Source organism: Acomys minous (genome assembly GCF_964271855.1).
Source record: "Acomys minous genome assembly, chromosome: 2".
In the NCBI taxonomy this organism is placed as follows: Eukaryota; Metazoa; Chordata; class Mammalia; order Rodentia; family Muridae; genus Acomys; species Acomys minous.
Window position 1 is genome coordinate 45,382,359 of NC_140484.1, and position 72,089 is coordinate 45,454,447.

At 38.6% G+C, this 72,089-nt stretch overlaps 3 protein-coding genes across 3 annotated transcripts; all 3 read left to right on the top strand.

Moving 5' to 3' along the window:
* Positions 1–21,863: 21,863 nt before the first annotated feature.
* LOC311609366 (olfactory receptor 5AU1-like) lies at positions 21,864–60,140 on the top strand (the record flags this gene model as incomplete). The annotated part of the gene is made up of 2 exons (XM_084802419.1): positions 21,864–22,801; positions 59,114–60,140. 2 exons carry the CDS (start codon positions 21,864–21,866, stop codon positions 60,138–60,140), a joined length of 1,965 nt encoding a protein of 654 aa, XP_084658545.1.
* On the top strand, positions 39,597–40,532 carry OR9Q1 (olfactory receptor family 9 subfamily Q member 1; the record flags this gene model as incomplete). Its single annotated transcript, XM_084771798.1, has 1 exon — positions 39,597–40,532. The coding sequence occupies one exon, from the start codon at positions 39,597–39,599 to the stop codon at positions 40,530–40,532; it is 936 nt and encodes a 311-aa protein (XP_084627924.1).
* An 8,937-nt stretch (positions 60,141–69,077) lies between the features above and the next one.
* On the top strand, positions 69,078–70,093 carry OR9Q2 (olfactory receptor family 9 subfamily Q member 2; the record flags this gene model as incomplete). Its single annotated transcript, XM_084771794.1, has 1 exon — positions 69,078–70,093. The coding sequence occupies one exon, from the start codon at positions 69,078–69,080 to the stop codon at positions 70,020–70,022; it is 945 nt and encodes a 314-aa protein (XP_084627920.1). The 3' UTR covers positions 70,023–70,093.
* Positions 70,094–72,089: the final 1,996 nt, after the last annotated feature.

Consider the following 72,089-nt stretch of genomic DNA (forward strand, 5'->3'; position numbering starts at 1 on the left):
CAGATATAAGTGAGTATATACCATTTGAGTCTTTCTGCTTCTGGGTTAACTCACTCATTATGATCATTTCTAGCTCAATCCATTTATCCACAAATTTCGGGAATTCCTTGCTTTTAATAGCTGAATAGTATTCCATAGTGTATACGTACCACAGTTTTTTTATCCATTCTTCTATTGAGGGACACTTAGGCTGTTTCCATGTTCTGGCTATTATGAATAAGGCTGCTATGAACATGGTTGAGCAAATTTTCTTGTTGTGTGCTGGAGCATCTTCTGGGTATATTCCAAGAAGGGGAATAGCTGGGTCTTGAGGAAGCCCTATTCCCATTTTTCTGAGATAGCACCAGATAGATTTCCAAAGTGACCTTACTAGTTTGCATTCCCACCAGCAATGAAGGAGTGTTCTTCTCTCCCCACATCCTCGCCAGCATATGGTGTCGCTTGAATTTTTGATCTTAGCCATTCTGATGGGTGTAAGATGGAATCTTAGAGTTGTTTTGATTTGCATTTCCCTGATGATTAAGGAGGTTGAGCATTTCTTTAAGTGTTTCTCAGCCATTTGATATTTCTCTGTTGAGAATTCTCTGTTTAGTCCAAGCACATCTTCAACAAATGGTGCTGGTCTAACTGGATGTCTATGTGTAAAAAAATGCAACTGGACCCATATTTGTCACCTTGTACAAAACTCAAATCCAAGAGGATTAAAGACCTCAACATAAAACCAGAGACACTAAGTCACTTAGAAGAAAAAGTGGGGAAGAGCCTGGAACATATTGGCACAGGAGACAACTTCCTGAACATAACACCAACAGCCCAGACATTAATGTCAACAATTAATAAATGGGACCTCATGAGGCTGAGAAGCTTCTGTAAGGCAGGAGACACTGTCAAGAGAACAAAGCGACAGCCTACAGACTGGGAAAAGATCTTCACCAACCCTACATCTGACAAAGGTCTAATATCCAAAATATATAAAGAACTCAAGAAATTAAACACCACCAAACCAAATAACCCAATTGAGGAGTTTTTCTTAATTGCAACATGGGAATTTTGTATTTAACCAAATCTTCATTTGCTTGACAACTTTACTATAAAATGCAAATGGGATCATGCATTCCATTCACAAATTCCTTTAAAAGCAGTGATTGAAAGCTCATCTGCTTTGAACTTTGAATGTAGAAATGAAAGCATATATATATATAGCTCTGAAGATGTTCATAGTTTGGCAGAGGAGTTACAATTAGTTTCAGCAAATCTTTGCTCCCAGAGAAACTGTGTGGTTCAGTTGTGTATGTCTCTGTGTTCAATAAAGTTGATGTACCTATACAATGCTTGCTGAGAACTTCTCAAAATGTAGGGCAGGGTGAGAAGCAGCAGCAAGCCCTGTGTCCTTTAGAATAAAAACTTGGTCTTTGTGAAGGAAAAAGGAGGTGATTGACTAACAGGATGAACTAAAAGTTCGAGGGATAGAGAAAAGTATAAAGCATTGCAGCATTCTTTGGGTTGAAAGTTCCACACATCCAAACATTTCTTTGCCTGATATCATTTCTCTACTTTTTCTCTATTTATGGGCACAGCATGCATATAGTTGTGGTGTCTATTCAGATACAATGACAAACTTGATTAAGCTGGGAGATCTTCTAACTCAGTGTTGTAGGCTGTGGGACACCTGGCATCTACCAGTAACCATTTTTAAAGCAGTCTTGACATCATTGCTTCTTAGGCTGTAGATTATAGGGTTCAGCATGGGAATCACCACAGTGTAGAAGACAGAGACTACTTTGTCTTCTTCAAGTGATTTTCTTGAACCACTCCCTATATACACTCCGTATAATAGAGCCACAGCAGTTCAACAATGTTAACAGTTCAACAATGCTTTCCCTGTTACTAGAATTGATGTCTCAAAATGTAATTACATATGGAGTATGATTTTTTTTTGAAAAACAGAGTTGCTAATCACTCCAGTATATTACTTGCATTCAACTTCACACAAAAATTAAGAGCTTTCCTAGAGATGACTTAGTGACAAATAAGAGCTTTGCCTAAAATAAAAACAAAGCTGGCATTATCAACAAAAGAGAAACAGACTTACCCACGAATCTTGAGCTTCCTGGACAAACACAGTATTATGTGATGAGATATTTCAATGGAAAAGTCCAGATTATCCACACATTTATCTTCTCTAGTGTGTATAGATCTTACTTTGCACCTAGTATCTTGCCCAGGATTTCCAGTGATGAGGTTGTTATATCTGTCATAGGTGCCTGGTGTAATAATACATCTGAATTAGTTCTATTTGAATTTAAACTAATATGCATTTCTTTGAGCATTTTGCAGAAAGCAAGTAAGTTAATGAGATGGCAAACCTAACTCATGTATTTTTTCTTACAAAATAATATGGTTAATATACAAAATATATTGAGAGATGGCTCTTTGGGAACAATACAGTAGAAAATATTTCCCTAGTTCATGATTCAGCTCCAGAGACAGCCTCCAGAGCTCTTGAGAAAAGCCAGTCTTGCAGAGAGAACACACATCATAAGAAGCAAGACTTGTTATTAGATCTTCTCTGTACATCTTAAGGGATGGAAGAAAACATTCTGGGATTTCATGGCTTTCCTAAATTGCTAACTCTTAGAACTCAATAGCAGCCTCTGCCAGGAGTAAACAAGATTTTAACCACTGGCCATCACAATTTGTCTCAAGTTAGCCAGGGAAAATTTTGGAAAGGTACCTCAGATCTGGGGACTTTTGGGTCTTTTTATATAATAGCCTTCCTTGATCCTGATGTGTGTTTTATACCCTGAAACTCACTTTCATTGTCTTCTCAGCATTCCAGAAGCAAGTGTGATTATTGACACTGAGAGTATAAGCATGAGGGCATAATCAGAAGGCAGTTCATTTGCTTCTTCATCTAGTGTATTATTAGCTCATCCTCCTTCAAGATCCACTGCCAGGGTTTCTGTGTTAAGGTTACTCTATTGAAGTTCTCATATCCTCTCTGAAACTTACAATCTCCTTGTAAGCACAATACAATTTGAGTTTCTGAGTGTTTTGTGCAGTGGTCAGTGATTTTCCAATGAAGAAACTCACATCTGGGGAAAGTAAGGAGAATAAGTATCTGTGGAGGGTCCAGCCACAAATGAGACCTTTGTATGATCTCTTTCCCTAAAGCCTTTGGTGTGCTGAGTAAGAGAACATAGTAAGATGATTCATAAGTGCTGTCTTAGTTACTCCCCTATTGCTGTGAATAGATGTCATTAACAAGGTAAAATGAAATAAGGAATTTAACTGGGACTTGCTTACAGTTTCAAAGGGTGAATTCATGAGCATCATGGCAGATGACATGGTGACAAGCCAGCAGGCATGGCTCTGGAGTAGTAGCTAAGAGCTTATGTCTGATCTGCAAGCAGTAAGCAGAGGGAAGAGAGACTTGTGATTTGAAACTTCAACACTTCTTTCACAAGGTCATACCTCTTAATTCTTCCTAAGCAGTTGACCAACCTAGAATCCACCATTCCTATATATAAATGTATAGGGGCCATTCTCGTTCAAATCACCAAATGCTGCCACCCTTAAATGAAAAACTAACAGGTAGAAGGAGAGTCAGTTTTCTTATTCAGTGGGTCACTAAATGGAGGAGAACAAAAGTTGAAAATGTTAAGAAGGTGGGGTGAATCCTGGAGGGGGCAGGGAGAGGAGCTGGAGATGAACATGATCAAACAACATTGTAGGAAATTGTCAAACAATTAACAAAAACACAATTTAACCTTGAATTATACAATACTATAGTTGTTCTCCTGTGGTTAGTAGTATTGCCTGAGTGTACTCCTGAAGATTTTTTTTCCTGCTATCAAGTTGTATTCTCTTTTAGTGGACTTGAATTCTGCCCTATTTGCTTTGATTTAGTCACTAACATTTTGACACTACTTTTAAAGGAGAAAAATGCTCCAAGAGTACATTGGACATGCTTGCTTCTAAATAACAAGCTTGACATAAACTCTTTAACTAAAAAGCAGTCAGCCTAGCTAGGAGGGGTTGTTAATAAGAAACAAAATACCAAACATTTGTTTTTATTAATGAAAGCTCAGGAGCCAGATGTGTGTGGGAAAACCTACTAGCTCAGAGAGGCAGAGAAAACACCCAGCTGACTTTCTTACTCAGATCACATTCCTGGAAGAAAAAGCCAAAAACCAAAAGTCCAAGGCTAAAGCTGGCAAGCTCAGCTGATGGCCTAGGAAGAATAGGTCTGCTAGCTTACCTGACAGCCCAGGAGGAAAAAGCCAAAAGCCAAAGAGCTAAAGAGCTAAAGAATCCCTTCTTCTTCTACACATTGTCTTAAATACATTTCTTTCAAAGTCCCTCCTATCTACTGTCAGCTTGGTTTTTTTTTTTTTTTGTCTTTGTTTTTGTTTTTGTTTTTGTTTGTTTTGCTCTAACTCTTGACTGAGGCTTAACATTATTAACTTCTATGTACAGAAATCTTTTGGATTAGCGGTGTGTGCTAGGGATGAACTACCCTATAATCACTTGTTTACCACAATCAGTAAATTTTTGGATTAAAAGCATGTGTTAGGGCTGAACCACACCAAACAAGAATCAGGTTTACAGTTCACAATCTTAGGGTTCAAAAAGGGATCTAATATCCTGCAAAAAAGAGGTTTTTCTTTCTCTCTTACTCCCATTCTTTTCTTTTTTCTTCTTCCTCCTTTTTCTCCTTCTTTCCCTTCCTCCTTGTGATTGTAGGTACCAGATGGTAAAATGATATTACAAAGAAGAAAGGGGACCATAGACCAGGAATCCTTCCTTGGCATTTAGGGTATTCCACATAGCATTTGTCCAATATTTGCTATCATTTACCAAAATGAATGTGTGGTAAGACTGTTTCTGCTGATTTCAGTTTTTCCTACCCTCTGTATAAAGTTGGGTGGGAATTGTGACAAAGCAGAGAAAAATAGAATATAAAACAATGAAACATTTCAGTGAATATATCTTGAGGAATTTGTAAGAGTGGGTAATCCTGTAATATTTATTGCTCTCCTAGATAATTCTATTCCAACTTAACACAATGTGGGATAATTTCTGGAAGTAAAAATAACAGCTGAAAATTTACCTCCATAAGAATTTTCTGTAGGGAAGTCTGTAGTGCCTTTTATTAACTGCAGGCTGATGTAGAAAGGTATGTAAGATTAGGATGGCCAACTTAGACTCATGTACCTAGCAAAACTATCTGCCATAGTTGAACCAAAAAACTTTCCACAGCATATCCTACAAACTTTATGTACAACAATCTATACTTGAAGAAAATAAAAAACTTATTTCATGCATAAAAGAGGAATGTGTATAACAGAGAGACTATGGAAAGATACACAAAACCCTAACTCAAAATACTACTGACAATAGAAACAAAAATCAACATGATAAATACAACTAACACACATTTCAAAAACTGTAAACACCAGTGGCTTCAATTCTCCAATCAAAAGACAAAAGCTGACTGGATGCATCAAGAAACAAATTATGCACAATGGCTTGTTTGCCACATTTGAAGCCATCTCCATAAGGAGGCTCTTTGATGCTCATCATATTCTTTGAGGTAGGCTGGGTGTTACCAAGAGTTAACCTGTGTCATTGTCAGTGAATCTTTAAAATAATAATAAAAAAAAACATTTAAATGCCATATTCTGTATGTTTCTAAGTTTTTTGAAGACCTTATCTATTTTACCTTACATTTCTATAGAATCCTATCTGTTGTACCTAAGACATATATTATTGTGATAAAAAGTAGACTAGTAATTGATATGACCATGATCTGAACAACTAACAATTAACTTGTATAACTTATTTATCTTAATCAGCCTGCAATAGCACTTTCAAAGTATTGGAAGTCTGTCTTTCCCCCGCAAAAGAAAGAAACAAATTATGGGGACCATTGAAAGCTGAACCAACTGAAGGCTGCACTATCCTTTCCTCATATAGTTCCATGCTTGTATACCAACCAGGGCAACTACAATGCATCAATATATAGTGGAGAGGTGGGAAAGATGGAAGAGTGGAGCAGTGCTTCTGTTGTGAAAAGAGACAAAACAATATACATGATTGTAGTGACAGGATGAGAAGGGGCTGAAGTCAACAGTGGAACTGGTCATTTCTCAGGGTGGTTGGCAAGTTGGTGTGCAGCAGCCTGCAGCTTACATAGATGCATACACAGCCCTTGAACATGCACCCAGTCATGGAGTCTTCCTAGTTGTGGACAATGATGGAGGCCAAGATAAGGAATGGTTCCTTTCCTGGATTTGGACCCTCTTAAAATACCACAGTGTTGCTTGCTACCACTGAGGGCCGTGTGTGTGTGTGTGTGTGTGTGTGTGTGTGTGTGTGTGTGTGTGTGTGTGTGTGTGTGTGTGACTCATCCTGGGGTTAAGTTTGATGGTCGTGGACTATGTTTCCACCTAACATAATGCAGATGACGGTGATCTACACCACAGCCTAAGTCAATGTTGATATACAGTGTGTTCCCAGAGGCTGTATGGATCTGGGTAGCTGGTGCCACCTTTGAAGCCATGGTGACATCCAGGTTTCTGGACAGCCATAGGCCATGTCTGGGTCTGAGGTCCTACTGAAGCTGGGGGTCTGTGCTGATGTGCATGGGCTGTATGGATGTCCATCATCTGGGCTGCAGCTGGGGGCCATGGTGGTGTCTGTGGTCTGGGCTGCCTCCAAGGGCTGTTTCTAAGTCTGTGATCCTATTGCAGCCCTGGGCCATGTGCACAGTCTGTGTTGTCTCCAGAGCCATGAAGAAGCCCATGATCTGAGCTGCAGCTGACTATATGGAACAAGGAAATTACTTTGTCAGTGATAGTGATGATTGCAGATACACAGTTGGGAAAGAGGGATATGGAAGGCCTCTGTGATAACTTCAAGCCCCCAGACTCTCTACTGTCCTTAACACCATCCAACAAAAAGTAATAGACTAAAAAAGGAAGCCACTAAAGAGAACTCTTTAAAATAGTGATAAGGATGCTTAAGTGTAGTTCTCCATAGTTGACGGCTTCTGATAGGGCTGTAGGTGGTTTCTGTGAGTTTAACTATGCTTCAGTAAGCATATAGAGAACATAAATTGGACTTAATTAATTTATTTGTTCACTTTACATCCTGGTGATAGTCTCATCTCTCCTCCCCTCCCAATGGCCCCTACCCCCCTATTTCCCCATCCCATATCTATTCCTCAGAAAAGGGGAGTACCACATCCACCCACTCCACAACCAACTCCAGCTCATTAAGTTGAATCAGGACTGAGCACATCCTCTTCAGCTGTGCCACGGTAAGGCAGTCCTTCCAGTGGGAAGTGATCAAATAGCAAGCAATATAGTCCATGTCAGAGATAGCACTCTGCTCCTCTTACTAGAGGACCCACATGAAGCCCTAGCTGCCCTTTAGCTACATGTGTATAGGGAGCCTATGTCCTCTCCATGCATAGTCCTTGGTTGGTGCTTCAGTCTCTACAAACTCCTCTGGGACCTGGTTATCAGGCAATGTTGGTCTTCTTGTGGAGCTCCTATCACCATTACAGCCTTTTATCCTTCCTCATACTTTTCTGTAAGACTCCTTACACTTTACCCAATGTTTGGCTGTAAGTCTCAGCATCTTTTTGGAACTGCTGCTGAGTGGAGCCTCTCAGAGGAAAACTCTGCTAGGGTCTTGTCTCCAGGTATAGCAGTGTTTCATTAATCATGTTAGGGGCTGCTTCTTTTCTATAGGGAGGGTCTTTGGTTGGGCCACATATTGGTTGGGCATTCCCTCAATGTCTTCTCTATCTTTATATCTGCACATCTTGTATATAGGGTAAATTTTGTGTTGATTTGTTTGTCAGTGGATTGATGTTCCTCTCCCTCTAGTAGGAGTTCTGTCTATTACAGACTGTCCTCTTTAGTTTCCATGGCCCCTGATACTGGAAGTCTCAGCTAGAGTCTCTCTAATATGCTTCCAGAAATCTATCCTGACTTAACTCTCCAGTTTGTCACTGAGATGCCTCTGCCTCTAGTGTTTCTTTTCTGCAATCCCTCTGTTCTCCTTCCTCCCACTCTCCCCAGATCTGATCTCCACCTTTATTTCTCTCTGAGTCACTTTCTTGCCTTGTTCTCTCTCTTCAAGCACTATGTCTGTATATTCTATTTCTCCTTCTGAGTGAGATTTAAACATCCTCTCTTGGGTCCTCCTTGTTACTTAGCTTCTTTGGATAAGTGCATTGCAGTATGTTCATCCTGCACTGTATGTCTCAAATGTGCTTAAAAGTGAGTACATACCATGTATATCTTTCTGGGTCTAGGTTACCTCACTAAGGATGATCTTTTCTAGTTACATCCATTTGCCTGCAAATTTCATGATTTCCTTGTTCTTAATTGCTGAGTAGTATTCCACTGTGTAAATGTACCACAGTTTCCTAATCCATTCTTCAATTGAGTGACATCTGAGTTGTTTCCAATTTCTGGCCATTATGAACAAAGCTGCAATGAACACAGTTGAGCAAATATCCTTGTGTGATGAAACATCTTTTGGGTATATGCTCAGTAGTGGTATAGTTGGGTCTTGAGATAGAGCTATTCTCAATTTTCTGATTAAAGCACTATATTGATTTCCAAAGTGGTTTTTTTTTTTTTTACAAGATTGTATTTACACCAGCAATGGAGAAATATCCCCCTTTCTCCACATCCTCTCTAGCAAGTCCTGTCACTTGAGATTTGGTCTTGGCCTTTCTAACAGATGTAGGATGGAATCTAAGAGTTGTTTTGATTGGCATTTCCCTGATATCTAAGGACCTTGTACATTTATTTAAATGTTTTTCAGCCATTTGACATTTCTCTGCTGTGAATTCTCTGTTTAGCTCTGTGCCCTACTTTTTAATTGGGTTATTTACTTTGTTAGTGCTTAATTTTTGAGTTCTTTATATACTTTGGATATTAGCTCTTTGTAGGATATAGGATTAGTGAAGATCTTATCCCAATCTGTAGGCTGCCTTTTCATTCTATTAACAGTGTCCTTCAACAAAGTGACTGGATACAAGATTAATTTTAAAAAAGTAGCCCTCCTGTAAACAAATGAAAATTAGGCAGAGAAAGCGACTAGGGAAATTATGTCCTTCACAACATCCACAGGTACTATAAAGTGTCAGTGTAATTCTTACTAAGCAAGTCAAAGACATGTATGGCAAGAACTTCAAGCCTCTGAAGAAAGAATTGAGGAAGATACCAGAAGACAGAAAAATCTTTCATGATCATAGGTTGGTAGGCTTATCATAGTAAAAACAGCCATTTTACCTAAAGCTATCTACAGATTCAATGACATTCCCATTAAAATATCAACACCATTTTTTTAAACAGACCTTGGAAGAACAACTCTAAGCTTAATATGGAAACACAAAAACTAAACAAAACAAAAAGAATAGCTAATAATATTATACAATAAAAGAACTTCTGGACATATCTCCATTCCTGACTTCATGGTACACTACAGAGCAATAGTAACACAGTACTGGCATAGAAATAGACTGGTTGATCAATGGATTTGAATCTAAGACCCAGAAATAAACCCACACACCTATGGACACTTGTTTTCAGAGAAAGGAGCCAAAACTATACAATAGAAAAAAGAAAGCATCTCCAACAAATGGTCCTGATCTAACTGGATGTCTATATGTAGAAAAATGCAAGTATATACTAATTTATCATCCTGTATAAATTCACATCCAAGCGAATCAAAGATCTCCACATAAAACCAGTTACCCTAAATCTGTTAGAAGTGAAAGTGAGGAAGAGCGATGAGCTCATTGGCACAGGAGACAACTTCCTGAAGAGAAGGACAACAGCTCAGGCTCTAAGATCATCAATTAATAAGTGGAATCTTTTGAAACTGAAAAGCTTCTGAAAGGCAAAGGACACACATTGGATTTTTAAAAACTTTTGTTGTAGGGGGACCTCAATGGACTTTTGGTGTAGAATAATGATGAGAGCTCCTAAATCTACCAAACATTCTATTTCAACACCATTTATTTGGGTTTCTGATTGTTAATTACTATTTGCAAGACCACATATTTTCCAGTACCCTCCCATGTTCCTGTTCTTTCTACTGGAGCAGCTTTGCTCTTGATGTAAGGAAACAGTAACAGCTGAGCAATTTCATCCCCTGTATTTATTTGTATCTCCATTTTACATATGCGATGATTTTAATTTCTTTTTTACAATCCCTTAATATATGTATTTCTGTGTATAAGTATACATATTTAGTTTAATTATACCTTTCTTGTCTGGAATGACAATATTTCCTCCAAGAGCCCAATAGTCCCTAAGAATACCATTGTCTCTGGTTGACTCATAGAAGTAGAAGGTAAGTTTTTATTGTTGAAGACACATGTACCTCAGACACAAGACTTGGAAATTCATGAGCTAGAACTAACTTCTCCCAGAGGACTAGCTATGTGGGACCAGAAGGTACCATCCAAGTGTGCAAAGGAAGGAAACATCCAAAAGGATACTAAGCTATGTCATCTATAAACCCCAATAATGGCCAATAGGACACAATAACCTTAAGTATGCAGTTGTGGCATGCATACCTTGCTGTTAACTAACAACTCTCCAATTGAACAAGATAGAAACTACACTTTTACTGGAAACCTCACCAACTAGTCAATGCTCGTGAAGTCATTAATCTTGGAGGAGAATCTATAACCAACAATTTGTTAAACAAGCATTATCCTTAACAACAATCTAATTATTTATCTTAAAACCCACAGGTAAGTACTGTCTTTAGCTCTAATTAAGGAAACCTCCTGTTACAACAGATAGGAAAATGGAAAGCAAAACCAATCAAAATGTAGAATTGTGAGACTCATTCTCAATAGACACATCTACCAAATACTCTTACACCTAAGTGAAAATTTTGGAAATTGGGAGAGAAAGACAGTAAGGGCCATAAGATCACAGGAGTTTTCTGTGAGATTATGTCTTCTAGTGAAGTCAGATGCTGTATCCATAAAGTCTTAACAACATGACTGTGTAGTCATTAGTTGAACAAGGACAACAATGGGCATTACAAAGTGGATGGGGAAAAGTCCAGGAGGCCTCTATCCTTTTCAAAGGGCTTCAAGCTAGTAAGGGATGTTGAAAAGAGTAGCATTTTGTTAATAGCCTCATGTTTAATTTGTATATCCCCCCATCAGATATCTATTGAGAAATGATAAAGTCACATAAATTCACACTGTAGAGGGAGGGTGTCATCCCAGGGAATCTACTGTCGAAGCGATGTAAACAAGTTTATTTTTTCTTTCTTCATTTCAGCTGTTGACAATGTTTTTTAGAATGAGGTTTTATTATGGCTTAACCTTTTTGATTTATACTTTGAAATCATCAAGGTTTCCAGTATTGAATACCTTTTAGTAACTTCAACAAAATAGTACCAGAAAGCATATAGTATAGAGGTTACAGGCATCCAAAGTAACTTCCCATGGTCCCAATGTTAGATGCTCTCTTTTGAATAAGATTTCTTGGAAGGCTATGAGTGAATCACCCTGCGTGCGCGCGTGCGCGCGCGCGCGCGCGCGCGCGTGTGTGTGTGTGTGTGTGTGTGTGTGTGTGTGTGCATGTGTGTGTGTGTGTTGTGTGCAATAGCCTTGGAGGCCAGAAGAAGGTATTTGCTTTCCTGGAACAATGTGGATTATGGGCCTTCTGGAAGAAAAGCTAGTACTCTAAACGGTTCTACCTCTCTTCACTGTTTCAACTCTTCTTTTAACTACGAATGGGTGGTTCATCACTCTGTCCTTCACAGTGCTCACTTGTAGAATATAATAGTGGTAGCTGCTGCCTTTTGGGGATTTTTGTCAGAACTTGCTTGGTTAAATATAAATTAAATTAATATGATATGTCATGTAGAACACCTATGTACTTTATACATTAGGCAATTAGATATTAGTTGAATAAATGAGGGAGCAGGCTGTTAGGATTTTCTGTAGTCATGTTATTTCATCTGTGTCTCATAAATGAAACTGGCCATGGTAAGTCATTTGAGATTGCTGAGAAATCCTCAGAAAGAACAGCACAGAAGAATCTCCCTTTCTCAAAATGAGATTGAATCATGGTGGTTCTTTTGGAAAGCATGAAGATTGGGTGGAGAAGAACTAAGAACGATAGTCTAGGGGACCTTTTCTGAAGGTGCTTTTCCTCTGAGAGCTGAAAGAATCCTAATTAGAAGCTTAGGGCCTGATTAGAAACTCCACTCAGTGGCAATCCCCTAGCCTCGCTCTTCTAATTGCCTTGCTGGTGGGAAGGATCCAGACTAGGATAGGGCATAGGTCCCATGCCTACTAGCAAGGGTTTTTGTTATGCTGGGACTGCAGGTTCCAAAGATGTCTATGTCCTTTCAAAGTCCTAGGTAGATACCAGGTTCTTTCCACTCTCATACAACCTTCTGTATTTGGGAGGAACCACTGGTCTTGCTGAAGGTGAGTGTGGGTCTAGTTGATCAGAAAGAGAAAAAAATGTAGTCCAGATTTCAAATGTGTTAGACAATACGTGTCTTGCTTTCCTTTCATCCAAAACAGCCTTTTTGTTTTGTTTCTTCATAAATTAGTGTCAAAACTAAACATGATATTCTTGTGCCTTGCTGGTATGCCTGGCATGTAGCAGCTTTGGCCCTCATCTACAACTAATAAGTGATTTTATATCAGCTTTTGGAAATTGTCTTTAGTGTCAGAAGATCTGAGATCAAATAGTGAAATTATACAGAAAGGTGGAAGGCTGTACAGGGGTTCTTGTTGAATCTCTGAGAAACTTGTACAGCTTAAGAATGTTTGGAACAATTTAGTGTGATTGCATCAGCGTTAGAAAAAGAAGTGGAGACTTTGCTTAGGCTGCAAAACAAAATAAAACCTTTCTTTGGAGAATAACTTTTCTATTCTTGAATTGTTTGGGTTCCATAAATGTGCCTAGTCAGAAAGGGTCATTGTTCCTTTAAAAATGTGCTACTAGTGATGCTAACTAGGGTTTTTAATCTGGGTAAAAGGCAAATTTTAGATCACTGCAGTGCATGAAAATGCTTTCTGTGTTTAGCTTGGCCACCAAGGTACTGAGATCTGAAATGTGACCTCTAGAAACTGCTGGGTTTGACAGAAACTCTAAGGAGGTTAGAGGGTGAAGGTGACCAAAGCAGAACCAAGAAGGACTGATTCCTATTTCATGATGTTTTGGCTTGCCCTGTGGAGTTCACACCACCACTTTACCATATTTTCCCAACTCTCCCTTTCAGAGAATTAAGTTATCTGCTTCTATCATTTTCTGAGAAGTAGAGATGTTGAGAGCTCTGGGATCAGAGGCACTGTGCTAAAATTTTGAAGTCACACTAAGCCATGGAAAGAGTGTCTTGGGTTCAGGAGGTGTGAAGTATGATAATTCCAGACAGTCCCATTGACTGATTGTATTTGCCCAAGACCTTCTTCATTGTGAGACACCCTACCCCTTTCCTCATCTCCAGGACAGGTGGTCACATATTTCTTCTGTCTGAAGGCAGAAAGGTGGAACAACAACCTCCAGCAGCTCCTCTGACTTTCAAAAATTGTAATGCACATCTAAGATTATCTGAAGATGGGCCAGGGTGAATAGGATATGGGGAAGAGAAAAGGAGAGATATTTGAGCTGAGCATTGGTGCAGATGTTATATCCTACTACTCCAGAGCTTATTATGGGGTTGAAAAATGAGGAAAACCCATATGATCACAAATTTTCACATCTCTCTGCCACTTCTGGCAGGACATGCATATCTCTTTCACACTTTTGGCATTCCCCCAGCCCAAGACATTCTTTCCACCACTCGCTGTGACTAGTTTCAGAGATTTCACACAGTGTCTCTGGTGCCATTATTCACTTTGGTGAATAGTCTCTGAGGTTAGTCTTTTGCATTTATGTTTCTGTTTTTTCTTCCTAGCTCTCTTAACTCATGTACACAGCAGTTGACATTTTTGTGTCTTACTTTCATCCCCCTAAAAGTGCTGTATGAAGATCAGGTGGGGTAACAGGTGTTCCGTATTCAAAGGTTTATAGACAATTTGTAGTTTGGGGAAGGGGCAGCTCCCCTCTTACCACAGATCCAAGTTTTGCTCAACACAAATTATATTTTCTCATTTTATCCTCACAAGATTCCCATAGGCTGGATAGTATTAGGATTGTCTTATACAACAGAAGGCTGACATTCAGAGAACTGAGAAAGGTGGCTGGGACTTGAGCAAGCGTGGTAGAATTTCAAAGCAGGCTGGTTCACTGATACCATACTGGCCTTACTTCTGTTGTTCCTAGTGATGTGGACCTAGACCCTCTGCTCTGATGTAGTAGCACAGTCTCCATGTGGGTTCCACGATGTGGAAAGTACGGACTACTTCGGACATGGACTCTGGCCACCGAACTTGTTTTTATTTATTTACCAACACATCCTTCCAAAAATATTTAAGTGGATTATATAAATGCATAACATATAGCAAGATAAAATAAATTAAAAATGAGAAGCATTTGTAGGAAGACAGTGGTAAGGACCAGGGCAACGTTTTTCACTTGACTTTTGTCTTTTTTTTAAAAAATTATTAATTAATTGAGATTACAACTCAATTGTTATCACTTGACTTTTGTCTTGCAGTTGTACTGGGGCAAATGGTCTCAGGTGGGAGAATTTCTTCACTAAGTGTTTACTTTAAAATAAAATAGGGTCCTCAAAGAGAAGCCCTAGACATCTCTATATGCATAGACGTGCAAAGAAAGGTGATATTACAGGAGGGCAAACATATTCAGTGTTTTCAACTCAGAATTGGAAACATCTGCCAGAATGTTTAATTAACACTACTTCCCTTCTTAAGTATAAGAGGTTAATATATGCAAGGGCACTAGAGGAATATTGTGCATAAAATGTGCTTATGCATGGTAGCACTCAGTATTACCATTCTTGGAACAATGGAACAGTGGATGGCAGTGAGATCCTGGAGACTGATGGGGTGTGACTTAAATACCAGCTTAGTGGTTAGCTTAAGTCATGTTATTTCATCACTACAGACTCCTGTTTGACTGTCTATAAATAAAGGCTATAAGAAAGTGTTCCATGCTGGAATATTTTAAGAAGTAGATGAGGCATTTTATATAAAATATCTGCAACAGTATTTATCACAATGAATAATCTATTCATGTCAGCCATTATTGCTAATGGACAAAGTAGTTGTAAATTTGAAGATAGAGTTGGCTTTTATTTGGGATTTGAGGGTACCTTTTTCCTATTCAATATGTTAAACAGTAGAGATGGCTGTATAGATAAAAAAAAAAAGGAGCAGATAAGAATGATGACATACACATGGAATGTCAGTATTAGGAACAGAGGCAAGAGGTTTAGGAGTGCAAGGCCTGCTTGCTTACATAGTGAGTTTCAGAACAGCCTTGGCTGCATAGTGATCCACTTTCTCCCTCTCAATGAGGAATGTAGAAACAGAATACAAATGAGGCTTTTCTTTCTGTTTCTGGGTTAACTCACTCAGTATAATAATTTCCAGTTCCATCCATTGTCCACAAATTTTGGGAATTCCAGGACATTTTCCACAGTAATGTGGAGAGTGGGGACTCACTCTGACATGAACTCTGGTGCCCCATATTTGACCACCTCCCCTTGGTGGGGAGGCCTGGTGGCACTCAAAGAAAGAATAAGCAGGCTACCAAGATGAGACTTGATAGCCTATGACCATATAGTGGGGGAGGAGGTCCCACTCGGGCATAGACCTAGGGGAGGGGAATAGGGTGAAAGCAAGAGGAAGATAGGAACAGGAGGATACAAGTGATGGGATAACAACTGAGTTGTAATCTGAATACATTAATAAAATAAAAAACTGTAACAAAGCAAAACAAATTAGGCTTTTCATTTCAAAGTTATATTTACTCTGAAGCAAATGGGACTTCCTTGGTACATCAAGCCATCTCCCCAGCCCCAGAATTTATAAAATGTTATTTTTAAAAATCCCTCTTCCATTGCGCCACACATGGGATGGGCTAACAACTGAGATGTAATATGTATAAATTAATAAAAATGTATTAAAAAAATCCCTCTTCATTTTGATGGCCCACATGCTGCATCTCCCTCACAGAACAGAACTTATGATCTTATGTTAAGGTAAGGATATATTTATTTACTTTGTAAAATACACATTATTTATGTGTGATTCTTTCAAAATGACAGTCAATGAATACATGGATCTTTCCCATTTTATTCCAAGCAATCAAAAGAAACCTGATGCATGATGAGTTCTCAGTAAATTTTCACTGAATGAATGCATGAACACAAATTATTTCCCCTCAATTACACAGACTATTTTAAAGCAAACATTTAGTTTTAAATACTATGTGTCTGTATGTGAACGTGTGCACATTTGTACATTTGTCCTCCAAGGGTATAAGAAGTTCTCATGAATCTTGAAGACCAAGTTTCGTGAAGGTTTGGGCTGTCTGGAAAGTGTGCTGGGCACTGAACTGGGGTCTTTTGCAAGAATAGTATGTAACTACTGAGGTATCTCTCCAACCCCATTTATAAACATTTCTCTGTTCTCCTGAGAACAGAGAAAGTCACTTTACTGGGAGAAGATAAAAATAAGATTTTGCCCTAAGAATACAAAAAGCAAACAAAACATTTATATTAAGAAGAATCTCAAATTTGGGCATGAACCACCAAATACTAACCATTATTCACCATTAAGTCAGCTTTTCTAAACATCAATGAAAGGTTTACTTTATTATTGATCTAGACATATATGAAATCTTTATTAAATTTATGTCTTGTTTCACTTATGTTGAGAGAAAAGTAGAATGGTGAACAAAGTCCACATCCCAGAATTCCATTTCCCTAAGTGATAAGTATAGAAAGGCAAGAAGGCAGTGATGTCCTGCTGCCCAGAAAGAGTCTCATTTTTGTTAGAATTCTAATTTTAAGGTGACTGCTCTGTCTTTTAATGAGCTTTACAGGGTAGTTATGGAATGATTTGATTCATGCATCTCCCTGATTGATAATGGTCTGGGATTTGAAAAGATAGGATGAGTCGTTGGGGATAAGAGAACCTAGAAAATAGATCTTGATTTTTGGCAGTTCACAGAGGAAGGATCAACCTAGAAAAGCACTGTAGAGGTTCTAAGATTGTTTGCTTTTCTTTTTGTCTCTATGTGTTGCATCTAATTACACTTTTTTTTCTAATGTACACATCAAAAACCAACTCCAGGGCCAGATATGGCAGTATACAGCTGTAATCCCAGGAATTAAGTGGCTGAGACCGGATAGTACAAAGTTCAAAGCTAGATGAGGTTATGGATTAAAATTCTGTTCTTTAAAAGACAAGCCCCAGATATGAACCTATACACCCATACCCACCTGATCTCTTGACATTTTTCATTGAAAATGGATTTTTCTTCCATACAATATATTGATTATGGTTTTCCATCTCTCAGAATTTCCCAGATCCTCCCGACCTCTCCACCCAACCAGTTCTACACCCGTTCTCTCTTGCTCATTAGAAAACAAACAGGCATATAAAATAAAAATAAAATAAAGTAAGAAAAAAATCAAACAAACCACAATAGGAAAACAAACAAAAGAAAAAGAATTCAAAAAGCACATGAAACATATACAGACTCACCTCTCTCTCTCTCTCTCTCTCTCTCTCTCTCTCTCTCTCTCTCTCTCTCTCTCTCTCTCTCTGTGTGTGTGTGTGTGTGTGTGTGTGTGTGTGTGTCTGTCTGTCTGTCTGTCTGTCTCTGTCTCTGTCTCTCTCTCTCACACACACATAAATCCTAAAGATACGTAATTGAAAATCATAATATATAAGGAAAAGACTGGTAAGATAAAAATGTCACTGGCAAAACATTTATAAGAAAAAAATTTTGTTGAGTTAATTTTGTGTTGGACATTGACCACTGGGCATGGGGACTGCCTTTCAGAATGTTTGTATACTCAGTTAAGTCACTTTTAGACAGAACATTTTTCTCTTTGTGAGGCATTATCAATTAGACAGCTTCTGAGTTTGGCATCGGGACTTGTGACTACTTCCTTTCTAAGTGCTGGGACCCAACTGGTGTAGTACTGTGCATGTTGGTATCATTTGTGTGAGCTCATATGTATGCCAGTCCTATTGTGTCTAGAAGGACTCATTTTCTTGTTGGATTCCCATACCCACTGGCCTTTACAGTCTTTCTTCCCCCACTTCTACAAAGGTCCCTGAACTCTGAGGGCAGTGATGGAGACATTCCAAATAGAACCAAATGTTATAAGATCTCCCAATCTCTGCATATTGTCCTGTTGTGGGTTTCTGTATTGTTCCAATCTACTGAAGGAAGAAGTTTCTCTGATGTTGGCATAGCAAGATGCTGGGTTCTGAAGTATAGCAGATTCTTGACATGAATCATTTTATTGCTACATTACTTTATCAGAAGAGTAGTATTTGGTTTAGGGTTTATCATTTAGTTTTAAATTAACTGTTATATAAATTTATTATGTGTATTGTATTTTATAATATGTATACATTATGAAATAGTTACATCAATGTAATTACATGGGTTTCCTATGTAGTCATCTTTTTTTGTGCTAGGGATGTTTTAAATTGATTCAGCAATGATATTGTACATTATTCTTATTCTTATTATTCTAATTGTTGTTAATTTTACTGTTATTATTTTTATTGTACTAATTATTATCTAACTAATTAATTATGTCTTTGTGTGTATACCACATTTAGAAAACAAAACAAAACAGTTCTCTCACTGTGTGAGATCACATTCTACGTGCAGTAAGCAAATTACATCCTTCGTAGTAGTATTGTGGCTATGGCATGGTAATCTTAGTAAACAAGGAGGAATCCAAGGTCCAGAAAGATAAATGAATTTTCTTAAAGTCTGAAGATATTTTTAAGCATATGTTTTTCCACTATTGTTTCTAGGAAACATTTTTCTGGCTGTACATGAAGTCAGTATATAGCCCCAGTGTAGGAGCTGCATGAAGTTTGGAAGCGCCAGAAACTGGATGCTAACTCTTGATTTGCCTGTTTCCTAATTAAGAGGCCTTGTGGGATGGCTCAGTCACTTTATCTTATTGTCATTCTTCAGCCAAAAGTGGGATTAACACAACATTATATGCTTGTGAACGTGTTATGACATTTGAAAGTTTTGCAAAGGCTCATTGCTGTGACCCATGTAGACTGTAGTGGCTACAGGATATTTGATCTCAGTGTGATCCATGAGACTGTGAATTGTAAAAAAACATATCTTTGATCCCAGAGATTGTGAGCTTTAAAAATATGTAGTTGATACCATTTGACTTATATCTGTATACTAGCCCAAGGGGCCATGTCCCATGAAAGTCTTCACTAACCAGGGACAGAGGGGAAGACATCCTATTGGGACTCTAGATGAGAGAAGCATGGGAGAATGGCAAAGTTGAAGGATCCTAGAAACCTACAAGAAGAACATTATGATAGGCAGATTTGGGCCCAGGAGTCCTGGTCAAACTATGGCACCAGCCAAGGACAATACAAGCTGTAAACTTCAAACCCCTACCCAGATCTAGCCAATGGACAGGACATTCTCCACAGTTGAGTGGAGAGTGACGTCTGACTATCACACGTACTCTGGTGCCTCATATTTGACCACGTCCTCTGAATGGGGAGATCTGGTGGCACTCAGAGGAAGGATAGCAGGCTACCAAGAAGAGACTTGATACCCTATGAGCATGTTCAGGGGGAGGAAGTCCCCCTCAGTCAGTCATAGGGGACGGGAGTAAGGGGAAGATGGGAGGGAGGGAGGAATGGGGGGATACAAGGGATGGGATAACTATTGAGATGTAATATGAATAAATTAATAAAATAAACTTTAAAAATATGTAGTTGATTCCATTGTGATCCCTGAGATTGAACTGCAAACCACTCTTCCTTGTAGTTAAGCCCTAACAAACCTTTAATCCAAGAACTACTTTCCATTTATTGTAAACAGGTGATTAAGCTGTGGTTTAGCTAGCCTTACATGCACCTTTAATCCAAGAGCTATCTGTACACAGAATTTAATGAAGTTAAACCTAGGTCAAGAGGCAGAGCAAAAAACCAGGGGTCAGGGATGAAAGAATAGGGGAGACTTTAAGTTGAGGGGTATTTAAGAAGAGGTCTTTGGTGATTTTAGCTCTTGGGCTTCACTCTGGGGATTTTATCTTTTAGCTCTTTTGCTCTTAGCTCTCGAGCTCTTGAGCCTCTCAGTTCCTTGGCTGTTTGGTCCTGAGCTAGCAAGACTTTGGACTTGGGTTTTTGGCCTTTTCCTCCTTGGCTATCAGCTGAGCTAGTGAGCCTTTTGGGACTCCTCCATTGGGGCATATGCTGAGTAGGAAGTTGAACTTCCTACTCTTTCTACTTTCTCTGCCTCTTTGAGCTAGCAGGTTTTTACCACAACATCTGGTCCCTGAGTCTTTATTTGTAAAATAGAATGATCTGGAATTTTCAATTAAAACAGCATTTTGTAACCAAGCTGGAAGCTGGACATTATGGAAAGATTGACAAAAATTGCTTCATTATTGCAAATAATTTTACTGTACTAGAGATCGAATTTTTCCTTTTTTATTTGGACAAAATGTGGATATAAAAAATATATGGGAAAACAACAAAAAGTATAGATTATTTAATCTACTCTTATAAATCTTTGTATATTGATAAAAAATTAAAGTTATAATTGGTTACATTGGTATATATCCTTTGTACCTTGATAAAAAATTAAGGTTATCTTTGGTTATAGCACACAATGTATTAACTCTTTTAAAGGTATTTATTTTATTTGTAAAAACACACTATGAAGCTCTAGTCCTTTTGAGCTACTATCACAAACTGTTCAGCATAATTAAGAAAGGAAACCTAACAGTCAAACTTGTGGTTTTGTTAGGTATTAGTTTTCTCAGTTTGTCAGTCAGTATTTAGTTAGAAACTAGTAATTCAGATATACTAGAGATTAAAAAGATGGTCTTCAAAAGCCCTGAGATCTGTAGAATATGGCATGTAAAGATGTTTAATTCATTTGAGAAATTTTTGGCAATGAGACATGTCAGCTTCTGGCAGCACTCTCTTTTGACTTTGAGGAAGACAATGAGCATCAAAAAATTCTTTAGGCGATGGCTTCAAATGTGGCAAGGTAGCTTCTGGTCAAGAATTATCTTTGTTTCTACTGTGGACAGAATACTGAACAAATTGGATGCAGGAACGCTGACTGCTGAGCTTTGCAAGGACAAGATAGGCAAATTCTTCATAATAACTGCTTCATAAATATGTCTGTCAGATATTCTGAGCTAGAAGGCTGAAGATGATGCTCCAATGTTCTAAAATATCTTGGATGACTATCAAGGTAGCCAGCAGTATCTGTTATTTCTATAATTTTGGAAGCTGCTTGCACTGCACTTCCTGTTTATTCAGATAATATTTATCCTTCTAAGGTCTCTAGTTGGGTTGAAGAATAAATAGTTATAGTCTTACAATTAAACTTAGCTGTTAAGGATTTAATAATATATTTTAGGTATGAAGATGGTTTTTTCTAGGTAATACAAGTGTTTTTTATACAAATGATTTAGGTACAGAACTTTGGACAAGCCAAGATATAATAACTTTCTCCAAGGTTTCCAGATACTAATTGACTAGAATTTATGAATGCATTTTTACCACGTAGTGTATCTTTTTATTGATGTTAGAGAAAACATCTTTTATTCGGACAAAAAGGGATATTCACTCTAATTAATCTTCACTGACAACCTATTGCTGTTATTTTATTTCTCCAGGTGACTTTGGCCTTATGGCAGACAATGGCACCAGGGTGAAGGAATTTATTCTGATGGGGTTCCAACTTCAGGCAGAGCTGCAGTTGGGTCTCTTCTTTATTTTTCTGGCCTTTTATGTCATCACCATTGGGGGAAATCTGGGCATGATCATGTTAATTCAGAGTGACCCACGGCTCCACACACCCATGTACTTCTTCCTCAGCCATCTCTCTTTCCTGGACATTTGCTACTCTACTGTTATTGTGCCGCAGCTGCTGGAGACTTTGGGCGCTAATGAGATGGTCATCACCTATGAGCGCTGTGCCACTCAGTTCTTCTTTTTCACGTGGTATGCTAGTACTGAGTGTTTCCTTTTGGCTGTGATGGCCTACGACCGCTATGTGGCTGTATGTAGCCCTCTCCTCTATGTCATGGCCATGACACCACAGACTCGCCTGGGCCTGGTTGCTGCAGCATACTCTGGTGCAATGGTAAACACTGTGGTCCGGACTGGGTGTACTTTTTCCATTTCCTTCTGTAAATCTAACCAGGTTGACTTCTTCTTCTGTGACCTCCCACCCCTGCTGAAGCTTGCCTGTAGTGAGACCAAGTCACGGGAGCAGGTGATCTTTCTTTTGGCTTTCTTGGTCATCACAACTAGCATTTCAGTGATTCTTACATCCTACCTATTCATTATTTGGGCTATTCTGAAAATCCGTACAGCAGGGGCCAAAGCCAAGACCTTCTCCACTTGTGCATCTCACATGATTGCAGTGGCTCTGTTTTTTGGAACACTCATATTTATGTACTTGAAAGGTAACATGGGCAAATCCCTCTGGGAAGACAAGATTGTGTCTGTATTTTATACTGTGGTGATCCCTATGTTGAACCCTATGATCTATAGCCTGAGGAACAAGGAAGTGAAGGAGGCCCTGAAGAATGTCTTCAAAAGAATTAAAGTTTCCCAAGGGAAGTAAGCCCCCATCAGCCCAGAAGTTCCTAACTTCCCATTGGGCTTTTCTTTTTGTCCCCTTAATATCTGACTCTGCTGTCAGAATTGCACTGGTATAGTAAAGCAGAAAATGTAAATTTGGCTTTCAGAATTTTATTAGTTCTATGATTTTGAGCAACAAATGCTTTGCATCATTTTCTCAAATAAGTAAGTTTTTATTGAGGATGTAGAGATGGTTTGTTGGTTGGCAGAGCATCCTGCTTGTGGAAAGGACTCAAATTCAGTTTTTTAGCACCCACACTGGACAGTTACCTGTAGCTCCAGATGCATGAGATCTTCTGGATTCCATGTGAACTTTCTCTATCGTACCCCACCCCCTGCCTCAAACCCCTGCACATGATTACATCATTAAAAATAAACATACTTTTTTATAATAAATTTATTTATTTACATTTCAATCAAAATTTCCCCTCATTCCTCTCCTCCCAGTCCCTCCCTCTCCTCTCCCTTCCCATATACATTCCTCTCTCCTCAGAGAAGGGGAGACCTCCCATGGATATCAACATGCCTTGGCATATCAAGTAGGATTGGGAGCACCTCCTTATACTGGAGCTGTACATCACAGTTCAATTAGGGGGAAAAGACCCAAGGGCAGGCAAAAGAGTCAAGGGCAGCCTCTGCTCCTGCTGTTACAAGTCCCACATGAGGACCAATATAAACATCTGTTACATACGTGGCGTGGGGCTAGGTTCATTGCATGGATGCTTTCTTGTTGGTGGTTCAGTCTCTGAGCCCCTATTGGCTTCACAGATAGAGAGAGAAAACAGAGTGGGCAAAAGGGTGAAGCAGAGAAACAGGAATGGGGATCAGGTATGGGTAGAGAGGAGAGGGGCGGGAAAATGAAAATCTGTAGAGGGGGCTCATCTCTGGGATGGAGGAGACTTCCAGGAGTCTATGGTGATGACTTTAGATGAGACTCCTAGCAGTGGGGAAATATGAAGCCTGAAGTGGCCACCTCCTATAGCCAGACTGGACTTCCAGTAGAGGGAAGGGCACACCAACTCACCCACAAAACCTTCCACCAAGCCACCTAATTACTGGTCCAACTTGAGTCCCATGCCAAGAGAGATAGCCAACTCCTGACACTATTAATAATATTTTGCACACTATTAATACTACTTGCAGACAGGAGGCTAGCATACTGTCATTTAAGTGGCTTCACCCAGATGCTTATTTTATTTCCCTTTATGGGTGAGATTCAAGCATCCGCTTTTGGGCCCTCCTTGTTACTTAGCTTATTTGGGTCTGTGGATTGTAGCATAGATATCCTGTACTTAATTTTAAAAAAAGAGAATAAAAAATATCTGCCTTGATATGATTAAAAGTTCAGATCCTGGAGATCCAAGATGGCGGCGAGCAGTGTGGACCGTGTTTGAAAGCTCCAGCGAACAATTCAGGGAATTGCACAGATTTCTGAGCCAGGAACACCAAGGTCCCCACACCACGGCAGCAGAAGTGCTCCACGGTTCAGAGGGACCAGGGTGCGGAGGACCTGCCTCCCCCTGCACACGGGAGGAACGAGGACTTTCTCGGATCAGAGCGGCGGCGGCTTTTGGGACAGCAGTGCTACCAGCGGCTCCCCCAGTGGCTCGGGCACCAGCGACGGCGGTTCCAGCGGCGACAGAGGCGGTGGCTGAGGTTTGCAGCTCAGAGCCTTCCAGTGGAGGCGATTAGTGCGGTGGACGGGCGAGGGGACTCTGGGCAGGATTTGGGTCGCGTGGCCTTGAGACCCAGGCTGGACTCAGCGGACGGTTCGGCCCCGGAGTCCTGGGTTTGCTCAGTGACCTGTGCTGAGGAGAGGCGGGCTCGGCTCGGCGGGCAATTCTGCCCGAGGCGCAGCTCCTCTACTGTAACGCAGGCTGGGCGGGGTGCCCGCTTCTACCCTGGGCTCTGGCTCAGCACAGACACAGTTTCCCTGCTGTGACACGAGCTGGGCGGAGTTCTCAGTTATACTCTGGGTGCTTGCTCAGGGCTGTGGCAGTTTTCCTGCTGTGACACAGGCTGGGCGGAGCTCTCAGTTATATTCTGGGAGCTTGCTCAGTGCTGCGGCAGTTTTCCTGCTGTGACGCGGGCTGGGCGGAGCTCTCAGTTATACTCTGAGTGCTTGCTCAGGGCTGCAGCAGTTTTCCTGCTGTGACACGGACTGGGCGGAGCGCTCAGATATACCCTGGGTGTGTGCTCAGCGCAGACTTGGTTTTCCTGCTGTGACGCAAACTGGGCAGGGCGCTCACTTCCACCCTGGGTGCTTGCTCAGTACAGTCGCAATTCTCCTGCTGTGGCAGACGGTTCAGGCCCTGAGAAACTAGCTGAGCTCCACGCGTGGTTCAGGCCCAGTATCCCTGGCTGGACTTGGCAGGGGACCCAAAAGGTTGTGGATACCTTGGCCTGACCCAACGATCATTCAAAGACACAGAACGATTGCAGGACCCACAGCAAAGGGGAGCTGAGGATCACTGGCGGTGAGAGCCCAAAACGACAGGGCTAACCTCCCGCCATTCACACAAGTGAAGTATCAGGGCTTCCAGCCTACGGAAATCGTGAGAAAACAAGTGAATCTATCACCAGACCCCCTCCACTCAACTCTGGAAGTTACCAAAAAAAAAACAGAGACGGCAAAATGTCTAAGGGACAGCGTAAAAGCATACGCAAAAAACCCCAAAACAACATGGAGTCTCCAGTTCCCAGCTATCCCAAAGAAAACAATCCGGAGAACTCACATACAATGGAAACACAAGAAAATGACCTCAAATCCCTGGTAATGAGGATGGTAATGGAGGAAGCAATTAAAATTAGAAATCAGATGCAGGAAGAAGCAATGAAGCAGGTGCGAGACATAAAAGAAACACATAGAGTGGAACTGGAAAATTTTCAGGAAAATATAAACAACCAAATGAAAGAAATAAAAAAATCTGTTCAAGATATGAAGATGAAAATGGATTCAATGATAAACACACAGACAGAAGAAAAACGAGAACGTGAGGTCTCAGAGAAGAAGGCGAATGACACAGTGCTGAGCTTTTCTAACAGAATCCAAGAGATGGAAGAACGAATCTCAAATCTAGAAGATACAATCTCAGATCTTGAAGCAACCATTAAAGAAAATGCCAAATCTGGAAAACTCCTGACACAAAACATCCAAGAAATTAAGGACACCATGAAAAGAAGAAATCTGAGGATAATAGGCATTGAAGAAAGAGAAGATATCAGACTCCAAGGCCCAGAAACTATTCTGAACAAAATCATAGAAGAGAATTTCCCCAATCTAAAGAAAGGGATGCCTATAAATATACAAGAGGCATACAGAACACCAAATAGAATTGACCAGAAAAGAAAAACTGCCCGTCACATAATAATCAAAACACAAAACATACAGAACAAAGAAAAAATATTAAAAGCTGCAAGGGAAAAGGGCCAAATAACATTTAATGGCAAACCTATCAGAATTACACCCGACTTCTCAGCAGAGACCATCAAAGCCAGAAGGGCCTGGACAGAGATCCTGCAAACCCTAAGAGACCACAGATGCCAGGCCAGACTACTTTACCCAGCAAAACTATCAATAACCATTGATGGAGAAAACAAACTATTTCATGACAAAACCAAATTCAAACAGTACCTATCCACAAATCCAGCTTTACAGAAGATACTAGAAGGAAAACTCCATCCCAAAGGGGCAAGCTACAACCAAAACTACTCAGGAAATAGATAACTATACCATGGCAAAAACACAACTACACAAACGCTCAACTGGAACCAACATCAAATTTAAGACTCTTAATAGTAACTGGTCGTTAATATCTCTCAACATCAATGGTCTCAATTCTCCAATAAAAAGACACAGACTAACTGAATGGGTGCATAAACAGGATCCAACATTCTTCTGCATTCAAGAAACACATCTCACCCATAATGATAGGCATTACCTCAGGATAAAAGGTTGGAAAAAAATATTCCAAGCAAATGGTCACAAGAAGCAAGCAGGCGTAGCCATTTTAATATCGAACAAAATAGACTTTCAACCAAGATTAATCAAAAGGGATGAGGATGGACACTTCATACTCATCAAAGGTAAAGTCAACCAAGATGACATCACAATTCTGAACATCTATGCTCCCAATACAAGGGCACCCACATTTGTAAAAGATCTGCTAAAAAGGCTTAAACCACACATCGATCCCCACACAATAATAGTGGGAGACTTCAACACCCCACTCTCACTGAAGGACAAGTCATCGAAACAGAAACTAAGCCGAGAAATAACATCATTAACCAATGCCATGGGTCAAATGGATCTAACAGATATCTATAGAACCTTTCACCCAAACAAGAAAGAATATACCTTCTTCTCTGCACCCCATGGAACCTTCTCCAAAATTGATCACATCATAGTTCACAAAGAAAGCCTCAACAGATACAAGAGGACTGAAATAATACCTTGTATCCTATCAGATCATCATGGGCTTAGACTGCAATTCAACAACAACAGAAATAACAAAAAGCCTACACGTATGTGGAAATTAAACAACTCTCTGCTAAATGACACCTGGGTCAGGGAAGAAATAAAGAAAGAAATCAAGGAGTTTCTGAAATTCAATGAAAATGAAGGAACAACATACCCAAATTTGTGGGATACATTGAAAGCAGTGCTAAGAGGAAAATTCATAGCACTAAGTGCCTTTAAAAAGAAATTGGAAGCATCACACATAAACACCTTAACGACACAACTGGAAGCCCTAGAAAAAAAAGAAACAGAAACACCCAAAAGGAGTAGACGTCTGGAAATAATCAAACTCAGGGGTGAAATTAACAAAATAGAAACTAAAAAAACAGTCCAAAGAATCAACAGAACCAAGAGCTGGTTCTTTGAGAAAGTCAACAAGATAGACAGACCATTAGCCAAACTAACTAAAAGGCAGAGAGACAGTATTGAAATCAACAAAATCAGGAATGAAAAGGGAGACATAACAACAGACACTGAAGAAATACAAAGAATCATAAGATCCTACTTTGAAGGCATATATGCCACAAAATTTGAAAATCTAAGGGAAATGGACGATTTTCTTGATCAATTTCACTTGCCAAAGTTGAGTGAAGAACAGATAAACAAGCTAAATGGCCCTATTTCCCCTACAGAAATTGAAGTAATCATTGATAGTCTCCCAACCAAAAAAAGCCCAGGGCCAGATGGCTTCAGTGCAGAATTCTACCAGACCTTCAAGGGCGAGCTAATACCGATACTCTTCAAGCTACTCCAAAAAATAGAAAGGGATGGAACATTACCAAACTCATTCTATGAGGCCATAGTCTCATTGATACCTAAACCTCACAAAGACTCAACAAAGAAAGAGAATTTCAGTCCAATTTCTCTGATGAACATCGATGCAAAAATTCTAAATAAAATACTTGCGAAACGAATACAAGAGCACATTAAAGATATCATTCATCATGACCAAGTAGGCTTCATGCCGGGCATGCAGGGATGGTTTAATATACGGAAATCCATCAACGTAATCCACCACATAAACAAACTGAAAATAAAAAACCACATGATCATCTCTTTGGATGCAGAAAAAGCATTTGATAAAATCCAACACCCATTCATGTTTAAAGTTTTAGAGAGATCGGGAATACAAGGCACTTTCCTCAACATAATAAAGGCTATATATAGGAAGCCAATAGCCAAAATCAAAGTAAATGGTGAGATACTCAAGGAAATTCCTCTAAAATCAGGAACAAGGCAAGGCTGCCCACTCTCTCCATATCTTTTCAATATAGTACTCGAAGTTCTAGCCAGAGCAATAAGACAACATAAGGAGATCAAGGGTATTCAAATGGGAAAGGAAGAAGTCAAATTATCCCTATTTGCAGATGATATGATAGTCTACATAAGTGACCCTCAAAATTCCACCAGAGAACTCCTACAGCTGATAAACACCTTCAGCAAATTGGCTGGATACAAAATTAACTCAAAAAAGTCTGTAGCCTTCCTATACACAAATGACAAGCTTGCAGAGGAAGAAATTAGGAAAACTACACCCTTCACATTAGCTACAAGCAATATAAAGTACTTAGGAGTTACTCTAACTAAGCAAGTGAAGGACCTGTTTGAAAAAAATTTCAAAACCCTAAAGAAAGAGATTGAAGATGACATGAGAAGATGGAAGGATCTACCTTGCTCATGGATAGGGAGAATTAACATAATAAAAATGGCCATCCTACCAAAAGCAATCTACAGATTCAATGCAATCCCTATCAAAATACCTACACAATTTTTTAAAGACATTGAAAGTTCAATTCTGAACTTCATATGGAAAAACAAAAAACCCAGAATAGCTAAAACAATCTTGTACAATAAAAGGTGCTCTGGAGGAGTCTCCATACCTGATCTCAAACTGTACTATAAAGCAATAGTAATTAAAACAGCATGGTACTGGCACAGCAACAGGCTGGTTGATCAGTGGAATCGAATCGAAGACCCAGATATGAATCCACACACATATGGTCATTTGATTTTTGACAAAGAAGCTAAATCCATTCGATGGAAAAGGGATAGCATCTTCAACAAATGGTGCTGGTCTAACTGGATGTCTATGTGTAAAAAAATGCAACTGGACCCATATTTGTCACCTTGTACAAAACTCAAATCCAAGTGGATTAAAGACCTCAACATAAAACCAGAGACACTAAGTCACTTAGAAGAAAAAATGGGAAAGAGCTTGGAACATATTGGCACAGGAGACAACTTCCTGAACAGAACACCAACAGCCCAGACATTAATGTCAACAATTAATAAATGGGACCTCATGAGGCTGAGAAGCTTCTGTAAGGCAGGAGACACTGTAAAGAGAACAAAGCGACAGTCTACAGACTGGGAAAAGATCTTCACCAACCCTAAGTCTGACAAAGGTCTAATATCCAAAATATATAAGGAACTCAAGAAATTAAATACCACCAAACCAAATAACCCAATCGAGAAATGGGGCATGGAACTAAACAGAGAATTCTCAACAGAGGAATATCAAATGGCTGAGAAACACTTAAAGAAATGCTCAACCTCCTTAGTCATCAGGGAAATGCAAATCAAAACAACTCTGAGATTCCATCTTACACCCATCAGAATGGCTAAGATCAAAAATTCAAGCGACACCACATGCTGGCGAGGATGTGGGGAGAGAGGAACACTCCTTCATTGCTGGTGGGAATGCAAACTAGTACAACCACTTTGGAAATCTATCTGGTGCTATCTCAGAAAAATGGGAATAGGGCTTCCTCAAGACCCAGCTATTCCACTCCTTGGAATATATCCAGAAGATGCTCCAGCACACAACAAGAAAATTTGCTCAACCATGTTCATAGCAGCCTTATTCATAATAGCCAGAACATGGAAACAGCCGAAATGTCCTTCAATAGAAGAATGGATAAAGAAACTGTGGTACATATACACTATGGAATACTATTCAGCTATTAAAAACAAGGACTTCCCGAAATTTGTGGATAAATGGATTGAGCTAGAAATGATCATAATGAGTGAGTTAACCCAGAAGCAGAAAGACTCAAATGGTATATACTCACTTATATCTGCATATTAGCCCAAGGGGCATGTCCCACGAAAGCCTTCACTTACCAGGAAACTGAGACAGAGGAGAGGACATTCTAGTGGGATTCTAGATGAGAGAATCATGGGGGAAAGGCAAAGTAGAAGGACCCAGAGGGTCCTAGAAGCCTACAAGTAGAACATTATGATAGGCAGATTTGGGCATAGGGGTCCCGCTCAAACTAAGGCACCAGCCAAGGACAATACAGGCGGTAAACCTTAAACCCCTACCCAGATCTAGCCAATGGACGGAACACTCTCCACAGTAGAGTGGAGAGTGGGATATTACTTTCTCACATACTCTGGTGCCTCACCTTTGACCACGTCCCCTGGAGGGGGAGACCTGATGGCACTCAGAGGAAGGACAGCAGGTTACCAAGAAGAGTCTTGATACCCTATGAACATATAGAGGGGGAGGTAATCCCCCTCAGGAACAGTCATAGGGGTGGGGAGTAAGGGGAAAATGGGAGGGAGGGAAGAACGGGAGGATACAAGGGAAGGGATAACCATTGAGATGTAACAAGAATAAATTAATAAAAAATAAAATAAAATTTAAAAAAAAAAAAAAAAAAGTTCAGATCCTTAGCCCAGACCAAAAGAAAGAGAATTAGTGACAAGGACCTTTATAATTGGAAATGTGTTATAAAATGTAAGAATTATTTTTTGTATCTGTCCTGGATCTTGTAGAGTATTTTTTCAGCTGCTTTGCTGTTTCATATAAAACTCATTATTTGAACCTAGCAGGATGACAAACAACAACAGGTTTCTTATATGTTTAATATAAACTCTTTGTTTTTGGATGGTGAAGCAGATATTAATATTAGACAAAGAAATAGAACATTCAGTCATAACCGAGTTAGGTATTTTCCAAGGAGGAATATAAGTAGCTAAACAAAAGAAGGAAGACTAGATGGAAAGGAGTTATTAATGAGAAATACACAGCTAGAGTAAGTTCACTTAATTTCCAAGAGAGGATACAGTTGAGATTGTGCAGAATAAAGGGAATAAGAAATTACTTATATTAATTATTAGAAACAGTTTCATCTTGATGTATAGATTATTGATTTGCACATATAGCATTATATTATTTATTGATAGCCAAAGGACAGAAGTTCTATTCCTTCCTTAGCATTGCTCATAGACAGATGCTTCAATTAATCCAGGTGATTTTCTACTCTTTAGTAATAAACACCACTATCTTCTCTCATCTCTTCTAGACATTTACTTTATTGTCAGAAGACAGAGAAGGACAAGTCTATCCCCTTTTCATGACCTTAGTCATCTGCTAGAAATATTATTTGAGGATATCTCCATGGAGATATCTCAATCTTGTTCATCATCCCAGCAAATATTTACAGACTACTATGTTTCAGACATGATGCTTAGTTGGTACATGTTAATAAATAAAATGTGAGTTAGCTTGAATGGAATTTGAAACCTAGGGAATTGTCAGATATTAGACCAAACACAGGAAATTAACTTTTGCAGTTTTGGAGAGTAGAAAGGAAAAAAAAAGAGAGAAAAGAAAAAAATCAGCATGGCAATGTTAACCAGTGTTAAGGAATAACATTGTTTTATGTGGCTAAAAAAAAAATCCCCAAAGAAATAACATGTAGACAGAGACCTAAAGAATTAAGTATGGTGTTTCCTTAGTTTGTGATACTGTTCCAGACTGGGATAACTGTGAATGCAAATTTTGTGAAATTGGATGCTCTGAAGAGAAACCAGAGCAACTGTAAAATATTAGTGGTGGATTCATGAGAAGTCAGAGCACAGAGCCTTCGAAGTTTGCTTATAGATATGCACATTTTGTTTCAGGAGTCACATAGCAAATGTTAGTTCTTAATTTTAAAAAGCTCCTTTTCCTGAAGTTGATTGGTTTGGAAAGGAGGCTAGTGGTGATGGAGGGGTGTGAGCATAGACTCTATTGGCATATTCTACTGCAAGGGTATATATTTCTATGAGATACTGTATAATGTTTCTTAAATTCATTTTAGGAAAGAGAAAAGTAGGAGATGAATGACTACAATGTGGAATTAGCACTGTTTCTTAGAAAAATGGTAAAGCTGACAAACTAAAATTTGGTGTTATCTGCCTTTGCATTAGTGCACATTTCCTTGAATAAGGTGTAATCTTTCTCAGGTATATAGACTATGGAAAGTTATGCTGGTGTGAATAGGTATGGCCCTCATAGACTCCTGTATGAGTGGTTGGTCCATAGGCAGGGGCACTATTAGAAAGGATGTCCTTCTTAGAAGAAATATGTCACTGTGGAGTCAGGCTTTCAGCTCTCCTATGCTCAATGTATGTTTTGTATGGCACACAGTCTTGGTTGCCTGTGGATCAAGATGTAGAACTCTCATCTTCTTCTCCAACATCGTGTCTGCTTATGTGCTGCCATGCTTCCCACCATGACAATAATGGACTAACCCCCCCCCCCCAAATATGACAGAGACAGTTCGCTGCCTAAACAGTCACCCAAATCTCTCTATAATATTGGAGCATCATCCTCAGCCTTCTGGCCCAATATATCTGACAGGCATGTTTGTGAGGCAGGAACTATTGAGGACTTGCTTACCCTATCTTGGCAGAGTTTGCCTGTTCACTCTGCCTGCATACAAGCTTGCCCATTTTCAGGCAGAATTCTGTCTGTGGTAGAAATGAGGACATTTTTTTTCCAGTGGATGGTTTGCTGAATTTAAAACCATCTCAATAAGGAGGTTCATTTTGATGTTTATCTTCACCTTGAGGTAGGCTGGGTGTTTCCAGGAGTTAACCTGTCTTGTTTTCAAAGAATCTTTAAGATAATAAAGGCATCTTTAAGTGCTATATTCTTTAGATCTCTGAGGCTTTTGAAGACCTTATCTAACTCTTTTACCTTAACTATCTATAGGATCATATCTACATTTTAAACCTAGGATGCATATTATTATGATAAAAATAGACTTGTAAGTGACATGACCATGACTTGATCAACTAACAATTAGCTTGTATTACTTAATTATCCTAAACAGCCTGCAATAACACTTTCAAGGTATTGGAAGTAAACTCTGTATCATTAATTGTGTTATATGGGCTCTATACCTCATGTTAGAGTAGAAATATGTGTGCATGTGTATAGAATAACATTAAATTTGAATTCTCTACCAATGTGTGATAGGCAAATTAAGAGAAAAATTGAGAATAGGAATAATTCTTTTTTTTTTAAGTATGCTAAGATTTTATTGGTCTCCTCATTAATTAATAAAGTAGAAAAAAATTCTTCAGATCTGTTCATTTTAAATTTTCATGAGTTGAGATTTTCACTTTTAATATTACACTTTAAAATATTTGTTTAATCATATGCTTTTTAAATTACATATTCTTATTTTCTAATATTATTCTTTATATTGTTAATTCTTTAATTGTTACATAATACTATTTTATTTTTTTTTATTTCTATGAATAAAAGATTGGTTTTATTTACATATGCCTTGCTAACATTTAATTACTACTTTGTGAGTATATAATTTCACTTGTTTTTTTTTTCCATACCAATTTTTCTTTTCTTTTTTTTTTTTTTGTTGCTTAAAGTTCAGTTTTATTTTATTTTTTTAATACATTTTTATTAATTTATACATATTACATCTCAGTTGTTAGCCCATCCCATGTATCCTCCCATTCCTCCCTTCCTCCCACTTCCCCCCTACTACTCCCCTCCCCTCCCCTAAGTCTGGGTCTGAGGGGGACCTCCTCCCCCTGAATATGCTCATACGGTATCAAGTCTCTCCTTGGTGACCTATTATCTTTCCTCTGAGTGCCACCAGGCATCTCTGTCCAAGGGACATGTTCAAATATGGGGCACCAGAGTTTGTGTGAAAGTTAGATCTCCTTCTCCACTCAACAGTGGAGAATGTCCATCGGCTAGTCCGGGTAGGGGTTCAAGGTTTTTACTGCCTATTTTTTCCTTGGCTGTCGCCACAGTTTGCAGAGGACCCCAGGGCCCAGACTCGCCTATAGTTTTCCAGGACCCACTGGATCCTTCCATTTCCTCTTTCTCCCAGGCTTCTCACACCTAAAGTTTCAATAGGATGTCCTCCCCTCTTACCCACTATTCTGGTAGGTACAGTTTTTCATGGGGACGTACACCTTGGACTAGTGTCTCAATATAAGTGAGTATATACCATTTAGCTCTTTTTGCTTCTGTGTGAACTCACTCATTATGACAATTTCTAGTTCAATCCATTTGTCCACAAATTTTGGAAATTCCTTGTTTTTAATAGCTGAGTAGTATTCCATAGTGTAAATGTACCACAGTTTCTTTATCCATTCTTCTATTGAGGGACACGTAGGTTGTTTCCAAGTTCTGGCTATTATGAATAAGGCAGCTATGAACATGGTTGAGCTTATGTCCCTGTTGTGTGGTAGTACATCCTCTGGGTATATTCCAAGGAGTGGAATAGCTGGGTCTTGAGGAAGCCCTATTCCCATTTTTCTGAGAAAGCACCAGATAGCTTTCCAAAGTGGTTGTACTAGTTTGCATTCCCACCAGCAATGCAGGAGTGTTCCTCTTTCTCCACACCCTTGCCAGCATGAGGCGTCAGTTGAGTTATTGATCTTAGCCATTCTGATGGGTGTAAGATGGAATCTCAGTGTCGTTTTGATTTGCATTTCTCTGATGACTAAGGAGGTCAAGCATTTCTTTAAGTGTTTCTCAACCATTTGATATTCCTCTGTTGAGAATTCTCTGTTTAGCTCTGCGCCCCATTTCTCAATTGGGTTATTTGGTTTGGTGGTGTTTAATTTCTTAAGTTCTTTATATATTTTGGATATTAGACCTTTGTCAGATGAAGAGTCGGTGATGATCTTTTCCCAGTCTGTAGGCTGTCGCTTTGTTCTCTTGACAGTGTCACCAGCCTTACAGAAGCTTCTCAGCCTCATGAGGTCCCATTTATTAATTGTTGATGTTAAGGCCTGGGCTGTTGGTGTTCTGTTCAGGAAGTTGTCTCCTGTGCCTATGAGTTCCAGACTCTTCCCCACTTTTTCCTCTAACTGGGTTAATGTCTGTGGTTTTAGGTTGAGGTCTTTAATCCACTTGGACTTGAGTTTTGTGCATGGTGACAAATAGGGGTCTAATTTCATTTTTCTACATGTAGACATCCAGTTAGACCAGCACCATTTGTTGAAGATGCTGTCGTTTTTCCATTGAATGGATTTGGCTTCTTTGTCGAAAATCAGGTGAGCAAATGTGTGTGGATTCATCTCTGGGTCTTCAGTTCGATTCCATTGATCCACTAGCCTATTGCTGTGCCAGTACCATGCTGTTTTAATTACTGTTGCTCTATAGTACAACTTGAGATCAGGTATGGAGATTCCTCCAGCGGATCTTTTATTGTATAGGATTGTTTTTGCTATTCTGGGCTTTTTGTTTCTCCATATGAAGTTGAGAATTGTTCTTTCAATATCTTCAAAATATTTAGTAGGTATTCTGATAGGGATTGCATTGAATCTGTAAATTGCTTTTGGTAAGATGGCCATTTTTACTATGTTGATTCTTCCAATCCACGAACAAGGTAGATCCCGCCATCTTCTGATGTCATTTTCAATCTCTTTCTTCAGAGGTTTAAAGTTTTTTTCAAATAAATCCTTCACTTGCTTGGTTAGGGTTATTCCTAGATATTTTATATTGCTTGTGGCTATCGTGAAGGGAGTAATTTTTCTAATTTCTTCCTCTGCCTGTTTGTCATTTGTATATAGGAAAGCTACTGACTTTTTTGAGTTTATTTTGTATCCTGCCAATTTGCTAAGGTTTTCTTTTTTTGGTGGTAGAGGGAATTAGTTACCCAACTTTTCTCCCAATTCTATTTTGTAGCTAGAAACCAACTCTACTTATAGATGATTTATGTTGTGTAATTAATGTATACTATTAAAATGTCTAAAACAGGCAAGTAAGTAGGCCCTCAAATTGAACTGTTTAGAACTGGCAGTAGCAAAAGGCTGTATTTTTGTACAAGATCAGCACAGAGTCAAACCTGTCTAAAGCTCAGCACAGTTGGTAGATGGATGCATGCAGTCCCACTCCTGGCTGGGGAGATATTAGCAGTTGATGGCTGCTAGGGAGGGATAAAATGTTTTCTTTTAATCTATGCAATCTCCAATAGATAAACCCATGACCTTGCACACACTGGCAGAACTAAGTAAAACCACTGGACTTAAAAAAAAAAGAAATAACATGAAATTAGGAGGGATAAGTCATGGAGGACATGGAGAGAACTTTGAAGTGAAGGTGTTAGAATAAGGGATGAAAATATTAAAAACATTATATGTGTGTATGAAATTATCCGACAATAAGGATCCAAATACAAAAAAATATTTAATCAATGAAAAATGCAGCACTAATACTTTTTGTAAAAATTTACTTTCTATATATGTAAATTAAGCAAGCAAAATACTCTCTCTCTACATAAATGCTAATTTGAACAAATGAGTATAGATATGAAGCCACATTAACTAGATTCTCATTATAAAAGCAGGACTTAATGGAAAATGAGGGCAGATACCCATGTAACCCATGAGGTTATGCACTCTGTTTTTTGTTTTTTCAAGATAGAGTTTTTCAGTGTAGCCTTGGCTATCCTGAACTTGATTTGTAGACCAAGATAGCCTTTATCTCCCAGAGATCCATCTGCCTCTGCCTCCCAGAGGTCTGGGCTTAAAGGTGTGAGGCTTGCTACTCTCCACTTAAGTGTCTGTTTATAGATCTTTTCTGTGTGGAATGTGAGATAAATAGTTAGCCTTTGGGACCTGGAGCTGGAGGAACATCCCTCTTTTCTCCTGTGTGACAGGGACCAGGTGCCTTGTTAAGAATCCACATATGTAATAGATTCCTCAGGGACCATTTTAACCACTGTGTGGGTACCTCAGAGTTTTGCAGCCATGGCTATTTTCTTCTATTAAATGTGCCTGTGTTAGACTTGGAAGCATATAAGACAAGGCTATTCTCCAACCTCTGACTGCAACTGAACTACTCTTAGGATGAAGAATGTGTCCTGGCCAGATTTAGTAGATTCTGGAAACGAAGAAAAGAAAGTGTCTTTGGTAGGGCAGATGGCTAGAAGGTTCTTGAGAATTACTGTAGGAAGTCTGTTGATCAATATGATACCTCCATCTATCTATCAACTTTCTATCATCTCTTCCTTTCTTTCTCTCTCCCTCCCATCCCCCGTGTGTGTGTGTGTGTGTGTGTGTGTGTGTGTGTGTGTGTGTGTATGCACGTATGTGTGGAGTGCATGAACAAGTGCATGTGTGTGAACTTGAAAGACAGAAAGGGATACTGAGGAGCTAAGAGTTCCTCAAACTCATAGCTAAAAGTGTGGGAGGCCAACAAGTATCAGAAAACCTCTTGCTCCTCAGGGCAGTGTTGCCCCTATTCTACCGTTAGGCTACTTCTCAAGGTAGATGGAGTAAAATGACCTTATTTAGAATAAAGAAATGTAGTGGATATTGAGAAAAGGTGATCAATAGGGTAAAGCCAAATTGGAATTCAAATGATCAAACTGACCTCTCTCTCTTGATACCCAACCCAATAACCAGAGCCAATTTCCTTTAATTAACATTCTTCCTAGTATCTTGGTTGAGCATTGGCCTAGCTACCAAAGATTTATGCTTTAATGCTGTTCAACACCTTGTCTGCACTGCTGCACTAGGATCCAGCCAGATGACAATCTATTCTTTACACAAAGCTTCCATTGCTGTTTGAGTTTTTGGACTTAATGTCGGACATTTCCTAAGTAACAGGTATTGGACAAAACCAAGAAACCATGTGATATCTTTTACAAGGTAAACAATTTCTATGATATGTACAGCTTTGTGCTTAATGGCAAGTAGACCACTTCCTAGCTGTGCTGCCTTGAGCTTATAACATAAATGTGACTTCATTTATAAAGTGGTTATGAGGATTAAATGAATCAATACATAAGTCATATAGAGTCTACTGATGTTTTTTACTGACAATATTGTTCTAATAAAAAGATTTTTGTAAAAATTAAAATTATCTTTCTGTTAATCAACACATATTTAGATTAGAGATAGAAGTATAAAACCTAGAGAGAACTTATAAAAACCACTGATTTTTCTCATTAGATGTAGTCAGTTCTCATGATTAGGGCATGTTCTGATTTTGCAACTGGAATACTATCACAATACCGTTCTATTTGCAAGATGTTTCATATCTCATTTAACAACTCCATTCTACAAAGTGTATTAAGCCCTAACTGAGTGTTTAATGCCCAGGGAAACATTCATTGTCTAGGTGATGGGATGCTTCTTTTAAAACTTCTGATCCCAGTTGCCATTTGATGGTAGGGTAAGCACTAGGGAGGATCCTGGGGACAGAAAAGGTAAGTTCTTCCAGGCAGGAGTGGTGTTCTGCCTGAAGCACAGAGACATCATGGAATGGAGGATCATCAAAGCTGCCAATAATTCAGTAGTGGGAGAACGAGTTGTCACTATATATGTTAGGACTCAGAAGCAAGGTGGGTGCATAAGGAAAAGGTAGGGGAATTACCATAGATTGTGCCAACATATTGACGAGGCTAAGAAATATCCTGGACATTGTTCTATGGCTAGATTTTTGTCAGAAGGGTAAAACATAATCAAATTAAGGTCTTAGAAATAAAAATATTATAGTTGATATCTGATTTCAATGAATTGGTGATAATTGTTAAGAAGTTAATCTGACCCAGGAACAAAGATCAGTTAGTTCCACAGGTGTTGACTTAATTCAGACAAGAGGAAGACAGTGGGAAGTAAGGGAGAAGCTATGACAATCAAGGAGAAGGAGAAAGTCCTGAGATGGTCAACTTCATGGTTAGAAAATGACCACAACTCATCTGAATATCCTCTGGTTGAATCATAGGACTCAAACAGCTGCTTTGCAATACAAGTGTGATTGTATACTCTCCTGTTCTGCACATGTTCACATGTGACTTATTTTCCTCTTAATATCATAATATGAGGATCACATAACTCCCTTGAAAGCAGGAATTAGGACCCATAGCCTATGAATTCTCTCTAGTACCTGTGTACTTTCAATATGCTCAAAGTATACACTCCTCTTGTAGGCACATCCTATGTACAACATCCTGTCTTGCTTCTTATTGTCTTTCAGGTACCACTGGCTTCATGGCCAAGGTGAACCTTACTTTGGTGACGGAGTTCCTCCTCATAGCATTCACTGAACACCCAGAACAGGGGCTCCCTCTGTTCCACCTCTTCTTATTTATCTATCTCTTCACTTTGTTGGGGAACTCAGGCATGATCGTTTTGATCCGCATGGATCGTAGGCTCCACACACCGATGTACTTTCTTCTAAGCCACCTCTCTTTCATGGATATTTGCTACTCCTCTGTCACTGTACCTCAGACAATGGCCGTGTTGTTGGAGCATGGGGCAGCTTTATCCTATGCACGCTGTGTTGCTCAGTTTTTCTTCTTTACTTTCTTTGGCTCCATTGATTGCTACCTCTTGGCCCTCATGGCTTATGACCGCTACGTGGCAGTCTGCCGACCTTTGCTTTACGTCACCATCATGACACAGAAAGCCCTTCTAAGTTTTGTGGCCGGGGCTTATGTTGCTGGCCTCTTCAGTGCCTTGGTACGGACAGTCTCCGCATTTACCCTCTCCTTTTGTGGAAACAGTGAGATCGACTTCATTTTCTGTGACCTTCCTCCTCTCTTAAAACTGACCTGTGGGGAGAGCTATATCCAGGAATTGGTTATTATTGTGTTTGCGATTTTTGTCATCCCTGCTTGTATGGTGGTAATTGTGGTTTCCTACCTGTTCATCGTTGTGGCCGTTCTGAGGATTCCTTCATCAGGAGGCCGGGCTAAGACCTTCTCAACCTGCGCCTCCCACCTCACCGCAGTGTTGCTCTTCTTTGGCACTCTCATCTTCATGTACCTGAGAGATAACTCTGGTCAGGCCTCAGAAAAGGATCGGGTAGTGTCTGTGTTCTACACAACAGTAATTCCCATGTTGAATCCCCTCATCTACAGCCTGAGGAACAAGGAAGTGAAAGATGCACTAAGGAAAATGCTCAATAGAGTCAAGACATCCTAAACTCTACCCACCTTGGGAAATCCTAAGAATAATCTATTCTCCAATGCCACCCTTTTAGGACGTCTTTATTTATATTATGCTCCAAATGTAAATGTGAACATCATGATACATGGTTTGATTTTTTAAAAAATGAGAATTTTTAGCTTCAGAGAGACAAGAAGAAATGTAAACGTCAGCTGGAGAAGAGATTTGACTATAGACTAATGCTCTTACAATGGGTGCGGTCTAAATGTGACAGGTCTCACTGGTGTCTGCAATGACAGAACAAGATAATATTTTTTCAAAAATTTCCACAAAAAGGAAATGTTGGAAAATATCATTTAATAAATACCTTATGCTCAATAGTTAAATTCTGTTGCTCTTAACATTTTTCTATTTAATTTATTTAATAAATATGACCTATTTATTAATATACCCATTCATCTATTTGCCCATCAAACTGTGATCTGATTTATTCACTTCAACATAAGTTGCAGAAAACAGCATTAAAACTCCATCATTATGCTCTTCACAATCATATTTTGTTTTGAGATTCAAAGCTTAGAGTATATTTATTTTTTATTTTAATTATAATAAAAGCCATTTTGAGACATGGTGCCAGGTAGTCCACTCTGACCTCAAACTTTATGTAGGAGAAGGTAACCTTAAATTCCTGATTTTCTTTTCTCTAACCACGATTGCTGTGGTTAAAGGCCTCCAATACTTGCTGGCATTATGCAATTATCAGGATCAAAACTAGGACTTTGTGCTTGCTAGGCAACTATTATTCTACACAAATGAGTTATTTGTGTAGAATAATATCAGCCTTAGATGACATTTTCAAAGATTTATCTATGTGTGTGTATGTCTATGTGTGCCTCTCTCTCTCTCTCTCTCTCTCTCTCTCTCTCTCTCTCTCTCTCTCCCTCCCTCCCTCCCTCCCACCCTCCCCCCCTCTCTCTCTCTCTCTGTGTGTGTAAGCCAGAGGGTCATTAGGTGACCTCTTTTATCATTCCCTGCCTATTCATTTGAGGTGGAGTTTTTCTCTAAATCTGAATTTTCTTTTTCTGGGATAGCCTGGAAATGAGTAAATCATAGTGATTTTCATGACTCCATCCTTGGATCTGGGATTGCAGGCATTTATGAAAGTACAGGCTTGCTATATGGGTGGTAATCTCAACTGGTTCTTATGATTATGCCACAAACATCCCAAATCACTGAACTATCTCTCCAGCACCACAATTTATTTTTAATTATTTAATGATTATATTTTATTCCTTATGGGATGCAGGGGAGATAAAGTCTAACAGGAGTATTTAAATATAGCCTGCCTAAAATAATATGTCACATAAGGAAGTCCCATGACAGGATCATTGATTGGATGATACAGATTTGTGAAAGGTGAAAGAGTTGAAATGTAATGTTCAAAGATCAGACCACACATTAAATATAAATATAAATATTTAAAACTTTATAGAATACATAAATTTAAAAGTATACATTCTAATTATCATAAGTGATGTTAAAGCACTATATTCCTTTGAGTTGTCTTTTGTCAAATAGTAAAATCAGATTAAAATGGGTGATTAATTCCTAGTTGATATGCAGGTTGTATTTTATGTGATGAGAAACATTAAAGAGTCATTAGAATTTTAAAATTATTTACATAAAATTTTCTTCAGGTTCTTTCAGGTGAATTCAATATGCTAAAACATTACTTGCTCACAGAATTTATTAGAAAGCAAAGAGTAGGTGAGTAGAAAGAAAGGACATAGAGATTGAATTTCCAGGCTTAAAGAAACTAGTTAATGTTTTCTGGTCTCTGGCTAAATGCAAAGCAGACAACTGAATTCTCCATTCAAAGAGAAAAATTAAATTATGAAGCTGTGGGGATTTGGCCTACATTAATATAGGAAACCATGCACTTTTTCTTGTTTTACATTAGTGCACACTGACTGTTAAATGTAATGAATTCTTTATGTGTACAATATGCTTTCAATATATTGTCTACATTATGACCTTTTTTCCTCTCATCTCTCCTCCTTGTTATCTTTTTATCTCAACTAATCTCTTTTCATGTAATATTTTCAAGATATATTCCTGCATGCAAGAGAAAACAGCCATTATTTGGCTTTCTGAATCTGGATTACTTCACATCATGATGATATCCAGTTTCATCTATATTTTATGAAAAGGATATGATGTAATTCCTTTATAATGGCTGTAAAATAGTTCAGTATGCATATATGTCACATATTCTTTATACATTTTTAATTTATATTTTTCCATTTTTATGTTTCTTTTTTAACATATATATTTATATTATTATACATAAATAAAATAAACTACATACATCAGGAAGAACCATGAGACAATCAGGAATTTTATAAATTTTACATTCATAGTGATTTGGCTATTTGTATTTGGCAAACTTGAAGTAAACATCTTTCCCATGTTGCTGCATCAAAAACTGAATGAAAATTAATATCTATCATATCTCATCTCTATTAATTAAACATCTATTTAGATATTAAATCATCTTAACCCCTAACTAACTAAACATCAATATACAGAATTCTATACCAATGAACTAGAAATAACCTTATTTGTGAGTAACAATTAAGGCCTTGATCTGAGGGGTAGATTCAATAATCTACATTTTGTCTATCCTCCATCTTTATTTCTATATCCTCCCTTCTTTCTTTTCAGCTCATATCTACTTACCTTTGGAAGAAAAATAAAGGAAAAGAGAGACATCCCTGAGTCCAACTTTGTTTCCTCTCTGTATAAGACCAATAATAACTTATAACCAACTCCTGATAAAAATAAGCATCTGTAGATCAAGAGAACAAACAGAATCTTACCCAACCCCCCTTATAAGAAATGGAGCATTGTTTTCTTAAAGTTTCTTCAGACTGATTTAGGGTGAATAATACCTGTAAAGCTCCCCTCCCCTAATTGGAGAAAATGGTTAAGCAAGCCATGGATAGCATTTGTGGTCCATTTTATAAATGCTGAGAAATTCCAGGCTTAAAAGGAGTCCTGTGTTGGACAGTCTGAAATGCTGGACCAATTGGGATCAGAAGCTTTCTACAATGCTGTCTTGGAAGCTGTCCTGCTCTAATGGGTAACAGCAACTCAGGTGCCTGGGCCTGGAACATGAAGGATACAGGATATCTGGCATGCTGAGAGGAATGAATCCAGTCATGTCTGATCCAGTGTCAGTCTCCTGTTCTTTTGTTCTGAAAATATAATTTCTCACAAGCATTATACAGTTCTAAAGTTATAATTCTGTGAGGTTCGCGGGATGCACAGAGCAATTAAGGCTGGTTCTCTGCTCATTGGAGGAGCAGAAGTAAGACAGCTGCCAATCTTCCTTCATGGCATGCTAAGAACGGCCTCTATGTAATAAGTCACAGGGAATCTGTGACCAACAAAGAAGAATTGTTTATGCATAGACATTCATGTCTCAGCTAGTCTCAGAGCTATCCCCATGTGGTTGGATTACCAATATATATTACCTGCTTGTTCTGCAGTTTTAATTCTTTACTTCCCTACTGTAGGTCCCTCTGTCATCACCTATCAATCCCACCCCTTCCCTCATCAACTCCAGATCCCATCCTCTTCCTCATCCCTTTCCTTTCCTCCCCTGGTTGTTAGAAAGGGAAGCCCTCCTTCCCTAACATCTGACCTCAGATTATCCACTGTCCTCTGCACTATCTGAAACTTCTTCCTCTGTGGCCTGGCAAGGCCACCCTGCCAGGGTGGACAGGATCAACATTAAGAGGTTTGAGTCCATGTCAGAAGTAGTCCCTACTCCCCATATTTTGGGGCCCAGAAGGAGGCTGTGCTGCCTATGTACTACATCTGAGCAGAAGGTCTAGGTCCACATCCTATATGGACCTTGGCTGGCACATCAGTCTCTGTATTGTAATGTGGTTAACCTGAAGTAAGTGGCTTACATCCTCTTATGAATGAGGAGGATACATCGTGTGTGTCTTTCTGGATCTGAGTTACCTCACTCACTATGATCGTCTCTAGTTCCATCTATTTGGCTGAAAATTTCAAGATTTCTTTATTTTTGATAACCGAATAGTATTCCATTGTGTAAATGAAGCATAGTTCCTTTATCCACTCTTTGGTTGCAGGACATCTAGGTTGTTTATAGATTCTGACTATTATGAACAAGGCTGTTATGAACATAGTTGAGCAAATGTCCTTTTTGTATGGTGGACCATCTCTAGGGTATATGCCCAGGAGTGGCATGGCTGGGTCATGAGGAAAACTTAGTCTCAATTTCCTGAGATAACACCAGATTGATTTCCAAAGTAGTTGAACATGTTTGGAATCCCACCAGCAATGGAGGTGTGTTCCTCTTTCTATGCATCCTCACTAGTATGTGCCATAACTTGAATTTTTTTATCTTAGACATTTGGATAGGTGCAAGATGGAATCTCATAGCTCTTTTGATTTGCATTTCCCTAATTACTAGGGATGTTGAGCATTTCTTTTTTTTTTTATTTTATTTTATTTTATTTTTAATTTATTTTTTTATTAATTTATTCTTGTTACATTTCAATGGTTATCCCATCCCTTGAATCCTCCCATTCTTCCCTCCCTCCCATTTTCCCCTTATTCCCCTCCCCTATGACTGTTCCTGAGGGGGATTACCTCCCCCTCTATATGATCATAGGGTATCAAGTCTCTTCTTGGTCTATTTGATATTCCTCTGTTGAGAATTCTCTGTTTAGCTCTGTACCTCATTTTTCAATTGGCATATTTGGCTTGGTGGTGTTTAACTTCCTGAGTTTTTTTAAATATATGTTTTGGATATACTTCGTCAGATGTAGGGTTGGTGAAGATCTTTTACAAGTCTGTAGGCTGTCATTTTGTTCTGTTGATTGTTTCATTTGCCTTACAGAAGCTTTTCAGTTTCATGAGGTCCCATTTATTAATTGTTGATCTTAGAGCCTATTGGTGTTCTGTTTAGGAAGTTGTCTCCTGTGCCAATAAGTGCAAGTCTCTTCCACACTTTTTCTTCTAGCAGATTTAGGGTGTCTGGTTTTAAGTTGAGGTCTTTAATCCACTTGGACTTTAGTTTTGTGTATGGTGATAAATATGGGTCTATTTGCATTTTTCTACATGTATGCGTTGGGTCAGTCCAGCACCATTTGTTGAAGATGCTATTTTTTTCATTGTATGAATTCCACTTCTCTGTAAAAAATCAAATGCCCATATGTGTGTGTGTGTGTTTATTTCTGGGTCTTCTATTTGATTACATTGGTCATGCAGCCTATTTCCATGCCAGTACCATGCTGTTTTTATTATTGTTGCTTGATAGTACAGCTTGAGATCTGGAATAGAGATTCCTCCAGAAGATCTTTTATTGTACAGGATTATTTTAGCTATTCTGAGTTTTGTGTTTTCCATATGAAGTTGAGAATTGATTTTTCAAGGTCTGTAAAGAATCGTCTTGGAATTTTGATGGGAATTACATTGAATCCATAAATTGCCTTTGGTAAGATGGACATTTTTACTATGTTAATTCTCCTGATCCATGAACATAGGAGGTCTTTCCATCTTCTGAAATTGCTTTCTATTTCTTTCTTTAGAGACTCAAAGATTTTTTCATATAAGTCTTTCATTTGTTTGGTTTAGTTACACCAAGATACTTTATACCATTTGTGGCTATTCTGAAGGGTGTAGGTTCCCTAATTTCATACTCATCCCATTTGTCATTTGTATAGAGCAGGGCTACTGATTTTTTTAAATTGACTTTGTATCCAGACTTTGCGGAAGGTGTTTATCAGCTGAAGAAGTTCCATGGTAGAATTCTTTGGGTCATTGATATATACTATCATGTCATCCACAAATAGTAATAGTTTGACTTACTTCCTTCTTATTTATATGCCCTTAATATGCTTTATTTGTCTTATTGTTCTAGCTAGGACTTTAAGTATTATAATGGAGAGATATGGAGAGAGTGGACAGCCTTGTCTTGTCCCTGATTTAAGTTTCTCTCCATTTAGTTTGATGTTGGCTATAGGTTTGCTGTATATTGCATTTATTATGTTGAGGTATGTGCTTTGTATTGCTGCTCTCCCCAAGACTTTAAAACATGAATGGGTGTTGGATTTTGTCAAATGCTTTTCTACCATCTAAGGAGATGATCATATGTTTTTTTCTTTCTGTTTGCTTATGTGATAGATTGTATTGATGAATTTCTGTATATTGAACCACCCATGCATGGCTGGTATGAAGCCTACTTGGTCATGGTGAATGATATTTTAACTGTGTTCTTGGATTCAGTTTGTGAGTATTTTAGCATCACTGTTAAAGAGAAATTGATCTGAAATTCTCTTTCTTTGTAGTGTCTTTCTGTGGTTTAGGTGGTATCAAGGTGACTGTGGCCTCATAGAAAGAGTTTGGTAATGTTCCTTCTGTTTCTATTTTTATGGAAAAGTTTAAAGAGAATTTGTATTAGCTCATATTTGAAGTTCTTGTAGATTTTTGCACTGAATCCATCAGGCCCTGGGTTGCTTTTTTTGTTTTGTTTTTGTTGTTGTTGTTGTTGAGACTGTTGATAACTTCTTCGATTTCCTTGGGAGATATAGGACTATTTAATTTGTTTACCTGATTTAATTCAATTTTGGTAGTTGGTATCTATAAAGAAAACCATCCCTTTTTTTTAGGGTTTCAAATGTTGTGGTATTTAGCCTTTTGAAGTACAACCTAATGATTCTTTGGATTTACTCACTGTCTGTTTTTATGTCTCCCTTTCATTTCTGATTTTATTGTTTTGATTACTCTCTCTTTGCCTTTTAGTCTGGCTAAGGGTTTGACTGTCTTGTTGATTTTCTCAGAAAACCAGCTCTTGATTTTGTTGATTCTCTGAATCTCTCTGTTTCTATTTTATTGATTTCAGCCCTGAGTTTGATGATTTCCAGCCAACTGTTCCTCTTTCTTCAGTCTGCTTCTTTTTGTTCTACATCTTTCAGGTGTGTTGTTAAGTTGGTAATATGGTCTCTCTCTAATTTCTTTATAAAGGCACTTATTGCTATGAATTTTCCTCTTAGTACTGCTTTCATCGTGTCTCATAAGTTTGGGTATATTGTGCCTTCAGATTCATTGAATTTTAGGAAGTTTTTTTTCTTTCTTTTTCTTTCTTTTTTCATTCTTTGCCCAGATATCACTGAGTAGGGAGTTTGTAGGCTTTCTGGTTTTTGTTTTGTTTTGGTTTGGTTTTTGTTTGTTTGTTTGTTTGTTTTTAGTTGCAACTTTAATCCATGGTGGTTTGATAGGATGAAAGGAATTATTTTTATCTTTTTGTTTCTGTTGAGGTTTGCTCTGGGACCAAGTACATGGTCAATTTTGGAGAAGGTTCCATGAGGTGCTGAGAAGAAGGTGAATTCTTTAGTTTTTGAGTGAAAAGTTCTGTGTATATCAGTTAGGTCCATTTGGTTCATGATGTCAATTAGTTTCATTGTTTCTCTGTAAGTTTCTGCTGTGATGATCTATCTATTATTGAGAGTAGGGTGTTGAAGTCTTCCACTATTAAAGTGTGTGGGTAAATTTAAGCTTTACTAAGTTACTTTTATGAATGTAGGTGCTCCTGTATTTGGGACAGAAATGTTCAGAATTGAGACATTATCTTGGTGTCTTTTCCTTTGATGAGTATGAAGTGTCCTTCCCCATCTTTTTTATTGATTTTGGTTGAAAGACTATTTTATTAGATACTGGAATGTCTACTCCATCTTGTTTCTTGGACCCTTTGCTTGGAATATCTTTTTTCCTGCCCTTTACTCTAAGGTAATATTTATCTCTATTGCTGAGGTGTGTTTCTTGTATGCAGCAGATTCTCTTTTCATATGCATTCTTTTAGTCTGTGTCTCTTCATTGGGGGAGTTGAGGCCAGTGGTTAATGACCAGTGGTTAATGGTTGATGTTGGTAGTGGTAGTGTGTGTATGTGTATGTGTGTGCGCGTGCGTGTGTGTGAGCTTCCTTCCTTTTCCTTTGTAGATGTGGAGTTATTAATTTCCTTTGTTTTCCTATCTAAAATTACCCTCTTTGGGTTGGGTTTTCCTTATAGTATCTTCTGTAGAGCTGGATTTGTGGTTAGGTACTGTTTGAACTTGGTTTTGTCATGACTATTTTATTTATTTTTTAAAAATTTATTTACTTTGCCTCCCAATTGTACCTTCTTCCCTCATTTCCTCCTGTTCCTGCCCTCCCTCATTCCTCCCCCACTATTCCCTTCCCCTAGTCCTTAGAGAGGGGAGCTCCTTTCCCTACCAACTGAACCCTATTCTTTATGTGTTAATCCATTTCTATGCACCTCAGCTTCATCCATAACTTAGAAATTGTGAAAACGACTGCAATAAAAATGAAGGGAAAGATATTGCTGTTGTATGATTCCTTTTTTTTAAACACACAAATAGTAATCTGGATTATGTAATAGCTCTATCTGAGTTTCTAAAATTATGAAGTAGTATTTTGTATTAGCCTGCATAGTGATACTTTATGGCACCAATTACACTTTGCTCATTCTCCTTCAAACATTCCTACCCAGTCTATAAGTGCCTTCTATTATCTGTGATTTTTCATGTTTCCTTTTGAAGTGTAGGTTCATTTTTCTTGTTCTATGAAGAATATCTTTGAAAATTGGAGGATAACTCACACCACTTTGGTCATATAAATAAGAAATAAATCCTTGTTGCTTTAAGCCACTAAGGTTTCATATGATTTATTTCAGTAGCATAGCTAAGTATAACTCACCTAAAAAAACCTGAGATATTGGAAGATGTAAAAAAAAAATGGATAAGGAATCTGTGATATAAGTCTAGAACATACGTGAAGAAATAGTTTTAAAACAATTTCTTGTTGGGTTTTATTCTTCTTGGGTTCCAATGCACATGGTATCTAAGTACCAGAAGATCAGAGATTACAGATTAAGTGACTGACCTGGCTCCTGACTTCAAAACAGCATCTGTGTTTCTCAGATGAGAAGAGGCATCCCAGAAGCTAAGGAGGCCTAGATCCTGTTGCCCTGCCAACCCCTGTGGATGGCTCCTGGGTCCTAGGCTCCTGGCACCCTGTACCTTTAACCTACCTAAACTTGCCTCCTGAGTTGCAGGGATGCATCCAGACATCAGATTCCTCCCATGTCCCTGAGGACAGCTCCTTGATACAGAGGGATACCAGATAGCAGCCTGCAGTCCACAGTTCTGCCTATCCCCCTGTGGAGACCAGCAGGAGGATACAGGGTCTTTTGAAGTTATTTTTACAAAACCTGTGTTTGATTCTCTTAGTTTACTCTCCTAGCCTGGCTATCCCATAAACAATTGACACACTTATATTTGTTTATGAACCTTTACAGTATGATCTTGAGCAGTTTAGGTATATTTTTAACCCCCTATGCTATCCTGACTCCATCTTTGCAAAATCCCCAGGTTACTTTCTTTTTACTTCTTTCTTTGCTCCATCTGAATGTTCTTCATCTCTCCTGCACCTCTGAATCCCCTGAAGAATCTCTTACTTTCTCTTCTAACTCCTCTTCCTCTGCTTAGCAATTGGCTGTAAACTGCTTTATTGTCACACCAGGGGACAATTGGAGAGCTGAATTTATACAATATTGAGATAGGGGATCGATAGAACAAGGCTTGTCAATACATATGGGGGATATAAAATCAGGATTTCTATTACATAATAATCTTATGGAAACAGGATCCTGTTCCAAGATGGCAGTGCCCAGTGGAGTCTGAGCACCAATAGTGCAGTGACTGCAGGGTGAGCAAGCAGCAGTGCTGCTGACTCCACAATGCCAGTGTTTGTATTTTTCTGGAGAGAAGAGAGGATGCTGGCTGCCAGACATGCACTATACCACCTTCAGACCTCTCACCTACTCCTGCCACACTGAGGACAACTGTAGATTCCAGAGAAGTAAAGAACGTTTTGTATTTCCTTGTTAGACTGTTCTCTTACTTCATTGATTCTGAATGCCCTATTGATTGTACAAGATGAGAAAAATCATGATGTAATCTGTGATGAAAAAATTGACCTTCACTTAAATAAAATACTGGGGTTGGCCCAAGGAGAACAGCAAGTAACAGACATGAGAGAGTAAGCTAGAGTGAGACAGAACAGCAAGGAGATAGAATGATGCGTAACAGTAAGCAAGGATTAAGCCAGACAGCAAGAAAGACAGACAGATTAACAGAAAATAAAGTTCTCCTGGGCTTTGAGACCTTCAGCTTGTACCACAGATGCTGGAGTCTCCAAGTACTTCTTTTTCCTCCATTCCTCAATCTCTCCTCAACAACTAGTTCTTCTAGGTAGTTGTTCAATCAATGATTGGTTCCCCTTAACCAGCTGTTCACTGCCTGCTCAATTCTCCCTACCTTGGATCCACCTCTCTTCTCTCCTCTACACTGTTCCTGGAGCTGGTCTACGGCAGCAGCACATTTTAGCATTTTAGTATATATGTTGCAGATATTTCTGTATTTATTTAAATATATTAATCAATAAATCTGTCAGACTTGAGGCTGAAACTTTGTAAGTTCAAGTGATTGTAAATGGTATAAAATTGAATTATTAAAAATGAAACAATACATAAATCACACCTGATATTGATAGCTTCCTGCATGTCTTGCTCCAGAAATGCCAAAGTTCTCATCCCTTTGCTTTCTAGCTGGCCTATCTGAAACAATAACACATCATGAAAAGCCTTAGACTTTCCCCCTAACCCTTCATTGATTCTTTGTGAGTTTCACATCATACACCTCAGTCCCACTCATCTCCTCAACCACTTGCATCCACTCTCCTCCCTTGCAATGACTTCACCAAAAGAAAATAAAAAACAAACAAATAAATAAACAAAGAAAACAAAGCATAGAAAATATCGCCTCATGGAAGCTGTAGTGTGTCACAGTATGTCCCACATCTTTACATCTTCACTTGCAAATATTCATCGCAGTGAGTCATTTGGTCTGCTTCCAGAACTCTGGCTTCTGTCATACTATCAATACACTATCCTCCTTGGGACTCTTTCTGTTTATCCTGTCACTGTCCTGTTTCATAGATATACTGCAACTTTAGATCAGCAGGTCTAGCCCTTTCACATACTTCAATAATGCACAGATGTTGTAGATTTTGGGGTGGACACACTCTAAGCTGTAGATCTGCGCCTGGGTGATATTTGAGCCGCTTATCCCACAGGCTCTCTTTTATCCACTCCAATAGAGGGAGCTCTCCAGTCCTGCTCTGGCTAGCCTACCCAATGCTGCCACTAGCAGGAGGCGGGGCCAGGTTTCATTTATCCACTCCAATAGAGGGAGCTCTCCAGTCCTGCTCTGGCTAGCCTACCCACTAGCAGTAGGCAGGGCCAGGTTTCATGCTCTCTGGGCCAGCCTTCTTGCATCCACACCCATAACAAGCTCCACTATGCTGCCCAGTTAGGGTTCAGGGGCTGCTCTCCTAAATTCTGCAGCCAGTGAGGAGCAGGGATAGCTCTTATGGAAAAGCCTACGATATTAATCCTCAAACTCTATCTAATATTTAAACATCTCAAATCCTAAATCTTCTTTATCTCAGGGGTTTCTCAGCCTGTAAATCATGACCCCTCTGGGAGGGTGGAATGAACCTTTCACAGGTGTCCGTTGCCTAAGACCATTGGAAAGCGCAGACATTTGCACTATAATTCATAAGTAGCAAAATGGCAGTTATGAAGTAGCAATAAAAATAAATTTATGGATATGAAGAACTGTACTAATGGTTTGCAGCATTAGAACGGATGAAAACCATTGTTCTAGGCAATCTGTGTGAGTATGACTGTGGTCTGCTTACAATTGCATCCTTTCCTGGAGAATTATCCTCATTAATTATTTTTTTCTAGAAATGCCTATGAGGTCACATCTGGCCTGTTGAGGATGGTGTGCAGTAAATGAATGATTGACATGGGCTGCAAAAAGTCTAACCCCTTGTTTGTAGGTAGAATGTCTGATAAAATTTACATTCAAGAGTTCCCTAAGGTACAGGGGAATACTGAACTCTAGGCCAAAAGACAGTGTGCTTAGCCATTTCCTGCTTCATTTTCTCACGTACAGATTCTTCTGTGAGCACTCATCCATTTTCTCTGTTTTAAGTTTTTTTTTTTAAAGAAAGCTAATATAAGAAGTAGCTCTTTCTCAATCTTCAAACACAAATTCTAGCATGATGTTTAATCTTAATAACCAGAACAATAATTAAATTAAATTATACACAAAAGAGCTACAGTTATCCTGCTCTTTCAAAGAGAAGAAGGAAGGTAATGGATACTATGTACTTTCTTCTATAACCGCCCCTAAGCTGAGTGATTGCTGGGCACCAAAGAGTTTATCTAAGTGCTGTCATTTAGAAGGAAATGAGGCTCAGGGTGCCTTTGAGAGTCCTTTCTACTGAAGGAGCTCTGAGACCTCAGTACTAAGTGAATACATATAAATAGAACAGAGGGTGAGAAGCAAGGTGCTGTAGCAACTGTCTGTGTAGTGGGGGAGGCTAATCACGGAGAATAATGTATGAACAACTGACACTCAGGGCAAATTGAACAGTTCTAACAAAGATTGTGCCCTTCAGAGACAGGGAAAAGATAAAAATGGAACAGAAAAAGGAACCCTGAAAACATATCCTCTGTAAGCCCGGCGAGTAAACATGCTCCTGAAAACAGCATTAAATGTCACGTGTTTAGACTATCTTATACTCAGCCTCTTCCAATTCAATAATCACAGTTTCTTATGAACTTTGGATCAGATAAAACAACTAAGTTTCAACCCCTGAAATGTGACTGACAATAAGCCTAATGATGAACGCCATGTAAAGAGTCATGAAAAGTCCTCAGTTCCAGACTCCAGTACCAACACTGCCTTTCACTAACAAGATAAGTAATAAGTTAAGTCAGTTACAAAAAGTTCATGCCCTGAAGGAGTGGCTACTGAGCTGTATCACTCAGAATGCTTGGGAGTTTCCATGTAATCCCAAAAGGTTTGCCGTTATCCTTTAAGCTGAGTGGAGAGGATGAGAAAATGAATGACTTCCAAGGCACATTCTCTCTGCAGGACTTGGCTTCTCTCAGAAGCCCCAAACGCTGTCTCTAGAGCTGATCTATAGTCAAGGGAATTCTTTCCACTTTATTCCTCACACAGACCCATCTCTCAAAGTACTTTTATATAAGAGGGCATAAAATCATCTTTGACTGAAGTTACAGATGGCTGTGAGATGCCTTGGTGTGCTTGAAACTGAACCTATATCCTTTGGAAGAACAGCCATCTTTTCACTGCAGATCCATCTCTCTCTCCATTTCCAAGATGTCTCCTTTACGGAGATTATTGTTTTGTTTTGTATTGATTGTTTGTATTGTTTTGCCTATAAAACTCTAGTTTCCAAATGTTATTTTAGAGATGTGAATTCATTTTAATCCACGTGGAAATAAATATTTAATTAGAATAGATGACTACAGAGTTTTCTGTTCATTGTCTCCGTGTTAAGTACCTAGGCCATGTTGAGCTAATAAACAGTAAAACACTTTGTGAACACAGAAAGATAAAAGACGCTCATTAAAGGTATCTCCTATCATTTATTCAACAGATGTTTATTGTCTGCTCTATTTTCAGAAAATATCCTTGGTATTAAAGACATGTCAATGAACTAAACAACTTTAATTTTGCTGTCATGACGATTATGTCCTAGTAGAAATGAAGGCTTGTGAAGAATAAGTGTCAAGAAAAAGAAATAAAATTCTGTTGATTTAAGCAACTTAAATTTTTTATGCTTTTTCTCAATAGCATAACCTCAGATCACCCAGCTAAATAGCTGAGTGCATGGGAAGTGAAAATGATTGAAAAGTCTAGGAGCTAAATGCAAAAAATCCTTTGGATGTGTGAGAACTACCCTTTTGGTATATTATTTTCCATATTATTACATACTAATTTTGACATGGAAGTTTTTTGATACAAACACACACACACACACACACACACACACACACACACACACACACACATGAATCTAATGCCAGATTCCAAATCTAGACATTTTGTACTTTATTTTATCCTACACATGTTTCTCCTGTATGAACTTTCTCAACAAAGCATTTTTACTCTAGCCCTGACCAAGGTTTGATTTGTTTGATTTTAGTGCTGGTCATTTAGTACTGGAAAATCAACTGGTGTGCTCTTTCCTGGGTAAGATCACCTCTGCTCTCAGAATTTCTTAGTTGCCCCTAATTCTTTGAATCGTGTTGATGCCTCATGAGCTTTCTGCCATACACTTTGGAATGTCTGTTGATGCTGCCCTTGTTCAGCTCATGTTGGAGCAGTCATCTTGCTGAGCGTCTATGGGTGTGTCCTCAGACATTACTGGGAGATACAGACTCACAGACAACTTGCTGATCTTCTGCCTCTTAAAATCTTTCACTCTGTCTTCTGCACTGTTTCTTGAACCTCCAGTATGGGTAAAACCTGTTTATCGTAAGATGCGGATCTTTCCTAAATCCCAAATGCAAGTTTTAGCATGACATTTAATCTTAATAGCAAAAGAGAAATATACCAAATGTCTTATGATTTTCTGATTATTATCAAATGGTGGATGAATAATAACCATCACACAGTCAGTCCAACAACAACTTCATCTGGCGATAATAAACGGAATATTCTCATTTCTGGATACTCTCTTTTACCTTCCCTCCAGCATGTCCTAATTTCTACTCTAGTTTATAGAAAACATAAAAATCAGTAATCATTTCAGAAAACACTTAATTTCAGAAAGTGGCAACAAATTTTTTCAAAACACATTGGGTTCAAATCCTTACACTACACATCAGGCATTTTCATCTTTAGTACCCCCCCCCCCCTTACTAAATATATCTTTGTGTCATCTTGCATCTGCACTTTCAAAACTCTGCCTGGGCCAAATGCTTGCTAATGATTAAAATGTTTATCCAAACCTTAATACTTAGAGGCATATGAGATAAATATCATTTTTTTATGCTGCTTATGTAGACTATTTTGAATCCTAGAACACCAAGTAGCTGAAAGCAAACAGGCGCCCACTGAAGAGGACACGTGTGGTTAATGAGCTCTAAGAATCTTAGCAGGAAGCTAATGAAATAAGAGTAACCACTACTGTGGAACTGTGGACATTATAATACAAATCCAATTTATTAATACCAGTGTGGTTCTAACAAAAGTGATTGTGAGTTTCAGAGGCAGGAAATAGGTGAGGACTAGAAGTAGGAAAGGCGGCTATAGAACTCCGGAAGTGGATCCTGAGGGGTGATGGACAGTTCAGACGCAACGGAAGCATGCTTATACTAGCCCAGGCTTGTTGCTTCTTGAGTCAGAAGTCACGTTTCTATGTAAAAATTGAAGCAGAGAGAATGCTGTTTGGTCTCAGATCCGACCTGTGACTGGACAATGGTTGTAAGAATATGTGGAGTATAAAGGAGACTTCTAGAAAAAGCCCCCCAATCTGACCGTTAGGCCCCAGCCTGCCTAACTCAGCAGAGCATGCCCACTCCCTGCAGAAGATGCTGTTGATCTCACAGTACGTAAAAGCCTTACGAATTTTCATGCAATCCCTGAGGTTTGGTTTTATCCTCTGAAAGACGGGGAAAAGATGTGAAAATAAGCCTCTGCCTGAGAGAAATTGCGGGGCAAGGGGGAGGGGTGAGGAGGCTTTTCCCAGAAGTGTTAGGCACTGTCCCTGGAGCTGTTTTATTATTCAAGGGAAAACTTTTGCACTCAGTAGCTCTTACAGGGCCATCCCCAAAAGCATTTTAATTGCACACTGGTCTGCTACGCAAGAAGAAATCCCAAAATGGGTTAATTATTTTGAACTACGTATGTAATCTCAGCTGCTTTTTACAAATGTATAATGACTTTGTTCATTTGACTTCAAAATCTCTGAGTGGACTAGGACAAGTCTACCAGCTGTGAGTCCTGGAAAGATAGTGGGCACCTTCAGACAAAGCAGCTAAGCCAAATTAGGTATAGAATACAGCCATCGTTATTGGATAGTCTCTTTTTAGTCTCTTTTTACTCATTTGAACCAATGCTTTGCCTGCATGTATTTTGTGAAGCATATATATTCTTGGTACTAGCAGAGGCCAGAACAGGGCATCAGATCCCCTGGAAGTGGAATTACAGATGATGGTAAAATGTCATGTAGGTGCTAAGGATGGACCCCAAGTCATCTGAAGGAACCGGCAGTACAGAAATCTCTCAAGCTCCGTACCTTCTCTTCTTAGGGCACAATAGCTATGTTTCATTTCCACCTAAAATGCACAGGTATGTACAGGTCGTTTTGTTTTGCGTCTACCAGCTTTATTATCCTTGGATTTGGGTGTCACTAGGTATTTTTAGAACTTAGTTTCTTGCGCAGTGACTGTTACCAGTTTATAAGCTTAGTTTTGAGATTTCCCTGAGAATTTGAATTATGCTTTCTTGTATCTTTGGAATATGATAAATCCTGCTGGTATTGCAGTTTTACTCATTCTTATCTACTTAATCTTACTCTCCCCAAGGGTAAAATGAAACCTCTTTTCTGGGGTCACAGGATTGTGTGAAATGATGTGTGCAGTGCATGTCATGTTGTGATTGGCACAGACCAGGTGTACATTGAACAAAACACCAGTGTTTGGAAAAGCAGCGATGCCTAAATTAGTTCCATTTCAGTCAGGGCATCAAGCTAGAATCTAACTATCTTTTCATTTTAGTAGCGACATTTCAGACCAATCATTTAAGGATTCTGGGCTTTATTTTTATTATCAGTAAAATAAATGAGAAATATTAAACATTTAAATATAGGGCTATTATGTATTTGGTTATAGAATCACCAGTTTTGATTTAGCAAATTTCAATCTGCATCTCATGGTGTGGGATGTGGCACTAAGACAATGGGCAAATGGTTTTAGGGGAACAATCTAGGGTCATGGAAACAAGGACCTTTAAAATGGACAGTTATTTATTTGCATGCGAAGTCAATGGTGAGTCTTCATATTTGGGTTCAGTGTTGATAGTATCTGTCTAGTGATATTATTGATAGTAATCTATAAAATATTTAAGTATTAATGCTTTTGAGGTAAGGACTTATGTATCTGGGTTTCTATGAAGAAGCTCTCAAGGATCATTTGTATGTTAGAAACTTTCCTGAAGAGACATAATTCATATGGGAAATTATCAATAGCTATACATGTGGGGTGGTGATTTGACTCAGACGTGTGCAATATAGCAGTAAGAAATAGGAAATGCAAAAATTTCCAAAGCACACTATAAAGCAAATTAAGTACTATTATTTTGAAAAAGTGACAAAGCATAGCAAATAAACATTAATTTCACTTGATTTTTGAAAGCTTTTCCTAAAATCAACAGAATTCTTTTAGTGAATGGTATAAGTGCAATCATAATAGGGAAACATCACTTACCATTTTCAGAACCAAAGTACTGAAGTACTAGCCCAAAGAGTAACACTGTTATAGGAATGAAAAACAAGATTTTCTTAAGAGATGAAAGAATGAGTAATGGTTTATCTAATTTAGCAAGAGGACAAAAGTAACTCAACTATTGTGTCAAAGCTGCCTATGTATATGAAACTGTCTCCCTAGGAATCTATAACCTGAAAAAAAATTTATATGAGTGAAATGTATTATATTCCATAAAACAAAACCTAGGTCATATTTAAAATTTATAATAATATTAGTAATAATATCAACAACAATAATAATAAGCTATATTTAGGCCTTTCTGAACTGGATATTAATCTATATCTCTTACATATATTAAATTATTTAGTACCCCAAATACATCTATAATATAGGCATATATTTTCCATATTATAAACAAGAAATTGAGGCAAAAGGGACAAGATATCTTGCCCACATAATAAAATGAAGAGTGAAACAAAGTATGTGGAATATCTTAGCCTCTGATATACGTGCCAAAGACTGGAGTGCAGAGAAAAATATGATAACAATTTAGGACTTCTAGAGAAAATAGCTATCATTTGTCTGTCTGTCTGTCTGTTTGTCTGTCTGTCTTTTTATCTATTTCTATCTTCTATCTATCTATCATCTGTCATCTATCTATCTAGTGTTATCATCTGTCTAGTTATTTATTTTTCTGGTGTGTGTGTGTGTGTGTGTGTGTGTGTGTGTGTGTGTGTGTGTGTGTGTTACAGAGACAAGATGAGGAGAAATTTTATCATCTTCAAGCTTCTGTAAGAATATTATGAAAAAAGTATTAGATGGATGTAAGTATCAGGATAGTGACACTGAGATCCCTGGGTGGAAGGTATGTGCAGACAGATTCTGTCATCATATAACCAGATGGTGGGTGTGTGATGCAAGAGGTGAGGTTAGGATAGATGTTGGCTAGGTCCATTCTAAATCTGAGGATCACATGTTTCTTCTCTTCACAGAATTTTTCAAATATAAACCAGAATCAATCTGGATCAAAACCAACAGCATTTGGCTTAGTTCCACCAAATTTAAGAACAGCTCTCTAAGCCTGGCACAAGATTTCTGTAACAAACACTGTAAATAAGCTCATAGTTGCAAACCCAACTTCAACTATAGAGAAACGAAGTTTGTGGTTATTTTTCCTCTGTTGTTAGTTCACTCTTATCTTCAGATTAACAGTTCACATTGGTTCATGGCCAAGAATAACCTCACAACAGTAACCAGGTTCGTTCTCATGGGCTTTATTGATCTTCCCAAGTGGGAGGTACCTCTTTTTCTGGTGTTTCTCAGCTTCTATCTTGTCACCATTTTGGGAAATTTGGGTATGATCATTCTCATCCAGGTGGATATCCAACTCCACACCCCCATGTATTTCTTCCTGAGCCACCTTTCTATGTTGGATGCCTGCTACACCACAGTCATCACCCCTCAGATCCTGGCAACACTGACCAAAGACAAAATGATCATCTCCTATGGCCAATGTGCTGCCCAGTTCTTCTTCTTCACTGTCTGTGCAGCGACAGAGTGTTTCCTGCTGTCTGTGATGGCCTATGATCGCTATGTTGCTATTAGCAACCCACTGCTCTATACTGTGGACATGAGCCCTAGAAGATGCTGGAGTTTAGTGACTGGAGCCTATGTTGGCGGGTTGTTTGGGGCCATCATAAGAACCACATGCACCTTTTCTCTCTTATTCTGTGAAAATAATCAAGTCAATTTCTTCTTCTGTGATCTCCCGCCCCTGCTGAAGCTGGCCTGCAGTGACACAACAAATGCTGAAATTATTATTGTCTTTTTTGGGAACTTTGTCATTTTGGCAAATGCCTTGGTCATACTTATCTCCTACCTGCTCATCATCAAGGCTGTCATGAAAATGAAGTCTTCAGGTGGCAGAGGTAAAACATTCTCCACATGTGCCTCCCACCTCACTGCTGTGGCTCTTTTCTTTGGAACCCTCATCTTCATGTACATACGGAGCAGCTCAGGCAAGTCCTTAAAGGAAGACAAGGTAGTATCTGTCTTCTACACTGTGGTCATCCCCATGTTGAACCCTCTTATCTATAGCCTGAGAAACAAGGACGTGAAGGATGCCTTCAGAAAGGTCACTGGTAGATTCCAGGTGTATCCAGATTTGCAAAACTGAATGAAATGACGGGCCAATTTTGTCCCCACTACTGATATTTCATAGGAGCTGTGCTGTTAGCTTGAATAAGGAAATCAAGCATTGAGTGCGTAGTACAAAATAGTGACACGTGTACCCAATAATTCCGTTGTGCTTTCTTCTTATCTTTGTTTCGCACCCCCAGTTTGTTATTTCGAACTAGTAATTACTGTGAATCCTGCTTCATTATTTTCAGAGTCAGATTTTAAGAAAATTCACTTGATTTGAATTGTGGACTTCCCTTTTGCTTTAGTTTTCATAAAAAATACAAATTATACATGTAAAAGATCATATTGTTGGGTTACTGTGAATTGTGATAAATGATTTTTCACTTCCCTTTAGATGTATAATTTCTTAGTCAGTGTCATTAGCAGACAGTATGATGATCTAACACCAATTACTGTCTCATTAGATTTTCTTTTTCTGTCATGACTGACAAATAGTTTTAAATTGCTTGATTCTCATTAACTCACTGTTTTTCTTGTTCCTTATGTCATGCTATGCTAATAGTTTTAAGAGGAGCTAAGTCAACTTAGCTAAGTGTGGTGTAGTTTATGAATGACATGGTGCACTGCTGTTTCTCATACTTGTGCCTATCTTGAAATAGGCCCTCACTAAGCATGAAGCATCCTGTGTCATACACAGCACAGTGACTCTAGACAGATGTGGGTAGTTTAAACATAGGTTATAGTCTATGGCAAAGATTTGCTGAATAGGGAGAGTTACTATGGGTTCTATACAAAGCTGAAAAAACATCAGAGCACAATATTTATTTCTATCACTTCTAAGCACAACATTTACATCAGGTAGCAAGTGCTTTGGAACTAATTATTTTCATTACCATGAACTATCTCATTTTATTTTCAAGGAGATGAGAAAGACATTGTTACAAATAAAATTTTCATTTTGTAATTCAGAAAATATTTTCTTTTTTTGTCAAACCATTCAGAATATGCAGAAGAATCTAAATCATATTTTCCCTCTAGTTCGTTGTGAGGCTTTCGGTAAATAGATTTCTCAGTCCAAAAGAGGTATGGAAATTTTAATTCAAGTTTTATTCCTAAAGTTAAATAAAATGATAAATATGAGATCTCCCAGCATAAATAAGATGTCACAATTCTATAACAATTGAGCAAATTGATAATGTTCACAAACCAAAATGTTATAAGAGAATGAACTAAGAAAAGAGAATTAGTCTATGATTCTCAACAGAAAACAAAATAATTTGTATGAAAAACTGATAGCCAATAAGATATTTTAAAAATAGTATTACTTTATATTTATACTTTATAATTTTCATAATAAATTCCACATATTTTTGACAGAGTTTTCCATTAAAATCCTGTTAGAAAATTAATAGCTTTTCTAAAGGGGTAACTACTGTAACCATTCATGTGTCAATTGCTCCAGGCTAAACATTAAGCAAAGAGCTGTAAATTATAAATGAATTATAAGAATTTTTCTCCAGAGTGACAATGACAATGTTGGGTCTTAGAGAATAAAATCAGTATACTTTCTCTCTTAGAAGTTATTGAAATTCAAGAAGTGTACAGGAAAGAAAAGGATTACTAAGAAAAAAATTCCCTCTGAAGATGGGAAATGCTGTCCTTTTTAAAAATTAGTGAATGCTAATTGTACAAAATAATGGGTTTCCCTATGATATTTTCATAATGCATACAACTTTGATGGATCATTCTCTAATTCTTTCTTGTTCTTTCTTCTTCCTGCTGATTCCCTTCCATATCCCAAAGAGCCTCCCGTTTGATTTCATTTAAATATCGTTTCCCCAAAGGAGAAAGCATGCACTATTTGTCTTTTCTGAATATGGTTATTTCATTCAACATGATGGTCTCTCCACCAAGTTTCCTTCAAATTATATAAATTTATTATTGATATCTGAGTAATACTCAATGATGTTTGTATACCATCTCTTTTCTATCTATACATCTATTGATGCACACCAACCTATTGTGTTGCCTTCAATAAAGGAATTTCTTTTGTTCTTTATTTTGATTGCTCTGTCTTCGAAGAGAGGCAGAGGGTTGACTAAGTGCACAATAATGACCAATATGTGGTCTGGGATTCTATCTATCTATTTGAATTATGTGTGTTTTATTTTGAAGAGTGCTTGTAATTGAACCCAGGATCTTGTGGGGACAAAGGAGCACTCGAACACTGAATCATAACCCAGTCTCTCTTTTTGGATTTTAATCTTTCTGACTTTTAGACTACGTCATCAACAACATGACATTAAACACGGCAGAGGTTTTTGTGGTTTTTGTTTTGTTTTTAAAGGAGGCTATCTCAGAGATCTTGTCTGCCATAGATTACGATGGATAACAAGCACTTCAAAAGTGAATAATTAGGTATGAAAACAGGAGTGAAAGGCAGGAAAAATGAATTGGTACGAGGCAAGGATTTCATAGTTTATATAAATCACAGGAGGGCAAGCACAATGCATGAGGAATCACCAAGCACTCTTTATCCTCTATCATTCTGTGAAGTTTATATGCAGATGGTCTGGTGAAACTGGAAAAGCTCATAAGAATCACTATCTCTAGATACATATCTCTATGTGCATGTTGGGACAAACCTTAAGTGTATGTATGTATGTATGTATGTATGTATGTATGTATGTATGTATGTATGTATTAAGCTCAATTACCAGTCATCTGTATCTGGAGTGTCTTCTGATATGATCAATGAGGGACTAATGAGTAAAGTATAGTTAGCCAGAATGTTCCTAAATAACCATAGATTTAAAAAAAAAAAAAAAACACCACCTCGGGCTGGGTGTGGTGGTGCACACCTTTAATCCCAGCACTTGGGTGGAAGGGGCAGGCAGATTGCTGTGAGTTCAAGGCCAGCCTGGTCTATGAAAAACAAAAAACAACCCAAACAAATACACAAGCAAATAAAACAAAAAACAAAAACCATCTCATTAAAAACCTTCTTATATGGGAGGCTTAGATTGTTGCCTAAAAATAGGAAAGAAAGTTTGAGCTATTTGACCTATATAATACTCCCTTTAGGATTTTTAAAAACATTTTTATTGGGTCTTTGTGAGTTTCACATCACGCACTCCAGTCCTACTCATACCCCTCTCCCCTCATATCTTCTTTTTGCCCTTATACCTTCCCCCACCACAAAATAAAATAAAATACACAAACAACAATAAAAACAAAGCATAGAAAAGATTGCATCATGGAAGCTGTAGCATGTTACCGTTTGTCCCAGAGTATATCTTATTCCTCTGTACAAATATCTTCACTTGCAAATGCTCATAGCAGTGAGTCACTGGTCTGTCAAGATCTCTGATTTCTGTGACACTATCAGTATTGGATCCTCACGAGGACTCCTCCAGGTTAGCTTGGTGTTGCCCATGTCATCCTGCAGCTTTTGGACAGCTAGACTGGCCCTTTCAAAAGATCCAACTGTTTGACAGATACTATAGTTTTTGGGGTGAGCCAATTCAGAGCCCTGGATCTGGGCCTGGGTGGTAGTTAAGCTGGTCAGTCTGCCAGCGCTCCACACCACCAGGGTAATCTCTCCAGCACTACTTAGGATAGGCCACCCAAAGCAGCCATAAGCTGGAGGCAGGGTAAGCTCTTCTGCTGTCCCTTGGGGTTGGCTCATCCACATCCACATCTCCAGAGCCGGCTCCACTGTGTTCCCAAGTGAGACGCAGGGGCCACTCTCCTAAGTGTTACAGCCATGGGAGGGGAAGAGCTAGTTCTCCTGATATCATGCCTCCAGGACCAGCTCTCTCAGCTACTGCAGGTTGTGAGAAAGGGAGGAGGAGGGCACCACCCTCACATCCATGCCACCTCATGCCATATCCTCTTGGTATGAGTGATTGTTCACCTCAGACAAGTTTCCTAGCTGGCTCTTCCATGTGCTGCTGACAGTGAGAGTCAGGGCCAGCCCACCTGCTCTCATGACCCTGGGGTTAGCTCTCCCCATTGCCTCAGGTGGTGAAGGATGGGGTAGAGGGTATCACCCTTCCCCCCACCAAAGGCTCCTCACAGCAGAAAGGTGGCAAGGCCAGCTCTGCCACATGCACCCTCAGCGATGGCTCACTTTCACCCTATCTAAGGGGCAGCTATATTATGCTACCCAGACAAAGTGCATTGCCTGCTATCCCAAGTGATGCAGCTAGTGAGGGGCAAGGCCAGCTTTCTGGCTTTGGCTACCTTGGGGCCAGCTCTCCTCCCTGTGGTAGGTGACAAGGTGGAAAATGAGGCCATCTTTCCTTCACCCATATCAATACACAGCATACAAGTGGTGGGGCCAGCTCTCCCACACTCATGTCCTCTGGGTTGGATCACCAGCAACTCTTGTGACCAGAGACAGCTTTACTGTGCTTCTTGGGTGATGCATGGAACCTACTTTCCTGAGTATTGCAGCTCGCTAAGGGCGGGGTCAGATCTGCTGCTCTCAAAGCCACAAGGCCAACTCTCCAAGAATGTCCAGATAAGGGGTGGGACCAGTTCTGTACAACTCTCAGACATCAACAACTTTCTGGGTGGCAGCGCAGACTTGGGATATATGGCTGGCTTTGGTGGTAACAAACCCCTGATGTTGCATGGCTACAGATCCAGACATGGCTCCTAGTGGCAGCACAGTCCAGGACCTGCGAGTTTCTCACACTGTGGGTTCTTGTCTCACCTGGGAACGATAAACATTTGGGGTTTTGAGGTCCACTGCAGACCTGTCAGTTGGTGTATTCCCATTGCTGTCTTGCTATTCAGTTATGGTATATACTCAGCGCCACCATCTTGGATCCGCCTAGTGTTGTTTTTAATTATAGTACTTTATAATATAGTTATGCAGTGTACTTTTCTACGTAAATAATGAATAAAGTTGTCTCTAAGTGTAGGGGAACAGGAAACCCATGTTCCTGAAACATCAACCTGAGACCCCTAAGAACATGCAGAAGCTTTCTGTCAATGCCTCTCAGTTTTGTTTGTTTGTTTTGTTTTTGTTTTGTTTTTAAGGTTTGGTCATCTTGGCAGTTTAAAAAAGTATGCTATTATCTGGTTCCTACACTCAGGCATTTTTATTTAATTATTACATGCTATAATACTAGCCTTGGAATTTTAACTGCTTCCTTGAGAATTCTTAAGGACAGTGTAGTTAGGTAGGAGTCTTCTTGTACCATACATCTTCAGGACAGGCTCAATCTTTGCTACAACATTTTCTGTCTTCAGACTTTAAAAACTTCTTTATAAGACACAGGAACATTAAAAAAAAAATCCTGTTTCAGTTCTCTCAAGAGACTTCCATGGGTCTTGTAACTTTTTTGTGGATCCATGCACAGACAAATAGACATAGACTCCCAGTGAAACCTTTTCAAGCCTTGTCTTCAGATATGCTTTTGTGCATTACTTCTATCAGAATCACTTGAGATAATTGTGATGGATATACCACGTTACAATCCAAAATGATGGCTGTGCTGGTACTCACCCTTCAGATAGTTCCTTGAGCATTTCTTATATATGTCAGCATAAAATTATTGTGTAATTCAAATGTTCATTTCTGTATTCCCCATATCTGATTGCAAGCCTTGTTCTGAGACTCTCCTGTTTCAACATTGTATAAAATATGCTCCCCAATTGTTCCCTTGTATGCCACTAAAGCAGCTTACTGCCAATCACTGAGAAGGTGAGAGAATAGGGCTTGATTTCCTGTCATCCAGAAGGGGAGGAGAAGTTATAAGAGGAAGTGAGCTATTCAGCAAGGGAATCAGCCATAGGCAGGGGTGCAAGAAAAAAATGAAGATTCAGTTGGAGCAAAGAAAGAACTCAAAAGCAAATAACTTGGGGTTGTTGGCAAACATAGAGTCAGGATAACATAGAGGGTTAAGAACAGTTTTAACCTGCTCAAGATTGTGTTGCAAAGCTTTATAAACAAATATAAAAGAGTCTCAATATGTGTGTGATAGCAGGGTTAAGAGAGAATCTAAAAGAAACAAACATAATTATATAAAATTAGCTTTAACACCTATACTTTGAATTTTGAGAACCAGAAATGTAGTGAAGGCTATAGTCACCCTTAGGACTTTTGTACATTTTACAGTAGATATTAGTTCACTGCATCCTATCTCCTGAGCTTCATAACACCTTTGGTGAATCCCTACTTGCTTCATTCTCTCCTGTTTCCAAGTAAAACTATGTCAGTTTTTACAAATTATTGAATTTCATAGGACGTACCACTACTATGACCTCTCTTCTTTGTGTCTCAGTGTAATTTGTGTACCCCTGTCTGGCCTTGATCCCAACAGTGTTCCTTCATCTGCCTTCTGAGTTCTGGAATTACAGGTATTTTTATCAATATGCCCTGACAATTTTGTACATGTGTATAATGTGTTTTGATCATATTCACTAAGCAGTGAACTTTCAAAGTCCCACATCCCAGTATGTTTCTTTACAAACAGCGTAATTTTGTGAACAAGTCATAGCTGGCTGTGGAAACATCCAAATGAGAACTAAGAGACATTTAAAAAAATGCATTCCTTTTGGTGCAAAGTAGGAAGAAGAAAAGTCTAGGAGCAAGCTACATTACACTCTGCTGAGAGAGGCAAGAAGACATGTCGTGGGGATTTGAGAGTTTGAAATTAGAGAGCAACTTTCAAAGATACTAGGCGCCTTGTTAGGAAGTCACAAAATCGCCTTCCCTGGAGAGTCGTTCTAGGAGCTAATTACAGTGGCTTTGAGATGCATATCAGGCATCTTATATTCAGAACGGTAGGAATCAGTAGTGTAGGGACACACACCGGTTCCCCCAAGCCCTGATGTTGTAGCAGGAGTCTGAGGCAATCTCAGGAAACTAGGGTCAGGAATATATTGTTTACTCACGCTAAGAGGAAAAAGACAGATAATTTGCAGTGAGATTAAGACATAAAAGAACTGGGTGTGACCCAATTCAACCAGAATACTATGACTATTAGAACATGCTGCATCTTTATCGAGGAGGAAGAAAAGCAAAGGAATTAAAGATAAAAAGGAAGCATGACTTTCCGAAGACACTCATGGTGAACTGCGTGCAATTATGGAAACATTACACCAAGAAGAGAGGTACCAGCAGAATTCAGGTAAAGACAGTTCATAGTCTGCATGTTTAAATATTTCTTTGTTATCAACTCTTGTCCAGCAGCTCAACTCAGCATTGACCTGGCTTTAGTAGCATTTATTATTCTAATCGCCAGAGTCATGCTTGACAACCCTGCTGTGAATTTTTACAGGGACTCTTAAATTCATTCATTCAGATTTCCCCATTAGTATTCATCAATCCTAAATTGCAAAAATGTCTGTTTTATTCTTCTTTCAAATATGTATGTTTATTATTAAACTACCTTTACTAAAGGCTTTGAGAATAATCAACCAATCCTCATGGGGCTTTGTTAAAAACCTGTAAAAGCTTATGTCTGCTCTCTTAGTTTCCAGGATAATGGCAGGGTGTGTATGTATGCATATATCTATGTGGGGGTATTAATTATCCAGCCAGCTTGAACTAGCACAGCAGCAGTTTGTTATGAATTCACATGGTTAAACTGAAAACAGGAATATTTCTATGAGGAGAGACATTGCTGGATTAATAATGGAGTTTTTTTTTTTATCATGGTGCTCTGTTTGCTGAATATAAAATGCTCATTTGGACAGTACTGGCAAAAGAAATTCTCTAGTTACTCAACATAATTTTATTAATGAGTATATCACATGTGAAAAGAATGCTTTTCAATGAATTAAAAGGTATGACAAACACCTCCAGAAGAAATAATGTGGTGTATAATCTAATCCCTTTGATGCTCAAATAGACCTTACAAAATCATCAATGTGGTAAGTTCTCACTATGTTATTTATGCAAAAATGTTCTGCACTCAAAATTTCTTGGATCTTGGACACAGAGTTCTATAGAAGCCTATTCTTGGGAGTATTTGGTATTTAGATATTAAATAATTTCTTTGGTAATTAAAATAATTGAATTAAGAAGATTTTTTTCAATATCCTTTTGAAAGCACAATTTTTCTAAGGCATTGGTGTGTCTATACTACAGAAATGCAGGTTTACTGATAATTAAAACTCTTGGTATGGTAGATTCTAGGAAGCCTAAAACCTCTATTTTTCTTTGGGAGGTTATAATTAAACATTTACCCATTTCTTTGTTTACTCTAAGCCTTCACATGTAGCCCTCATTGATGTGTTTAAAATTCATCGTCTCTTGTGCCTAATATCAAAGACAAATACCCAAATTTTCAAATACAGAACTTTTATTTTTATTATTCTTTAACAATATTGTTCTTCTTTGGAAGAAACATATGTATGTATGATGTTTTTTCTAGAGTAAAATAGACTCTAAAGATCACATTTCTGAGTCTGTCACAATTTATTTTCACCTAAAGGACAAATTGAATTTGCAATAACATTTTATTATTTAAAAAAGGTTGCCTTAGTTATACCAGTTATTGAAAGTTATATGCTCTCTTTAAATTTAAACAATCTACTGTATACCTATCTAGTGATTTTAGCTTTCCAATGTCATTCTGCATCTGTCTTAATCAGCATCTCATCTCAGGAGCACCATAGGTCTATTAGTCTTTTCTGACTAAAGGGGAAATTGAGGTTCAAAAAGGCTAAGTGCTCCATATAACAACATGTAGCTAATTGGAGATTAGTTTCACCCGATCTGGGCTGTCATGCATTACCTATTCTCCATATGTGCTATAACAGATGTATCTATGGTGTTTTATCTTACAGTGACATCGGCATCTCTCAAAGTTTTTCTTCATCTGAAAATTTTTCTGTAGTCAAAGAATACATATCAAACACTCAATTTAAACTTCGTTGACTGAAATGAGTTGTTCTTATATTGTGAGGTTCTCTTCTTTGCATTTTGCTTTAAGCCTGAGCTCCTAGATGGATGGCTGGGAGAAATTATACCTTCGTGACTGAGTTCTTTCTGACTGCCTTCACTGAGCATCCTGAGTGGGGCCTCCCTCTCTTCCTTTTGTTTTTGAGTTTCTACCTCTCTACCCTGATGGGAAACACAGGAATGATCATCCTGATCCAGAAGAACCGCAAACTTCAAACACCCATGTACTTCTTCCTCAGCCACCTTTCCTTTGTGGACATTTGCTACTCCTCTGTTATCATCCCACAGATGCTGGCTGTGCTGTGGGAACATGGCACAACCATCTCCCAAGTTCGCTGTGCAGCTCAGTTCTTCCTCTTTACCTTCTTTGCTTCCATCGACTGCTACCTCTTGGCAATCATGGCCTATGACCGCTATGTGGCTGTGTGCCAACCATTGCTTTATGTTACCATCATGACAGAAAAAGCCCGTGTAGGCTTAGTAACTGGGGCCTATGTGGCTGGTTTCTCGAGTGGCTTTGTTCGGACTGTCACAGCCTTTACTCTCTCCTTCTGTGGAAACAATGAGATCAACTTTATATTCTGTGACCTCCCTCCTTTGCTGAAACTTGTATGTGGGGACAGCTACATCCAGGAAGTGGTGATTATTGTCTTTGCCATTTTTGTCATGCCTGCTTGCATTGTGGTGATCTCTGTGTCCTATCTGTTCATCATTGTGGCCATCATGCAAATCCGCTCTTCTGGGGGCCGAGCCAAGACTTTCTCTACCTGTACCTCCCACCTCACTGCTGTAGCTCTCTTCTTTGGTACCCTTATCTTCATGTACCTGAGAGATAATGCAGACCAGTCATCAGAAGGGGACAGAGTTGTGTCTGTGTTCTATACAGTAGTGACACCCTTACTAAATCCACTCATCTATAGTCTGAGGAATAAAGAGGTAAAAGAGGCCATTATGAAATCTCTGAGAAGATCAAAGATCTCTGGAAGGCCCTAATTAGTCTTCCATCAAGCAACATCTTTCCTCTGCTGCTACATGTGTTATTTTTTTCTCAAATATCACTCATTTGAAAGGCTTTCCTAGAGTTAGGAGGACTCAAACACCCCACCTCCACTGTCTGACTTAGTATCCCATGTACTATTTGACATCATTTGAGAAATGAAATTTTTGAATGTCTGATATTAACTCATACTCACAATTGAAAAGTAGAAACAAACATCTTTTAATGCCCTGTGCTTAACAAACAAATCATCTACAAATAAAAGCTATATGGCACATTTTTAATGTATGAGTGAATTATTCACAGGTTTCAATGCTGACCTTTGTTTTCCAACTTCATCAGTCCTTAGTTTCCCCAAAAATAATGTGTTAACTCATTTGATATAATTATATTTTTGAGGTTCCAGTATATATATGAATGGGCAGACACTATGGCTCTCTCTTTCACTATTATTTGCTGAACTCAGTAGACTTCTTGGCACAAATGCATAATGAGTAGGCAAAAATGCTTGAAAAATGATAATGAAATTATCTGAAAATACAAGTACTCTTTTGATTCAGAGGAATTCCCCAAGGTCTATTATTAATAATTTTAAAGTTTCTCTGCTTCTGTGGCATTTGAACGGGCACAGTGAAATTAAAGTAGTAGCAGTAACTAATGGTTTTCTAAACATTATAAATTTCCAGGAATTACAGAGGTTTGTCAAAGAAACTTGGTGGTTAAATTTTTGTGTGTGTGAGGTATTTCAAGACAGAGTTTTTCTGCATAGCCTTGACTGTCCGGGACTTCATTTATAGACCAACCTGTCCTTGAACTCAGAGATTTGCCTGCCTCTGCGCCTCCCCAGTGTATTTAAAACATCATACAAATCAATTATATATTGCTCCTGTGTTTCATCACCTAGCAATCACCATGACATAGTTTATGAGTTTGTTTTAGACATTTATATAAGTATAATATTTGTCTTTCCTTTATTTCACTTTACATAATCTTCATATTTTCTTCATGTTATGTATGAAAGGATTTTTTAAAAAAATAATAACTCCCGTACTAGTACCACGTCTACTAGGCAGGAGTTTGGAATGTTAAGGAAGTACTTTGGCCTTTTTATTGTAGAGACAGAGGAAACTGAGATCAGTTCTACTCATGAGCATGCTGATTTGGGATAAATACTTATATGATAGACACATCGTGATGGCTGCCAACTGTAACAGACATTGTACGAATAATAGACACTGGGACTCTTCCCACCCCCATGGTTGACACCCATTTGCCTTTAAAATCAACTTTATCTTGAATCATGACAGACAAATATACTCTAAGTTTTTATTTAATAGGGGGTGCCTTGTATCATGGTAAGAGGCTTGTAAATAAAGGATAAATAAACTGTTTTAATGCTAAACAAAATGAACTCTTACTAACATACCAGAAACTGTATTTTCTTTATCACTTTATACACTGATGGGCATTTAGGTAGTTTAATATTCTGATCTCAGCTCCTGCCGCAAGGTTCATAGGTTAACATTGAAGAAGAGTTTGAAAGAATGTAAAGAAATTAGGAGTGTATGAAATGCTGTCTTCTGGACATGATATCATTGTTTCTTACACATGAACTCAGAAAATGTAGGTGCCTCTACATGTTCTGCACAAGAGCAAGTTGGTTAAGATTTCCGTCATGGAAAGGAGAAGGATTCCTGAGTCCCCATTCCCAATGAAGACATATTTTCAGTTAAAGACTTCTAGAGACTGAAGAGTCAACTTTCTTTTGGCAGTGCCCACTGGTATCCTATGAATGCTCCACCAGATCACTCATATTCATATGGTCATCACTGGTGTTATTCAACACTATTACAATGTGCATAAAATTTGGATAGGGGAGTGTTGAAGGGAGGAGAGTTTGGGTGAAATAATTGTGGGTATAATTGTATGCATGTATGATTTGTTAAATAGACAGATAGCAAGTGGAAGGAGGATAGAGGGAAAGAAGTATGTTATGCTGACTTTTCCTTCAAAACCTATTGTGGAGTAATTTTTACTTCATTTCAATGTAGAATTAGAGAACT